This window comes from Coffea arabica, chromosome 5e, assembly GCF_036785885.1.
Source record: "Coffea arabica cultivar ET-39 chromosome 5e, Coffea Arabica ET-39 HiFi, whole genome shotgun sequence".
NCBI classification, from domain to species: domain Eukaryota; kingdom Viridiplantae; phylum Streptophyta; class Magnoliopsida; order Gentianales; family Rubiaceae; genus Coffea; species Coffea arabica.
The window spans coordinates 21508100-21580188 of record NC_092318.1 but is presented as its reverse complement, the minus strand read 5'-3'; the positions used below and the strand labels follow the sequence as shown (position 1 = coordinate 21580188).

Sequence of the window (72089 nt, the reverse complement as noted above, 5' to 3'; positions counted from 1 at the left end):
TCTCATAGAAGACCCCTCACATGGACATTCCCAAGACTCTTTAATAACAGATAAAAAATCCTCCTGCAACGTCCATAAATTTAAGAACCGGAAGGGCCGTGGTTTGTCGTTGCAGAGGCCCCGTCCCGGGCCCAGACACGTGGCAGCCCGGGAAGTCCAGAGCTGGGCTTGGACCCCAGGCCTATGGGAACCATCCTGGGGCACACCGCCGCTAGGGTTCCGAAGGACTCCAGAGAACAATCCCGTAGAGGGCGGGGAGAATCCCCCTCAGCGCGGGATTGACACTAATCCGGGCAAATCCCGAAACGTACGGAGGCCGGACTCTCGAGTAGGTATAAATGGTAATGCACACCAACTGTGCAAGGTATGCTTACTATTGGCAAATTACTCCCTACTGTTTTACTTCCCATTAATTCCACTCACCGGAAGACTAACTTGACCGTCGGAGTGTCCCCGGGGACAACCTCGGGGCTCCCCTGCTAGTCACCCTAGGGACCTTTTCTTGTTTGTTTTGCAGGGTTTGGACACACTCTTCTCATTAGCACGCCGAGCTCAGTAGGTCAGTTCGGTCCGGGGAAGCCCAACGCTTCTTCAGTTGGCGCCGTTTGTGGGAACAAAAGGTAAGTGTAGTTGTGTTGATGGCGAGAACGCGTTCCAAGCGAACCATAGAGAACACCGATCCCGGAGCCGGCGATGGGTCCCGGTGAAGGGAGACCGAGGCGGCTCGGGACGCTGGGGGCTCAGCTCTTTCGGGGGAACGGAGACAGCAGATCCTCCAATTCATGATGGAGAACCTCCCCATGTTGGAAAACATGATCCGACAGGCGAATGAGGGGGGTGAAACTGGGGGCGTACAAACCTCCAAGGCGAAGAAGAAGGAATCGCCCCTCATTCCCTCGGAGGATGAGTCACGGGATCAGCCCCCCAGAAGGAAACGGCCACGGACTCCCCCTCGGCCACGAGCCTCGGTGCTCGGAGATAGCGAGAGGTATCCCCGCGACCGGTCCGCTGGGAGCCGACCGAGAAATCCTTCATAGTGGAAGCCTGTGCGAAACGAGTCTGAACGCTCCCCCGACCGATCTGTCGAGAGCCGACCGCGCAACCCTCCCCAGTGGAAGCCTGTCCGAGATGAACTCGAGCAGATCTTGTGGCCGCAATTATATGAGGACAATTACACAGTCTCGCCCTTTACCCGAGAGATAGAGGACTACCCGCTACCCCGGAGATTCAAGATCCCGAACATTGAGCTGTACGACGCTTCGACCGATCCGGAAGACCACCTTTCGGTCTTCCTGACGCACATGAGTCTGCAAACAGCTGCGGATGAAATCCGTTGCAAGACCTTCCCCATGTTTCTGAAGGGGAGGGCCCGGCTCTGGTTCCAAGGTCTGGCACCGGGGTCCATCCGAAGTTTCCCCGAACTGGCCAGGCAGTTCGTCGCCCAGTTCGTCTTTTCGAAGACTTATTCGAAGAATGTGGCTCACCTTATGGCAATCAGGCAGAAGCCGGACGAGTCACTGAGAAGTTTCATGGCCCGCTTCAACACGGAGAACCTGCAGATCAGGGACAAAGATGAAAAGGTGGTAATGGCCGCCTTCATGAACGGGCTCAGGGCAGAGGAGCTTTTCTGCAAGCTAGCCGAGAAGTCTCCCAGAGATCTGGAGGAGCTCTTGACTAGGGCGCACGCAGCCGCTAACGCAGAGGAGGCGGCACGCCTGAAGAGGGAGTCGGATAGGGAGCTCGGAAATCGAAGAGGACGGGGAAGCCACCCCAAAAGCAAGGATGGCCCGGCCAAGAAGAACTTTTTTGACCGACTCTCAAAGGAGAAAACCCCCGCTCAACCGCCGCTTCCGAAAAAATGGTACACCTCCCTGACTCGACCCAGAGCCCAGATCCTGGCCGTCATAGAGGCGGAGGGCTTAGGGGAACGGCCGCCTAAGATGGGGACACCCCGGAACAAGAGAAACCAGGACCGGTATTGTGTCTTCCACCGTGACGTCGGGCATGACACGGAGGGGTGTTGGCCCTGCGGAAGGAGATCGAGGATCTGATCCAGCGTGACTTCCTCGGACGATTTGTACGGCAAGACCCCCCAGGCTAGGAGCCAGGACGGACCTACCGCGGAGACAGGGGCGACGGCCAGCGTCGCGACTGCCCTGAGCAGCGTGACATTCCTCGAGGCCGCTCCTCCGACCAGGACACCCAGAAATTTGGCAGGGGTGATTAACACCATCGCCGGGGGTCCCACGGGTGGGACAGCAATGTGGCTCGGAAGAACAGGCGGCCTCCCCCCGAGAGGGATGATTCCCTGAAGCGCCTGCGCGTGGACGAAGAGATTACCTTCGGACCTAGGGATGTAGTTCCCCTGGTGTCAGGGAACCATGAGGCCATTGTGATAGACGTCGTAACCAATAACTATCGGTGAAGAAAGTGTACGTTGACCAAGGAAGTGCGGTGGACATCCTGTTCTACCGGGTGTTCAAGGAGCTCGGCTTGGAAGATGGACAGTTGACCCCGGTTCGGACACCTCAGGTGGGTTTCACCAGGCCACCCATCAACCCGGAGGGGATGATCACCCTGATGGTTACGGTAGGGCAGGCGCCCAAGTGCCGGACCATCCCCGTCAATTTCGTGGTGGTCAAACAACAATCCCCGTACAATATATACCTGGGTCGGCCCGCCTTGAACGCCCTCCGAGCTATTCCTTTTTCGTTCCACCTCAGCGTTAAATTCCCCACACCAGGAGGAATAGCCGAGATACACGGAGATCCAGAAATGGCCCGAACTTGCTACTTGGCCATGCGCCGGGGGCAAGAGAAGGTGGTCGCTCAGACAACCAGCTTGGAGCCCCACATCCCGGAGGAGGAGGCCAGACAATTGGGCACCAAGGACGGGATCGAGGAGTTCCCCTTGAGAGAGGACAGGCACGACCGGGTCCTCCACATCGGTGCGTCGCTACTTTCCGAGGAGAAGGAGGGTTTGAAGGCCCTGCTAAGGGAGTACTCCCGGGTCTTCGCATGGACGGTTGAGGACATGCCCGGGATTCTGACTGACCTGGCCGTCCACCACCTCAACGTAGATCCCCGCTTCAAGCCGGTGAAACAGAAGAAGAGGAGTTTCGCCCCAGAGAGAAATAAGGTGATCAAGAAGGAGGTCGGCAAGCTGCTGGAATCCAAGATCATCCTGGAGGTATATTATCCGACCTGGCTAGCCAACCCGGTCCTGGTGAAGAAGGAGGACAAGTCTTGGAGGATGTGCGTGGACTTCATAGACCTCAATAAAGCTTGCCCAAAGGACTGCTTCCTTTTGCTGAGAATTGACAGGTTAGTAGACTCTACTGTGGATTTTGACTTTTTGTGTTTTCTGAATGCCTTCAAGGGATACCACCAGATAGAGATGGCTGAAGAAGACCAAGAAAAGACTTCCTTCATCACTGAGGAGACTTACTGCTACCGGACAATGCCGTTTGGGCTAAAAAACGCTGGAGTTACCTACCAGCGCCTGGTCAACAAATTGTTCCAGAATCATATCGGCAGGAGTATGGAGGTCTACATGAACGATATACTCATCAAGAGCCGAACTGACCGGCAGCTCGTTCCCGATCTGAGGGAAATCTTGAACATCCTGTGGGAGGGCCGGATGCGGTTGAACCCGAAAAATGCACCTTCGGGGTTAGGTCGGGAAAGTTCCTAGGTTTCCTGGTCTCCCGAGAGGGGATCCGGGCCAACCCCGATAAGCTCCAAGCCATTATGGGTATGGCCCCTCCGAGGAACATAAAGGAGGTCCAGCGGCTCACGGGAAGGATGGCCGCCATGAGCAGATTCCTCTCGCGTTCCGCGGTAAGGGGGCTACCCTTCTTTCAAATCCTGAAAGCGCCTAAGGACTTTCAATGGACTGAGAAATGTCAGAAAGTTTTCACCGACCTGAAAGCATATCTGGTTGAGCTGCCCACTTTGACCGCCCCGGAGCAGGGAGAAACCCTGTTTCTATACTTGTCCGTTTGCAATGAGGCCGTTAGTGCAGTTTTGGTGCAGGAAGACAAGGGGGCTCAGAGGCCAATATATTATGTCAGCCGTGTTTTACAAGGACCTGAAATGCGGTACACACCGGCAGAAAAATTGGTCCTTGCCCTGGTGCACGCCGCCCGAAAATTTCGACCTTACTTCCAGGCCCACAACATTGTTGTCATGACTGATCAGCCCTTACGACAGATACTTACAAAGCTTGAGGTCTCAGGCAGGATGACCAAATGGGCTGTCGAACTGGCAGAGCATGACATCGGCTATCAGTCTCGTACCGCTATCAAAGCTCAGGCCCTGGCGGACTTCCTTGCTGAAGGGGCCAGTTTGTCCGTGGCCGAGTCAAGCTCTTTGCCCGAGGAGGTACAGCCGGAAGAGCCGTGGGTACTGTTTGTGGACGGGGCCTCGAGCAAGGAAGGGAGCGGAACCGGCCTGCTGCTCACCTCGCCCACCGGGGAAGAGCTGACATACGCGCTCAGATTTGACTTCCCGGCATCCAAGAATGAGGCGGAGTATGAGGCCCTATTGACTGGATTACGGATAGCCCACCAGATGGGTATAACTGCGATCAAAGTCCGGAGTGATTCCCAACTCGTAGTCCACCAAGTTCGCGGGGAGTACGAGACCAAGGAGGACATCATGAAAAAAATACTTGGCTAAGGTACGAGAGGCGATAACCTTGTTTGATGTCTTTGAAATCGAGCAGGTGCCGAGATCACAGAACAAGCCGCGAACGCTCTGTCAAAACTGGCGTCCTCCTCGTTCGCTCACCTGAACAAGGAGGTCCTGATGGAGGTAGTCAAGCAAAAAAGCATCGACCAGGTCCAAGTCTTGGCTATAGACAGTCCGGCCTCCTGGATGACTCCCCTCGTGGACTTCCTCAGCTCGGATGTCCTCCCCAAGGACAAAATCGAGGCCCGCCGACTCCAACTCAGAGCTGCCAAGTACGCCCACTCTGGGGGGGACCCTCTACAGGAGGTCGTATTTGTCTCTCTAGCTAAAGTGCGTAACTCCCGAGAAAGGCGACTATGTCCTCCGAGAAGTTCATGAAGATTTATGCGCGGCGCATGTGGGATCTCGGGTGTTGGCCAAAAAGTGCCTGCTCCTAGGCTACTATTGGCCCTCAGTGTTTTAGGATGCCGCGGCATTAGTTCAGCAATGCCGAACTTGTCAGGTGCACGCCCCGCTGCGTCACCAGCCAACTCAGGAGATGGTCCCCATTCACAGTCCTTGGCCTTTTGCCCAGTGGGGAATAGACTTTCTGGGGCCTTTTCCCTGAGTTCCCGAGAGATACGAACACCTCGTGGTGGCCATCGACTACTTCACAAAGTGGATGGAAGCGGAACCTTTGGTCACTATCTCTGGAAAAGTAGTTCAGAAATTCTTCTGGAAAAACATAGTTTGCTGCTTCGGGATTCCGCATGTCATGATATCTGACAATGGGCGACAGTTCGCTGAAAACCCCTTCAGGAGCTGGTGCGCAGAGCTCGGGATCGGCCAACACTTCACTTCGGTCGGTCATTCCCAGGCCAACGGCCAAGTGGAGAACGTTAATCGAACCGTTCTGCAAGGACTAGTCTGGAACTGGCCCAGTCTAACTGGCTAGAAGAACTTTCTAGTGTCCTCTGGGCTTACCGAACTACGTCGAGGACAGCCACACATGAGACCCCTTTCTCCCTAACTTATGGGGCAGAAGCGGTGGTACCAGCAGAGATCGGCCTCCCATCACCTCGGACACAGAATTTCGTTGCGGCAATCAATAAAGAAGAACTGAGGTGTAACTTGGACATGTTGGAAGCCAAACGCGAGGGAGCGGCGATACGGATGGCTAAGTACAAAAGTCAACTTGCCCGCTATCATAACGCGAAGGTGAGGAATACGCAGTACCAGCCGGGAGACCTCGTCCTATGAAAGAACTCAGTCAGTCGAGCTCATAGTTCCAACAAGCTTGATCCGAACTGGGAGGGGCCGTACAAAGTCCTGGAGACGAGCCGAGCTGGGTACTGTAAGCTTGCGAAATTAGATGGAATAGAGGTACCCCGCACTTGGCACTTTTTGAACTTGCGATTGTTCATAGGTTAGATTGGTCCAAGATATCTTACTGTCTATTCTTCGGAATCCACTTTTGGGTCAAACTAAATAAATGTTCGACTTCGAACCTTCATTACAAAGTTTATCAATACCGTTTACCTTGAACTGTCACGTTATTTGCTTGTTAATTCTACACTAGCACACTCAGACAATACTAAGTGTCCTAGTGGAGAGCAGGGGCAATGAATGGATGAAATGCCTTTAAATTTTGAGAGTTTGATGTTCGACCCAGGAGGTCGGCATAACTTAAAGTTTTAAAGTCTGATGTTAGGCCCAGGAGGTCGTCACGCCGCTTCGATTGTTAGAGTTTGGCGCAAGCGAAAATTGGAAGCCAGAATTAGATAGTTTCATTCAATACCATTTCATATGTACATTCAAAACCTACCTATTGCAAAACCTACCGAGCTATCAAAAAAAAAAAAAAAAAGAAAAGCACAGCTTAGCCCCTAACCCCTAAGCCACTGGCTCCTTCCCGGAAACCCTGCCAGGAGCCTCGCCCTCTTCCAAGGGAATCTTCGCAAGCTCGGTTCCCACGTCGCTCCTGCCAACCAGATCCTTTAGGGCATGCCCCTTGCAATCCCCGTCGAAGAGCCAGTCTAACTTCTCCTCGGCGGCAGGATTGTAGTCCTTGAATGTGGCCAAGTCGAAGCCAGACAGGCCGAGTTCCTTCACCTGGTCCAGGGCTCGTGTGAAGCCGACCTGAAGGATGGGCTGGTTGAGGAGGGCGACGTCTTCGGCAAACTGTTCGGTGGAGATGAACTCCCGAACAGCCTTCCCGCGTTCCCGGCTAACGGTGCCGGATTGCTCGATGGCGTGGTCCGCCCTCAGCTTCTCTACGCCCGCCCTCTCCTGATCCAGCTCTGACCTGGTGGAGGCGAGTTGGACTTGAACCACTTCCAGCTCCTTCTCGGCTTTGCCCAACTTGGCCTTTAGGGAGTCTGTCCCCTTAAGGGCGCGGGCCAGCCTTTGTTCAGTCTCCCGATTCTTTTTCTGTAATTTCTCTAAGTCGGGAGATAGCTCGGAGAAGCGGGTCGCCAGGGCAGCCCCAGGGGCATTGGCCTAAGGAACGGAAAGGGAAATTAACGTACTACGGGATCAAACCGAAAAGCAGAGACACAAGTGGCCTAAGGTGTAGGGAGCTTACTTGGGCCTGAGCGGTGTAGTACATGTCTTGGAACTCGGACGGACTGGCCAGCTCTATCCACCTCTTGTCACGGGGGAGGACACAACCCGCTACCAACTCGCGAGCCACCTCAGGAAACTGGGCTCGGTCGTTGATGGAGAGTCCCCACGACGGGGGTCGTGCGTAGAGGGGGTCGGACCCGGTTTCACGGGGGCCACATGGCGAAAGTGCCACAGATTGGGGGGGCGTCTCCCGTGTGTGCTCCTCCACGGAGCCAACCCCCAGGTGAACCGGACCTGCGCGGGGGGCACCCCCTGACGTTAGCAGAAGAGGGGGTTGTGCTGAAATTGGCGCGAGCCTCTTCTCAGACTGAGGGGGCTGATCCTCTCAGCCCTTCTTTTGCCCGGTCGCTTTCTTCTTGTTGGTGACCTGCTGGGTGGGGGACGAAGAGTGGGAGGCTTCCTTCTGGGGAGCCGAGCTGCCCCCAGGAGTCAGAGATGCCTCAGAGGCTTTCTTGGCAGCCTCTGGCTACGGAATGGGGGCGGCCACGTCGGAGGGCATGCCCAACAGCTTGGAAAGCCTCCTACCGAAAAGCAGAGACACAAGTGGCCTAAGGTGTAGGGAGCTTACTTGGGCCTGAGCGGTGTAGTACATGTCTTGGAACTCGGACGGACTGGCCAGCTCTATCCACCTCTTGTCACGGGGGAGGACCGAACCCGCTACCAACTCGCAAGCCACCTCAGGAAACTGGCTCGGTCGTTGATGGAGAGTCCCCACGACCGGGGTCGTGCGTAGAGGGGGTCGGACCCGGTTTCACGGGGGCCACATGGCGAAAGTGCCACAGATTGGGGGGCGTCTCCCGTGTGTGCTCCTCCACGGAGCCAACCCCCAGGTGAACCGGACCTGCGCGGGGGGCACCCCCTGACGTTAGCAGAGGAGGGGGTTGTGCTGAAATTGGCGAGAGCCTCTTCTCAGACTGAGGGGGCTGATCCTCTCAGCCCTTCTTTTGCCCGGTCGCTTTCTTCTTGTTGGTGACCTGCTGGGTGGGGGACGAAGAGTGGGAGGCTTCTTTCTGGGGAGCCGAGCTGTCCCTAGGAGTCAGAGATGCCTCAGAGGCTTTTTTGGCAGCCTCTGGCTGCGGAGTGGGGGCGGCCACGTCGGAGGGCATGCCCAACAGCTTGGAAAGCCTCCTCACTGCAGCAAACACCACCAGGTTAGTAAAAAAACAAAAAAAGGCAACGGACAACAGGAGCACGGAGACGGCATTACAGGTGTCGTAGTTGGTGGAGGAGGGCACCACACTTCCAGGGGACCCGGACAACGTCCCCATCAGCCTGGCCGCAGATATCTGCTCGGTAGAGAACCTGGCCGCGTGTAGCTTCACCGCAGAGCTCACTAGCTGGCTGAGGGCCTCGGTGTCCAAGTCCCCCGGATAGGGGTCGGAGTCGACCTCCCCGACCTTCCACACATTAGGAAGGAAGTGTGTAGATTTAACAAAGAAGATGTCCCCCTTCCAATTCTTTATGGAAGAGCGGACCCCGAATAGAAGATCTTGGGTGCCCTTCCTACCCCGAAATTTGTTAGTAGTTCGGCAGGAGAAGTAGTACCACCCAGGAAGGAAGAGTTTAAGGGTGTAAGAGACTCGGAAGAGAGAAAGAGAATAAGGAATGGAGCAGATTTGGCAGTAGATCAGGAATCCAATGATGATCCTGATAGAGTTGGGATGGACCTGGGTGATTTTGAGCCCCCAATAGCTCAGGATCTCGGATAGGACTAGAGAAATGGGGAGTCGGAGCCCTGCGACCAGCTGCTCCCTGTAGATGGCTACGAATCCGGAGGGGGGTCGGCTGGTTCGGTCGTGGGGCCCGACAGCCCTCGGCTCGAAGGCCAGAGTAATGGAAAAAGACCTGACCAGCTCAGCGACCTCCTCGGGCGAGAGGGTGACCTCTTGCTGGTCAGGTTGACCGTAGTCGAGTTCAGGATCATCCCCCTGCTCAGGAGCAGGGGGGCCCTCAGAGGAATCCCTATCCTTACCTGCCCCTCCCTGGTCTCCGTCAGTGGAGTCATGTGGGGATTTGGGGGAAAGAACGGAAGTGACCTGCTGCTCGATGAGAGCATCGAGCTCGACCACCTCCTCCAGGATACGGGCAGGAGGAGAATGGACAGATGGAGAGCTCATAATGATTATGGGTTCGAGCAGGTTGGGGATGTGGAAGTTGGGGTTAGAAGCGGAAGAAGAGGAAAGAGGAGGAGGGGAAGATGAAGGTGAAGATGAAGACGAAGAGAAGATACGGATCCTAAGGGCTCTACAATGGGCAGGGACCCGAGATGCGGTGGAAGTGACGCCGGACTGATCCGACATAAAAAGCAAAGGGTGACAAGGGGAAAAAGAGAGCGAAGGAGGAAGGAAAAGAACTTACTGGTGAATGGAATGGGAAAAGATGAAGGAACCGCCGGAATCTAGACACTGTGGGCCGGAAGTCTTGCCACTGGAACTTTCGGAAGTAAGAAAATACGCGAAATAAGGAAAATGGCAAATAGAGTTGGAAGAAATCTAGTAACCCCTATTTATAGGGAGTAAAATGGGGGGAAACGGCTGCTTGAAGTTGAACTGCCCCCATGCGAACGCATTTAAAAGCAGTACGGAAACCAAAGAGACGCGACAGTTGAAAGGACTCAAGCGCGACTTTTCAGGAGGCAGCACTGTGCCGGAGGTGACCATGGCAGAGCAGGGCGACGCTGGTCTCCCATGTGGCAGGGGGCGTAGATCAGGTCTGTCTGGAAGTCCTACCTAATTTAGGGGGCTAGTGCAGAGGCCCCGTCCAGGGTCCAAACACGTGGCAGCCCGGGAAGTCCAGAGCTGGGCTTGGACCCCAGGCCCATGGGTACCATCCTGGGGCACACCGCAGCTAGGGCTCCGAAGGGCTCCAGAGAACAATCCCGCAGAGGGCAGGGAGAATCCCCCTCAGCACGGGATTGACACTATTCCGGGCAGATCCCGAAACGTACGGAGGCCGGACTCTCGAGTAGGTATAAATGGTAACGCACACCAACTGTACAAGGTACGCTTACTATTGGCAAATTACTCCCGACTGTTTTACTTCCCGTGAATTCCACTCACCGGAAGACTAACTTGACCGTCGGAGTGTCCCCGGGGGTAACCTCGGGGCTCCCCTGCTAGTCACCCTAAGGACCTTTTCTTGTTTGTTTTGCAGGGTTTGGACACGCTCTTCTCATCAGCACGCCGAGCTCAGTAGGTCAGCTCGGTCCGAGGAAGCCCAGCGCTTCTTCAATCGTCAACTTGAGTCGCTACAGAAATTAGGAGTGGAGGATGATCTGACGACTCACGAGCCAAATGTGTGACTGAGAATTGTAAGCCTAAATCATAACACCCCTCATTGACCAAGATCCTGTCTAACCATTTCCAAATTCTTACAGAGCCATGATGATTATTACACCACATAAAACTAGCTCTAGAGAAGCCTATATCAACTAAATTGGCGTCACCCAAGAATTGTACAAACTCGGCTGCCTCAAAAGGATTTTAAGGCCGTCCGCCTCTTTTCTCATGTGCATCAACTACCACATTAAAATCACCACCAACAAGCCAAGCACCCGTGTCTGGATTATCACTCAGTAAACCATCCCATAGCTCGTCTATTAGGACTAGTACAGCGGGGATGCACGAAAGATAATGTGATAGGAAATGGCAAATGAGCATGAGAGATCTTAATGGATAAATGTTGGGAGCTTTCACCAACTACCACTCCATTAAAATTATCTTTAAAATACAACCAAATAGACCCAGCAGCATTACAAAAAATACTACTAAAATTCAATCTAAGCCGAAACCGCTTTGCTTTTTCCAACCGAAGTCTAGGTTCACAAATAGCTAAAATTTGAACTTGATGCAATTGAATCAACTTTCGAAGATGTCTAAAATTTGGAGCCTTAGAGATGCCCCGAATGTTCCAGAAAAGACCATTAATCGTTGGGCAGTAAGTGAAAAGAATTTTGTGAATTAATTGAAGCTGTCCGCAACTGTCTATTAGGAGGAAATTTTGCATGAATTCCTTTCTATTGATTGACTTTGACAACCTGAAATCCATCAACAATTCCAGCACACAAAGAGACCATCCCTTTCTTCCTATGTCTCGAACTAGTAAGGTCTCACGAGGATAAATTACCCGCCACCCCCTTGAATTTCCTCTTAACCACTAGCATCAGACCTATCTTCCTTCTGCTGCAAAACAAAATCAATAATTGCCGAAAGAGGCTGCAACATGGGAACTGCATCTACTTGACATGGCCGGAGACGCACCCCCAGTTCCTGACCAGCATACTCATCTCTCGTACCTGTATTATCAAAAGTAGCTTCCTTCATAACATCTCCAAAACATATCATAGACTGGGGGATATCAGACCCCAAAGCCCTATATGATGGATTGCTAGTACCTGGGCCATCCCTTCCCAATTGAATCTCTGCAGCGTCATCTTCTGCTCTTTGTAGAGTTGCATCCTATCGCTTGGCTTTTCCATTATCTGACCATTGATCCCCACCTGAGTATCCGCATGCACAGCAAGTCCAGATTCTTCTGCTTTCTGGGTAGTTTCAACCTCCAAAACCAAGCCTTCATTCCGCAAATCCTTATCCTGGGCAATGAGCTCCTACTGATTTTTTTATTCGTGGTAGAAACTTGGCTAGCAAGCAAAGTTATGGCCTGCTTAACTGGAACAAAGACAGCTCTCAGACCCTTTTCAATTCTTTTCCACCGTTCCTCCTTCGTACCCTCACTTTCAACCTGAGCGATCTCCTTCCCCGGGTGGTGACTACGTTGATCACCCTCCTCAAGTCAACACTCTTGATTTGCATGACCCATATGCCAGCAGATTGAGTAATATTTTGGCAGATTCTCGACAACAATCTACTGCTAGAAGCCCGCCGAGTCACCAGCCATGCCCACCCAAACTCGAAGAGGGATAAGCCGCAACAGGTCAACCTCCACACACAAACGAGCCACACTAGGCCTCGACATCAAAGTTGTGGTCGCATCCACAAACAATGGTCGACCAACCACACTCACAGTGGACAGCAGACTATGTTTATCAAAAAAATGTATTGGTAAGGAAGGCAAAGATATCCAAACGGGAGCTAAAGAGGATTCACGATACACATGAAACTCTGGTGTCTAGCGAAAAACCCTCATTGGATATCTCCCAATCTGCCACAATCCCCTTGTCCAGATGCACAAAAAATCTGCTTCACTAGCAAAATGCAATATAACATGTCTCGCATCCAAATGACCTACCGAGATCGAGTTCTTCAAATCCAAAGTCGAGAAAAACCTACGAATCTCCTCCAATTTTGGCCTGCCATGAGAAAATTTCCCCACCACTGAGAGCTTATAAGGAATAGCTAATTTGTCAATGTCCTCTCGTGAGAAAATAGTAGCAGGTTTACCCTTGTGGAGCGACGGATATTTAATATCAATTGGAGAAGGCAAAGACTAAGAAAATAAAGAAGAAAATGACTTTTTTGCCGGGGAGGGAATCTGCCCCCCAGCCATAAGCTAAAGGGCTTCCATGTCTACCAGAACCCTAGGTGTACACCAAGCATGCCAAGAAAACCTAGAAAGAGAGTTCCCGTCTTGCCAGACCCTTTACTAAAGTTTTTTAAGCTCTATTCTCAATTTGACTTCTAGAATAGGATAAAGGAGGTTACTTACATATTGGTTGCATTCATTACATCTCTACTCAGTAGAACAAGTTTCAATAGCTCATTAACCACTTGATCTATTCTATCAAAGATTACTTGCTCATGCGTATCTTCATTTGACATAGCTATTGCTATAATTGTGAAGTTAGATTAAATTCCCCCCATGAAGGCTCCAAATTTGCTGGTGAGAAATTGTAATTGTGCGTCAAGATCAACCCCTGTTGTTGATGTAGATTTTAATTTGTTTGACATAGTTGCAGTTAGAGGTGATTGTCTCTTTTTTGTTTAACAATTTTTTGTGCTTGTTGATTTTGGTTTGGTTGATTGCATCAATAAAATTTATTTCACCTTCATCGACATTGTCATCATCTGAGTTTGAAGTAGCATCAACTCTTTCATCTTCTTCCTCCAAATTCTGGATAGCTTTTTTATTTTGGACAGTTTGTGTTAAATTTTTAGCAATAGCTCTAATGGCTCTATCCCTTCCATACGCAATATCAAGATCCCCCAAATTTGACATTCCAAAGGTCTTTTACATCTTTATGAACCTAGAAAACAGAAAAGAAAGATAAATGATAAGAAAAAGAAAACTTAAAATGTAGTCAATTTCTTACCTTACACCAATCATCATACCACTTCTTTTTTCGCAAGAAATCATTTTTCAATATCATTCCAACTACAACTGCTTTCTTTACATAGTTTGGTAATTGCATGAAATCTATTTTCAACTACTTAACTTTTAAGTTAATATGTAGGCTGACATATTTGGTAAAGTTAGGTTGTTTATATAAGATAATTTTGAGCAATTCATTCATATAGTTGTTTTTAAATCTTCCATCTATTTTTCATATTACAACACAAGCTAATTTTGGCAATACTTCTATGAGCATTTTCATTTCTTCATCAGTCCAAAAACATTTATTTCTCCCTCTTTCATGTACAGTTTCACCATTCTCTATCCAATCATTTAAAAGTCATCATAATACTAATAAAATAAAATAATAGATACCAATTAAGTTCAATAATGAAAAATAAGACAATGGATGTGTTATTTGAAGTATGATAAAGTACAAAAAGAAACATACAAAAAAATTTGGGAAATAAATTTCCCAAATCCATAATAGGAATACAACAAATATTATTTCAGTTCCCAAATCCACTATAAGAAAATATCAAATGTCGATTCAAATTGTGCAAAACTTTAGAACTAAGTATACGTTCATAACTAATTACTATGTCTAGTCCTCCGATTGTTAAACATTCTTGAGCTAAATTATTCTTAAAATTTGCCCATTAGTGAAATAGTAGATATGTACTCTATTTCTTCATCACTTTCTTTATCTTCATTTTCATTTTCTTCGCTTGGTAGTTGTGACGCCCCCACTTCTCCCTAAGGCGAACCAAAGGGTATCCGCGGGACGCCTGCCCAGCTCTCGCCAGGACTCACTACAATCCATCATTCAAAAGCTCGAAATACTTTAAGTAACCTCAATACATAATTAAAGTACTTCAAATATCTCACACTTACAATTATGCAGCTTTCAAGCTTAAATACAACCCAACGGAAAAGGGTACAATAGCCATCCGTTATAATATAACTTAAAGTCTCCAAAAGAAAACAATCTAGTACTACTCACGAGCACCCTTGGTCTCGAACCCTATAAAAGAAAACCACAACGTGGGATGAGCTACACAGCCCAGTGAGGTTCCAAGACACTCTAACAGTTCAAATAAATCAAGTAAGTTGGGCATATCATATGCATGGTTCAAGGTTGCACAATGGCATGTTATCATGAGGTGATAATCATTGTACGAGTAATTTGAGACATTTATCATGGTATGAGACAGGTATCATGGTATGAGTACATTGGTCAGTTAACAGGTATGGAGCATATCACAGGCATAGCTCAGGATTTCATGTTGGCATTTTAGCATGAAACAATTATCATGATACAAGGTAAACATATACGGTAGGATACGGTGTTCCAGTGGAACTCTGTCGGTCATCTGCACCTTATGACTTCCGGATCCCCTCGGTTTGACTGGCCATCACCTTATCCCTCCAGTGGTAATACTCGAGTATACCGAAACGGTGTCCCAAGGTTCCAACCTACCCGACCGAGCCCAGTCCTGGCTCGAGTAGGTTAGTAACCATGAGCAGGGCCCAGTTCAGCTTAGAGCTTACAACATGCACAAGTAATCAAGTAATTCGGCAAAAGGTAAAATTCATCATTTGAGTAGGTCGAGTGAGGTAAAGTACACACTCGCCTAACAATGATGGACAGCTTCATATAACATGCGATTCACGATAATCAAGTGATCAAGTAAGTTGGTGATCACGTAAGCAGATAATCAAGTAAGCAAGTAGGCGAATAGATTAGAAAACGGTAAGTAAACATGGTTAACGGTAAACGGTAAACGGTAAATGGTTAACGGTGGTAATTACGGTTAATTGGTAGACATATGTCATTTTAATAGGCCACCATTGGCCGTTTTTCACTTTTTCAACGTAAGAGTCGAAGAGATTCACTCCAACCGACTTATGCTATCATAGCATAATTAATCATTTAAACACATCATGTAGATATGCTCTCCAAGCATTTCATATCTAGTATTTCAAGTAATCACATAAATATGCTCTTTAAGCATTTCATATCGAATAGTTCAAGTATACATATTTCAGGTATTTCATGTCGAGTAATTCAAGTATACCTTATTCAGATATGCATGAGTGTGGTAAATACCTAACATATAGCACTTAACACTTAATGATCATGGGTTATGCATGTCATAGATTTATTCCAATTACGTATTCCTATATGGAACACTCACCTATAGCAACAAGAGAGTAATACTCAAACAAATGCCTAGGCGTCCACTTCGAGTTCCTCTTGAAGGTCCCCTTGAGCGCCTGGGCAAATAACCATTAACTATTATACACTATCACTTAGAACCCCTACTTATCAAAGAAGGTTGTACAATCTAAGGAGAATTCATTAATTGGGCCTTAATTATTAATAATCGAGGCTCAAGAGTAAAGTTTTAAAGTCTAAAGAGAGAGACTAATATTTTCCATGAAATCGAGTTCAAAATGTTCAATCGGTATCGAGAAAAGAAGGCAAATTTCCAAAATTTTATTTTCTAAGAAATTGACAAATTTCAACTTTGGGTGTCAATTTTAGAAAAATCGTATCTTGCACTATGTAGGTCCAAAATTGGAAAGCGTGATACCGTTGGAAACTTCTTCAAAAGAACTAAAAGTTCCTAGAAGATACTTTTCCATGATTCCAAACAGAAGGTATTCAAAAATTGACTCAAAGTTGCTGCTTGGGACCATTTAGACAGTTTCGGGGTTGGTTTTTGACCATCTTTGAAAATCCGGCAAAATTCACACAATACGAACTAACCTCCGAAATTTAGAACTCAATTAGAGCTACAATCAAAGTTTAAAATGAAACAAACGGTACAAGAATTGAAGTTTTGAGCGCCAAGATATAGCAGCTCAAAGTTTGCTAAAAATTCCTCCTCGATCAAGAATTTCCAGATTTAAACATGAACTTTGGGACGTTGGTTGAACACTGAAACGGACTTGGAATGGCACCAAATTTGGCAGTATTATCCTACCATATAAGGGCTATTTCTCTACCAAATTTTGTAGGAAAATTCATTCGTAAAGTTGGTTAACGAAATCACTAAAGTCCCAAGAAGTTCCTCGGCAAATCTGCCTTGGACTTCCGTTTTTCCATTTTCAAAATGTTTGGCCAATAAAACACCTCAAACACGGTTCATTTCAGTAGATAATGTCTAAGGTACATTTTATAGGTGATTTATACCAAGAAGCTTCAGAAAACAAGTCCCAAATCATTGTTAGTTACAAATCTGTCCAGGTGGAAAATTCTATCACTGTAGCAGTTTCAAACATTGGCCACAACTCACTCAATTTAACTTGGAATTGGGCGTGGTTAATGGCGTTGGAAAGCTCTCTCATAAAGATAAATTTTCTCAGAAGAAACCATTTTCAAATTCCATTCACAAACAGCTCGTTTTTGAGCATCAAGAAGCAATTTCTGTCCTGTCTCCTGGAGAGCAACGAAACAGGACAGTGATTTTCAATCGAATGGTGTGGCTCACTCAAGTGGAACCAGAATGTAAAATTGGTACCAATGGAAATCTGGGAATGTCTAGTTTCCAGTTCCGCAAACGGCACTTGATTTCGACATCGGAGCAAAGAGTTATGGTCGATACAAAATGACTGCCTGGCCAATACGGGATTCATTTTCCAGTTTTGCTGACTTTGGAAATCAACTCATTTGACCAACCAAATCATGTTATTTTTCGATGAAATTTTGTACACACTCACAATAACATGTAAACAACATAATCAAGTCATTAGAACCTCAAAATGTTGCACAAAAATGGTCGGACAAGGCAGGGGTAAAACGGTCACTTTTTACTCCATGCACTCCTTGAAGTTTCTACTAGTTATACACCATTAATCTACCATTTTGAGCACTAAACCAACATTAAATCCATCATCAAGCATGATATCAGTCCCCAAGACAAAGGTGGGAGTTCATAGAGCCCACCCATTTCATTTTACACCATAAACAAAGCTACCCACATGATTATATAACCGTATATGTGCAATATATCTTACAAAAACTAAGATCTATGGGTTGGATGATTTGCTACCTTCTTGGATGACTAGATCAGAAATTTTTGGTCACTTTGAGCCTCAAGAAAACCGTGGAAATGAAGCTCCCCTCCTTGCCTAGATGAATCTCCAAGTTGTTGTGAGTTTGTGGTAGAAATTTCAAGTGATTTGGTGCAAGTTTGAGAGGTGAATGAAGAAGGAATTTTGGTCTCCTTCTCTTGGTGTTGCACGGCTGGTTTGAGAAGGAAAAGAAGAATGGTGGCTGATGATAAGCTTCCGTAGGAAGCTTTGATATTTGTGGCCAAAATTGGTTCCAAAAATCAACCTTTCAATAGCGCGCGAACGCGCGCGTTTCGTGCTCGTTTCCTCTCGCGTTTGTTTCGCTAGTGCACTAAACCTCTAATGCACTTATATTCATATAACTATTATTCACTCTTAATTTGTCCCAAAATAAGGGTCTAAAGTTCCTAAATTAAATCGCACGTGTGAAAACGCGTATCTCCAATTTAAGCGCAATAACGCGAAACTTCAGAGAAATTCTTATAACGATAGTACTAATAACTATCACTGGAGTATTTAAACATTAAAATGTCTAATTTAGGTCCATTGTACATGTCTCCAATATTTCAAACCTATTGTACTCTCAATCGATCAAGATTTCCAAAGACGTGTTCACTATTTTCACTAAACGAGCTTCCGAAAATTAATTTTTGAAACAAGTCATTTTAAAAATATAATGAAACTATATTTTCATGTAATTAGGTCTCAAGAGCTTAGAAAATAATATTCAGAGCAAAAGGTCAAATTAATAATTAAATAAGCTAGAAATAGGAGATTAAATAAGTAAATTTTGCGAGTCCTCACAGTAGTCATGAACTTCCTTATCAAGTTGTGCAGTAGATAGCATGCCGTAATTATTCATACTTGTATTTGAATTGCAAAAAATGAAGGGGCTGCTAGAATTTTTTATTTCTTTTTGAGCAATCTGAAACATCTCTCTCAATGACATTCTAGTTTTAGAGTGTTTCATATTGAAATATTCCTTCATTCTCTATGGTCAATAACCATTGAATTCATTAAGGTGATAATCTCTATCCTTGATAAGGAGCAAGAAATCTATTAGCATTACTATATCCAACATCCACCAAGTAATAACAACCTTCAAAATTCAATCATGTGCAAATTAATACTAAACTAACTATCTTATTCAATTATGTGCAAAAAATATTGATTGAATGGTATCAAATATTACAATGCATGTTTACCTTATCAAACTCTAAGACCATTAAACCTAGAGATAGCATTTCGAAACACACGACCATCATGTGTGGAACCTTTCCAACTCGACAAGACATAGATAAATTGCATATTAGGGGAACAAACACATAATATATTCGTCACAATACTTCCTTTTTTGTTTAATATATTGATTTTTGTTCAGTAGGTGATGTCATATTAACCAATGTCCCGTCTAAGGCACCTAAACAATTCTATTTTTAAAAAACAATCAAAAATTATGAAATGAGTTAAAATCTCTATACTGGATAAAAGAAAAAATTCACTTTTTTTAAAAGATTTCTTTCAAAAAATAAATTACCTTAAAACATTTCCATCTCTCATATCTGTGCAATTGGCAACAGGATCAAGCTTCTTAAGCAATATAGAATATAATTTTAAAATTATGTGTTAGGAGGCAAAGATTGAACTGATGACTTATAGTTTCTTTACTTCTTCAAAATAGAGCACAAATTGATTTTCTTTTCTTCTGATCAGCCAAAACATATATAAACATGGCAACAATTTCTTCTATTAACATGTTTCTTATAGCTTTCAAGCTTCCAATAGCTCTAATAATCTCACATAATATCTCAAATGTTTGTCTATTCATATGAAGTTTACTAATACAATAAGCATCATTCTCCCTAGTTAGTTTAAAAGATTGTTGCATGCGCTCAATAATTTTTTTTTCTTTAGATTTTATCTGACATCTCCTACATTTGAGATAGATGAATATTAACCATAAGCATTCTACATCATAAAAAGTACAATAACAACCATAAGCATTCTTGATAAAATTTGGTCATTTTAGTTTTTTTTTTTTTGCATCTTCTATTTTCAATTGGTAGATGTGTAGCATTTTCGTCTACATAACAATATGATAATCAAAAGTAAATATTTATCATAAAACATCAAATAAAAAAGTAAATATCTAGATTATAAAATTTAAAAATAACTAAACAATCTATAGAGTGCTAGTCTAAAATGCATATATGTGGAGATTATGATTTAAATTTTTTTATTCAAGCAATAGATAGTGTCTATAATGTAAATACATGCAAATTTTTACATAAGATTTCTAGTATATATATTTTTGTAACATTGGAATATTTCACCTTTAATTAAAACCCCCTAGATTATTATTTTTTTCTAAAGATATTTTTTAATTCAATACCACTTACAATTAAAAATGCATGATAATTTTTCTGATAGCCTATATAGAAATATTCATGCATCACTCATTGACTTGACTAGTCTCAAGTTTCTCAAATAAATGTAACAAAAAAACTATGAAAATATCCATTTATGATTTTGAATATCTGTAGGTATTTCTTAAATTCTTTTTATAAGAATGATTGCACCTCTCTTTTTTCCTTTTTTCCTAACACAATAATCTCCTAAAAAACAAGCAAAAAAACAAAAAACTTTCCAAAAAAATAATTATTTTGTTTCACAAAAAGGTAAGAAGAAACATAATAGTTTTATAAAAAAGTATTAAGAAAAATCATAAACAAATAGGAGAGATTTGAAAATGCTTGCCCTGAACCTTAGGATTTGGCTTTATACCTTTTTCTTGGAGATCTTCCTTGGAAATCTTGTTGGAAAATAGTTCTACTTGTCTTTGTTGTTGATGCTCTCTCAATTTCACCCATTTAGATTGTGACAGCCCCACCTTCCCTTAAGGCGAACCAAAGGGGTTAGCGGACTGCCTGCCCAGCTCTCGCCAGGACTAACGGTTCAGTTTACGTCGATCTATTACGTTCCGGAACTTACCATTGCGCGCAAACAAGTCAAAATCACAAACAATAAAAAACGAAAATCGAAGCCGAAATTTATCCAAACCACGGCCATGCATATATATACATTGGAAATCAACATTTACAAGCCAAACGGCAAACCAAGATATTCGTCTAGTTCATACATGTACCAAAAGCCAGTTACACACCAAACATTGGTGGAAACAAAACACTTAGGGTTTTTTTCCCACAAGGAGCTATTCAAAAATACATGTACAAGAGCTCAACTTGTCATCCAACTATCACAATCTTTTCCAAAAGTTTCATTTTCCTGTAAGGAAAACAAATGACACGGAATGAGCTAAAGCCCAGTGAGCAACTATCACAATAGCAGTTAAGATCACATAAGCATAACTATTCAATTCAAGTATGCAATTCCGAAATAAAGCAAATCAGTGAAAGGATACGGTCGGCTCTCAAGAGCCCATTTCCACGCTTGCAATCTTGATCCAACCTCATTGACCCTCCGTCAATTTTAAAAGAATAACCAACCGTAGACAACTCTTTACTCCCATTCCTTCCACCCAACATTCCCCAACCGGGCCCGCACTCCATTCAGTCATTTTGGTAATACTCGAGTTTACCGGAACCGAGAGTCTCATTACTACAAGGTTCCTCAGTACAGTCCCCGTGGCATGACAATTTTCACGACCAAGCCCTCGCCGGCTCGATCCAATTGACTACCAAACGGGGTTGAGCTCAGTAATACAGTAAGGTCGTTGGACAATCGTCCAAACGACACCAATTCAGTTTCCATGAAATGGAATTCACCAACCAATATATCAAGTTCAGTAATGCAGTAAAACGGTAGCCAATCAGTGATACTATCAAAAGGGGTGAGGGCGGTCAAGTACACCCTCACCTTAATCAATTCCAATATCCAAGTAAGCCTTCAAGGCATCACATATACATTTAGCAAAGCCACATAGTAACAATTAAGTGAGTAGTATACTCACCAAGCAAGAAAATGATGTTTCATGCACTGCGGTCCAAAGTGCGTCGTGAACCACCGTTTCCTCCTAGAACACATAAATAAGTGCCATAAGACTCGTGACCGAGTCGCAAAACAATGCTAAACATAACCCCAATAGGGTTTCATATGCATAAGTACGCATCATTGGTAACCAGAAATTACAAAATGGCCTTAGCTTAAGCCTTGATAGGAAAACCGTGTTTGACCTTAAAATGCGGTAATGGCGTCAAATTCACTACGGTTATCGGATGGGGGTGTAAGACCCACCGTTTCGAAGCTATGAAACAGGGCTACAACAATGAATAAGGCCTCTCAGTCCAAATCCTAGCACAACTAGGTCAAAAATGCAGAAAACCAAGCCAGAACCGTAATTGCAGGTTCCCAAATCACACAAAACTGTAATCAGTCTATCTCAGCCTACACAGGTCCAAATGCATTGATTCCAAAGGCATATGAAAGCTAAGACATCCAGCTACATTTCATCAGAAGACACCAACAACAAAATCCAAACCAATTCCAGTCAAAACAGGCAATTACTATCGCAGTTCGGACATTCTGTTCACCAAAAACAGCAACAGTAAAAACGGTATAACTCACTCTATACTACTCCAAATGCCCTGAAATTTTTCAGGAACTTCATACTGATCAATACCTACAACTTTCATGTTTTGAGCAAAGTCCAATTCGGCCTCTATCTATGACCTAAAATTTCGGACAGATTAGGGGTTCATGAACCCTAACTTTCCATTTTCCATCCAAATCCAAAATTGATTGCATTTATCAACAATTCACACCTACTAGAGTCATTTTAAACCATTACCATTCATCATACAAGACCACAACATCCCATTCATATTAAACCAGCAAATTCATCATAAAATGGAAAACTTCACCAAAACTCTTCAAATCAAGAAATAAATCATATATTCCATCACTCAAGCTACTTCTAAGCATAACATAAACATCATAAGGTGTAGTAGAGTGTTCTAGCATCACTTACCAAATAACAAGAGAGATAGGGATTGTGGACACCTTAGCTCTTCAAAACAACTTCACTAGACCACTCACTATCACTAAAAGGAAAGATTTTATGGAGTAAAATGGATGTAAGCTAATGTTTTTGGGTGATTTGCACCAAGTAGAAGCTTGAAAGTTGATGGAGTTCTCTTCCTTTTGGAGCTTGAGAGGGCCGGCTATGGTGAAGAAAGAATGAGGAAATTTTAATGAATTTTGAAGATATTTAACCTTTGGTCAAAAAAAGTCAAAAATGTGAATAGTAAACCATAAAGTCCAACCAACCACCAAGTGACACGTGGCACTCATTAATGCATGTCAATCCTTTCTTTTCTCTCTCACATCAATCATTTCACACACTCTACTTATCTCTTAACACCCGATAAATTGTACACAGTATCCGAAACTTAACCTTATTGGCCGAATTTTTCCGCACTTTTCGCACTAGTGGGTCCCACGTCCATTATATATCCTTAATTTTCTAAAAACTCTCCAATACTAGAAAAATCATCTAAAAATTATAATTACTCATAAAATCCACCAAGAAAATATTTCTAAGCCAGAAAATGCAGAAAACATGCAATTAAGGGGAAAATAAACCCTAGGAAAATAATTAGGGTTTTACGGGTTCTCACACTCTCCCCCCCTTAAAAGAATTTCGTCCTCGAAATTTCTCACCTTAATTCCCGAAAAGGTTTGGATACTTCTTTCGCATTTCCTCTTCCACTTCCCAGGTAGCTTCCTCTACTCCGTGGTTTCTCCATAGCACTTTCACTAGTAGAATCCGCTTGTTTCTGAGCTCTTTGACTTTTTGATCGAGCACTTGGACCGGTTTCTCTTCATAGGCCAGTGATTCGTCCACTTCAATCTCCTCCGGTTGCAATACATGGGATGGGTCTGGATGATACTTCTTTAGCATCGAGACGTGAAATACATCATGGATTCGAGATAAACTGGATGGCAGTTCCAATCGATACGCGACCGCTCCAACCCTCTGAAGGATCTTGTAGGGTCCGACGTACCGCGGTTGAAGCTTCTTTCCTTTACCCGTTGTAAGACTTCGTAAGGGTGTGATTTTGAGAAATACATAATCTCCAATTTAAAATTCCAAATCTTTTCTTCGGTTATCTGCGTAGCTCTTTTGTCGACTCTGAGCTGTTTGAAGTCGTTGCTGTATCAACTTGACCTTTTCCTGAGACTCTTCCATCCATGGAATGGTTGCCGGGTCTAGTGCTTTCTTTTCACCAACTTCATCCCAGTAAATCGGTGAGCGGCATTTGCGTCCGTAGAGAGCTTCGTACGGAGCCATTTGAATCGACGAATGGAAGCTATTGTTGTACGCAAACTCTACCAAGGTCATGTGCTGACCCCAGTTGCCTCCAAAGTCCAGAATGCAAGTTCGTAGCATGTCCTCGAGAGTTTGAATAGTCCGTTCCGACTGGCCATCCGTCTGAGGATGATAGGTTGTGCTCAAATTGAGTTTAGTCCCCAGAATGTCTTGAAACTTCTGCCAAAACCGGGATACAAACCGTGGATCCCGATCGGAGACGATGCTCACAGGAACACCGTGTAGTCGTACTATCTCATCCATGTACAGTCGGGCCAACTTGTCCATTGAATACTTCATGTTCACCGGCAAGAAATGGGCCGACTTGGTTAATCGATCAACGATCACCCAAACGGCATCGTGTCCTCTTTGCGTCCTCGGTAAACCTGAAACGAAGTCCATGGTGATGTTTTCCCACTTCCACTCGGGTATCTCCAAGGGTTGTAACAGACCCGATGGTTTTTGATGCTCTGCCTTCACTTGCTGGCAAATGAGACATTTCCGTACGTATTGAGCGATTTCCTTCTTCATATTGTCCCACCAATAGGTTCCTTTTAGGTCTTGATACATTTTGCTGCTGCCCGGATGGATTGTATACTTGGACCGATGGGCTTCCTCCAGAATCTCCATTTTCAACGACTCCACCTTCGGTACCACTATTCGGTTCCGATATTTTAAAATACCTTCAGGACTCAAATTAAAGTCCGTAGTTTCTCCCTTATCCACTTTCTCTCTCCATTTCTGTACCATCAAATCTTCTTTTTGTGCCTCTTTAATACGTTCCAGTAGAGTGGAGGTAACCCTAACATTGCCAAATATCACCTTATGGCTCCCTAAACAGGGTTTCCACTCGCACACGGATTCTAGCAAATCCCACTCCTTAATCATTAGCCCTGCTACTTGCACCTTACGACTCAAGGCATCTGCTACCACATTTGCCTTTCCCGGATGGTAATTGATCGTACAGTCGTAATCTTCCAGAAATTCCATCCACCTTCGTTGCCTCATGTTTAGTTCCTTCTGGGAAAAGAGGTATCTAAGACTTTTGTGATCCGAATACACTTCGAAAGTCACCCCATATAGGTAATGCCTCCACTTTTTCAGTGCAAAGACAACTGCGGCTAATTCCAGATCGTGAATCGGGTAGTTCTGCTCGTGAAGCTTCAATTTTCTAGAGGCGAAAGCAATCACATTCCGGTTCTGCATCAAAACACATCCCAATCCCTCTCGCGACGCGTCCGCATACACCGCAAACCCGTCCACTCCATTTGGCAAGACCAGTACCGGAGCCATGGTCAATCTTTTCTTTAGTTCCTGAAAACTTGTTTCGCATCGGCCGTTCCAGATAAATTGGCCATGCTTCTTTGTCAAGTCAGTTAAAGGTCCTGCCAGTTTGGAAAAATCTTTAATAAACCGTCGGTAGTACCCAGCTAGCCCTAAAAAGCTACGAATTTCCGTGGGGGTTTCTGGCCTCTTCCAATTTGTCACGGCCTCAACCTTCGCCGGGTCCACCGAAATACCTTCGTGGGAGATCACATGACCCAAAAATGCTACTTTCTCCAACCAGAACTCGCATTTACTAAACTTGGCGTACTGCTGATGTTCCCTCAATGTCTGCAGTACTACTCTCAAATGCTCCTCATGCTCCTCACGTGTCTTAGAGTAGACCAAAATGTCATCAATGAACACAACGACAAATCGGTCTAGATAGGGTTTGAAAACCCTATGCATTAGGTCCATGAAGGCGGCGGGAGCATTGGTCAGTCCAAAGGGCATAACGGCGAACTCGTAATGCCCGTATCTTGAATTGAAAGCAATTTTCGGAATATCCTCCTTCCTAATCAACAACTGGTAGTATCCTTGTCGGAGGTCTAACTTGGAGAAGACCACTGCTCCTTGCAGCTGGTCGAACAACTCATCAATGTGGGGCAGTGGATATTTATTCTTGATCGTAACATTGTTCAGCCCCCTATAGTCAATACACATTCTCAAGGTCCCGTCCTTTTTCTTTACAAATAAAACAGGAGCTCCCCAAGGAGACTCACTTTCGTGAATGAAACCCCGCTCCAAAAGATCTTGCAATTGCAACTTAAGTTCCTTAAGTTCTGCAGGCGCCATTCGGTAAGGGGTTTTTGAGATAGGTGCAATTCCAGGTAAAAGATCTATTCGGAATTCTATCTCTCTTTCCGGAGGTAAAGCTACTAACTCATCAGGAAATACATCCGAAAATTCTCTCACTACGGCCACATCGTCCACGTTTAACTTATCCGTAGGGGTATTAATTAAAAAGGCCAAAAATCCTTGCGCCCCTCTACTTATCAGTTTCCTAGCTCGAATGCCCGAAATTAGAGCAGATGAGGCTAACCTACCCCTTATATCTAATCTTAAGGTTGCCTCGCCAGAAATGCGAAATTCTACCACCTTTGTTTTACAATCCAGTTGGGCATTATATTTGGCTAGCCAGTCCATACCCAAAATCACGTCATACCCCTTAATGGACAAGCTTATCAGGTCGCCTAAAAATTTCTTTTCACCGACCCATACATCACAATCCCTATAAACCATACTAGTCACAAAACGTTGATTTCCCGTAGGTGTACTAACTTCTAGGTCATAAGGTAAACTAGCAGGTTTTATATCGATGCCACACATGAAATCAGGGTTAACAAACGAATGAGTGGCACCAGGATCAATTAAAACTTTGGCAAAGCGGTGGAAAATAGGGATCGTACCTTCTACGACCTCCGAAGACTCTAGGACCTGATGGGGCTCTAAGGAGTAAACCCTAGCTGGAACTTTCGGTTTGGACCCATCTCCCTTCGTTGGTCCCGTATTGGTCCTCGGCGGGGGTTGGCTTCCCTTTCCATCCTGTTTCAGGACCGGGCAAGTAGCCAGTTGGTGGTCCGCGCTTCCACACCGCAGGCACTTACCCTGTTTCCTCCAGCAATTATCCTCGGTGTGGTTTGCTTTTCCACAATGCCCGCAGGGCCCGCGAGGTGCTGAAGCCGAGCCACTCTGAACATTGCCCCTTTGTCCTCGCCCAGCTTGACCACCCCTGAATGGAGTCCCTCTGCCTGAACCAGATTGCCGGCCACCACCCGTGCCTCGTCCAAACTTAGAGGGAGTACTTTTTTCACCTTGTCCAGAGATACTCCCAGGAAAACCACGCTTCTTAGCCTGGAACTTTCGGACCTGCAGCCGTGCACTTTCTACTCGTTGGGCTTTTTCCATTGCCTCGCTAAACGTAGTGATTTGAGCCGCCGCGAGGTCTTTCTGGATCTCAACGTTCAAACCCTGAATAAAGCACCTAATTCGTCTTTGCTCAGTCATGATTAGCTCAGGCGCGAATTTGGACAAGCGGGTAAATTGACTCTCGTACTCCGCCACAGTCTGAGCCCCTTGCCGGAGCCGGATAAACTCGTCCTCCTTCCTCTCCAGGACTAGAGGAGGGAAAAACTTGGCATTAAATTCTCGGATGAAGTTCACCCAAGTCCACGGTGTCTGCTCCCGTTCCCATTTCTGCCTAAGTACGTTCCACCAGGAACGGGCAGCCCCTTCAAGTTGAAACACGGCAAAAGTTACCTGCCGTTCGTCTGGGTAGTGTAGAGCCGCGAATATATCAACCATTTTCTCTAGCCATTTCTCAGCAACGTCAGGGTCGGGTCCCCCAACAAACTTTGGCGGGGAAAACTTTTGAAAACGTTCTAGAGCTCTATCTTCGCTCTCAATATGATGGCCAGGGTTTCCGGGGTTAGGGTTTGGGTTCTGGCCCTGTTGTTGGACTACTTGTGCGAGTAGGTTTGTCATTTGCTGCATAGCGGCAGTTATTTGCACATTGGGGTCTATTTGGGGTTCAGGATTTGGTCCAGTAGAAGCTTCCCCCGTTTCCCTAACCGGTGTGGGTTGTCTAATACCGCGCCCGCGTCCCCGGCCACTCCGTGTACCTTCCATGGGTTTCACTCGGTCTAGGCAAAGGTACTAAACCACAGTAATAACAAGACATATAAGTAACACATAAACTTTGCACAATAACACATTTACACAGGCCAAGCATAAGCACAAACACACATATATACAAGTCAAACACGTATATACAATCAGTCAGTCAAGTACGGCCAAGGCACGTACGTACATAAACGATCCTCCCGAGGATAGGCCTATCAAAAGAAATTTACACGTAGCTATCGCTACATCCAAAACGGTTAGCTAAGGCTCTATACCTATCCCTATGTACATACCCAAAACCACCACTATCCAAAAGATGCCTAAAAGTAAAGGCCTAGTCAGTCGCCGGGGTCTGGGATCCAGGCGATGGGGTAGACTCCTCCCCAGGGTCGGCCTCCGCACACGACGCCTCGTCGCTACACTCTTCCAAGCCATCGTCACACAAATTAAGGATCGCCTCAGCGCGACCCCTGACCTTGCGAGCTCGCTTAAGCTCGCGCTCTCGTGCCTCCCTCAACTGCGCGCAAAGGTCATCAACTCGATCCTCGGCCTCAAGTACGTCGTACTCTAGCTCTTTAATTCGCGCAGCTTGCTTCTCATTCGTCGCCCTATCCTGGATCGCATCGACCTCAAGTCGAGCATTCTCTCTAGCCAACACTTTACGCTCTTTATCCAGCGCAAACACGAGGGTGTTCGGGTAAGCATATTTCTCCTTACACGGGCACCGTCGAAGACGGTTAGACGGGCTCCAACGAATGACGGCCCCTCCCGGCCGTATCTGATAGGGAATCACAGGGAGTACTTTGCGAGGTCTCGTCCCCGAAGGACTAGCACTAGAATCACCCTGTCCGGCCATCCTACATCACAAGAGCAATTAACCATAAATAGAAGCTTAAAGGCCATAAACAATAAATCCTCAAATCAAACAGTCCTATAACACCCAGCCTAATGCAAACCTAGGCTCTGATACCACCTGTGACAGCCCCACCTTCCCCTAAGGCGAACCAAAGGGGTTAGCGGACTGCCTGCCCAGCTCTCGCCAGGACTAACGGTTCAGTTTACGTCGATCTATTACGTTCCGGAACTTACCATTGCGCGCAAACAAGTCAAAATCACAAACAATAAAAAACGAAAATCGAAGCCGAAATTTATCCAAACCACGGCCAAGCATATATATACATTGGAAATCAACATTTACAAGCCAAACGGCAAACCAAGATATTCGTCTAGTTCATACATGTACCAAAAGCCAGTTACACACCAAACATTGGTGGAAACAAAACACTTAGGGTTTTTTTCCCACAAGGAGCTATTCAAAAATACATGTACAAGAGCTCAACTTGTCATCCAACTATCACAATCTTTTCCAAAAGTTTCATTTTCCTGTAAGGAAAACAAATGACACGGAATGAGCTAAAGCCCAGTGAGCAACTATCACAATAGCAGTTAAGATCACGTAAGCATAACTATTCAATTCAAGTATGCAATTCCGAAATAAAGCAAATCAGTGAAAGGATACGGTCGGCTCTCAAGAGCCCATTTCCACGCTTGCAATCTTGATCCAACCTCATTGACCCTCCGTCAATTTTAAAAGAATAACCAACCGTAGACAACTCTTTACTCCCATTCCTTCCACCCAACATTCCCCAACCGGGCCCGCACTCCATTCAGTCATTTTGGTAATACTCGAGTTTACCGGAACCGAGAGTCTCATTACTACAAGGTTCCTCAGTACAGTCCCCGTGGCATGACAATTTTCACGACCAAGCCCTCGCCGGCTCGATCCAATTGACTACCAAACGGGGTTGAGCTCAGTAATACAGTAAGGTCGTTGGACAATCGTCCAAACGACACCAATTCAGTTTCCATGAAATGGAATTCACCAACCAATATATCAAGTTCAGTAATGCAGTAAAACGGTAGCCAATCAGTGATACTATCAAAAGGGGTGAGGGCGGTCAAGTACACCCTCACCTTAATCAATTCCAATATCCAAGTAAGCCTTCAAGGCATCACATATACATTTAGCAAAGCCACATAGTAACAATTAAGTGAGTAGTATACTCACCAAGCAAGAAAATGATGTTTCATGCACTGCGGTCCAAAGTGCGTCGTGAACCACCGTTTCCTCCTAGAACACATAAATAAGTGCCATAAGACTCGTGAACGAGTCGCAAAACAATGCTAAACATAACCCCAATAGGGTTTCATATGCATAAGTACGCATCATTGGTAACCAGAAATTACAAAATGGCCTTAGCTTAAGCCTTGATAGGAAAACCGTGTTTGACCTTAAAATGCGGTAATGGCGTCAAATTCACTACGGTTATCGGATGGGGGTGTAAGACCCACCGTTTCGAAGCTATGAAACAGGGCTACAACAATGAAGAAGGCCTCTCAGTCCAAATCCTAGCACAACTAGGTCAAAAATGCAGAAGACCAAGCCAGAACCGTAATTGCAGGTTCCCAAATCACACAAAACTGTAATCAGTCTATCTCAGCCTACACAGGTCCAAATGCATTGATTCCAAAGCAATATGAAAGCTAAGACATCAAGATACATTTCATCAGAAGACACCAACAACAAAATCCAAACCAATTCCAGTCAAAACAGGCAATTACTATCGCAGTTCGGACATTCTGTTCACCAAAAATAGCAACAGTAAAAACGGCATAACTCACTCTATACTACTCCAAATGCCCTGAAATTTTGCAGGCACTTCATAGTGATCAATACCGACAACTTTCATGTTTTGAGCAAAGTCCAATTCGGCCTCTATCTATGACCTAAAATTTCGGACAGATTAGGGGTTCATGAACCCTAACTTTCCATTTTCCATCCAAATCCAAAATTGATTGCATTTATCAACAATTCACACCTACTAGAGTCATTTTAAACCATTACCATTCATCATACAAGGCCACAACATCCCATTCATATTAAACCAGCAAATTCATCATAAAATGGAAAACTTCACCAAAACTCTTCAAATCAAGAAATAAATCATATATTCCATCACTCAAGCTACTTCTAAGCATAACATAAACATCATAAGGTGTAGTAGAGTGTTCTAGCATCACTTACCAAGTAACAAGAGAGATAGGGATTGTGGACACCTTAGCTCTTCAAAACAACTTCACTAGACCACTCACTATCACTAAAAGGAAAGATTTTATGGAGTAAAATGGATGTAAGCTAATGTTTTTGGGTGATTTGCACCAAGTAGAAGCTTGAAAGTTGATGGAGTTCTCTTCCTTTTGGAGCTTGAGAGGGCCGGCTATGGTGAAGAAAGAATGAGGAAATTTTAATGAATTTTGAAGATATTTAACCTTTGGTCAAAAAAAGTCAAAAATGTGAATAGTAAACCATAAAGTCCAACCAACCACCAAGTGACACGTGGCACTCATTAATGCATGTCAATCCTTTCTTTTCTCTCTCACATCAATCATTTCACACACTCTACTTATCTCTTAACACCCGATAAATTGTACACAGTATCCGAAACTTAACCTTATTGGCCGAATTTTTCCGCACTTTTCGCACTAGTGGGTCCCACGTCCATTATATATCCTTAATTTTCTAAAAACTCTCCAATACTAGAAAAATCATCTAAAAACTATAATTACTCATAAAATCCACCAAGAAAATATTTCTAAGCCAGAAAATGCAGAAAACATGCAATTAAGGGGAAAATAAACCCTAGGAAAATAATTAGGGTTTTACGGGTTCTCACATAGATCTACTTTAGATCTTGGTTTTCTAAACTAGATTTGTTTCTGCAAATTATACCAATTACATGATCAAAGATATTTTAAATAGGGATAATTTCAGAAACCTCCCCTAAGGTTTAGGATTTTGTAACAAAATCAGCCTATGATGTTGAAAGTGAACATAAAAAAGTGTTTTCAGGAAAGAGAGGGAAATTTGTTTCCATAAATGCCCCTGAGGTAAGTGTACAAGTTATATTAGTGAAATAATGAAAACTAAAAAAAACCAAAAATAAATTAGAAAAAAGTGATAATTTCTGATACAATATATTATTCATCAATAATATTATATCAAAAGCTTTTACTAGATGGTTATTTGTTCCAATTGCCTATTAAATCAACCATTAGTGCTTATGAGAGTGCATTAAATATTTAGTAGAGAGTTAGTTTAATTCAATAAGTAGCATGTATATAAATACTTAGTGAATGTACAATCTGGTTGAAATAATGCACACCGTGTTATCGACCAAGGACGATGTATAGAAATTGTTGAACATGCAGTTATTTGTTCACATGCATATTGCAATTAGTCATCGCAGCAATATGCATAATGCAATGGTATGTATACATTTGGAATGGTTATTGGTGCTTTGACCCACTTGTGCATCTCCTTACAAGCTGCAGTGGGTATGTAATTTTATCTATATGACTAATACTAATTTGCCTAGAAACACCTTACACGAGGTGATCTATGAGATACAATCAGTTTACAAATATGTACATTATGTTAGATGTTAGTTACTTGACTATGTATATCTATAAAAGATAGTGTAATGGTACGCATAAATTTGGAATGGTTAGGTGTTAAAAAAATGTACATCATGTTAGGTGTTAGTTATTTGATTATGTATACATGTAAAAGGTGTGAGGACTCGTAAAATTCCCTTAGTTTATATTATTTTATTTTCTTTTATTTCACATGCATTTTCTTCACTTTACTTTACTATATTAATTTTTCCAAAGATTTTATAAGTGAGTATAGTTTTTAAATCATTTTTCTAGTATAAGATAGTTTATGTTAAATTTGAAGTGTATTATGGGCGTGGAACCCGCTAGTGCACTAAGTGCGATAAAATTTTGACGATTAGTTGATGATTTGTATAAAGGGATATTATTTTACAAGGTGCTAGGTGACAATTAGAGATTAGCTAGATAAATAACCATTGGAAGACAACAAGATGAGGATTAACCCTTGGATGCCATTTGTCCTTGAAACATTGGACCTTGACTTTGACTTGGACTTGTCTTAACCTTTACTAAACCAAATTTTGACCCAATTTCTTTCCATTTTCATTGTCTTGGCCGAAATTTATGGAGAGGAAAGAACAAGAGAGCAAAGCTTCAACTTCATCCTCCATTCTTGGCTTAAATCTTGAGTTTCAACCGTTAGTTTTGCAATCTAGTCCATAAAAATGGATCTCTAAGGAAGCTTAAGGGGTTTTGTGGAGTGATTTGGGAAGATAAGGTGTTGGCAGCCTCTTTGCATAAGGTATAAGGTAACTTTGGCTAGCAACTCCCCTCTACTTCATAATGTGTAAATTGGTGTCTTAAGGTTGTAGTTTTAGTAGCTTTGTGAGAAAATTTTATGGTTTGAAGTAGTTTTATGGTAAATTTTAGTTTTATGGTGAAAATTCTGATCACATGTGATGCTTGAGAGTTGTGCATGTTTTGATAGCTTTGCTATATGAATTATTGAGGTTTTATGGGCTGGTTTACCTTGCCTAAAGGAATTTTCAGCTTGTGTACCTAAATTCCAGCTTAGGGTTAGTAATCTGCCCTGATTTTGCACTGCATTTCGTCCTTGAGAGAGACCGAATCTGTGGCGACCCCACTTCCCCCTAAGGCGAACCAAAGGGTTGGCGGGCCGTCTGCCCAGCTCTCGCCAGGACTCACGCAAGCATTCTAACCTAAAACCTTCCGACGATTAACCTAAGCTATTACAATAATGATTCTTCCGAAACAAATCAATTTCTACCACCACATTAACTTCAGAGATAACAGCATATAACTTAGCCAATCGACGGTTCTTAAATATTTCACACGTCGCTCGCAAAGGTTTAGGACATACTATACCAACACAAACATATAAACTGAGTATTAGTGTAACGGCCCCACCTCCCCCTAAGGCGAACCAGAGGGTTCAGCGGGCCGCCTGCCCAGTTCTCGCCGGGACTCAGTCAGTCACTATAAGAAAAGACAATAAAACCCACAAAACAATCGAAATAACAATAATTCCAAACTTAAACGTAACCTTGTATACATATCCATCCCAAAAGCAATACGACTTATGTACAAAGGTTCTCCATTCTCCAAACAACCAGCCCACCAAACATTGGGGCGAGAACCATAACAAAAGAAAATCAAGAGCTAGACGCAGCTAGTCTATATAGGCTCTCGTCCTTGCACGGCTTCCCCTGCTAAGGAAAACAAAAACTAAAGGAATGAGCTGGAAAGCTCAGTGAGGTTCCGTACACATAGGTAACAAGAGAATCAATGTATTTAACACATATAAACAACAATTCAAGTTACAAGTACAAATAAAGCGATAAACACATTCATGAAAAGGATACGGGCTCACAAGGAGCCATTCGTTCATTCGTTCGTTCATTCATTCTCCTTTCGTTCCCCTACCTTCAATCATTTAAAATGCATTTTGTATAAGTAAAACCCCTCATTCATTCATTCGTTCATTCATTTCATTCACCCCGTCCCTGGCTTTTGGCCAGGCTCCACCAACCTACAAGGTAATACTCGAGTATACCGAAACGTTCACCCAAGTCCCTAATCGCCCGACCGAGTCCGCTTCTGGCTCGAGACGACCGGTAACAAGGGGCAATGGCCAGTTCAGCCCAGAAGGCTTACATTCATGCACAATTAACATTTCAATCGCTCAATCATTAAAATTTCACAATCATTGAGGCTAAGTGCGATAAAGTACACACTCGCCTCGAAAACTCATTTAGCAATCATTGAAAGCATTTAACATGTTATCAATCATTCAAACAAGCCATATAATCATGAAACGTAACAAACAAGGAACACTCACCTAGTTATTGTGCACTTCTCAATCACCAACGAAACCTAAAATTAAATAAGATCACATTACAATTCATCGAGCATGATTTAGATGAAATCAAGAAATACCCGACTACTTGCGAGTAAACATATAAAAGACTTTCAAAGTATAAAGAGGCATTTGGATCCGTGGACAAAATAACCCTAATGCGACCCAAACCAAAAAGGGTTATAAAATTTGTAACGGAAACACTTAACTCAAACAATCCAAATTTTCCAGGAAATAAGCTAAGGCAAGATTCTTTCGGAATTGTTTGTATGACTCAATAGCATATATATTCAAGTGGTCAATAAATGACCGAAGCCAATAAAAATCATGTGAAAAGGAGGACAAAATACTTTAACTTCCACACTTAAAACCTTGCTTAGAAACAATGCACTTATGGCCGATAAAACCCGAACTCATACCTCTATAGGTTGGAAAGGCTTAAGGAACATTTGAAGGTTACATTATTTGCCAAAGGACAAAGTACGAGTTCGAATAGCAACTTAGCCTTCGAACCCTTATTCAAAGACCCGAAGACACCTCCAAGGAAATACGGTCAATTTACAAGAAACTAAACGGACGGCATGTCCCTTGTGTTTACCTATTTTCCAGCCATTAATGGCTTCATTAATTCTCAAATCAGTCCCAACAGAGCATATAGAATAATCTCATTTCCAAAAGCCGTTCACTAGGCTTAACATCATATAAATACAAAAGAAATACGAAAAGCAAGCTAGAAACATTTTCGGACAAAACAGTTTTGACATCATTTTGCGGTTTTGGCACCATTGGCGCTACGATTATCGGATTAGGGTGTAAGACCCACCATTTCGAAGCTAAGAACCAGGGCTACAACAATGTAGAAGGTCACTCAGTCCAAATCCCAGCACAACTAAGTCAAATATGCCAAATAACAAACCAGAACCGTAATTGCAGGTTTACAAATTACACTATGCTGTAATCAGTACAACTCAGTCTAAACAGGTCCAAATGCAGAAATTCCAAAGGCATATGGTAACTAGGACATCAAGCTACATTTCATCAGAAGACCTCAACCACCAAATCCAAAGCAATTCCAGTCAAAACAGCCAATTACAAACGCAGTTCGGCAATCCTGAAGAACCCAGAACAGCAACAGTAAAATCGACATTTCTCACTCTACACTACTCCAAATGACCTGAAATTTTACAGGTACTTGAAAAACATCAATACCTACAACTTTCATGTTTTAAGCCAAGGCCAATTCGGCCTCTAACCATATGATACAAAACCGGACAGAAAAGGGGGTTATGAAACCCTAACTTCCTCAAATTCCTTCCAAACCCAAAATTGGTTGTAATTAACCCTCATTGGCACTAACTAGCCTCATTCTATATCATTTCCTATCATCATAAATGGCCAAAAGCAATAACCATATGAAAACAGAAAAATCATAATTAATTAGAAAACTTCACCATAATCCATTAAACCCATGCAATCATTCACAATATAACATGTATAACCACCACAAATCACTACTATACCATAATCAAAGCAAGAAAGAACTTTCTAATCATCTTACCTCACAACTCAAGAAGACTAGCAATTCCAAGTTCCCCTTTAAAAATCACTCCACCCAAAAGCTTTAACCTTCCAAGAAGCTCACTTGTACGGAGGGAATTAAAAATCTATTGGTGAAGTTTCAAGATTGAAGGAAAATCAAAGATGAAGAATGAAGAGTTTTGCTCTCTTAGCTCTCAAAGCTCACGGCTGAACAAGAAAAGGAAATGAAGATATTTTGGTGATCAAAAGTGATAAGAAGGAAGAAAAAACGCTGGTCAAACCAGCTGTCCTGTCACAATCCGGCCGGTTTCTGGCCGGATTCCCGGCCGGATTCCTGGCCGGATATGAGGCAGAGACGAAACACATTTTTTTCAAAACTACACCACAATCCGGCCAACAATCCGGCCAAGAACTGGCCGGATTTCCGGCCGGATTCGGTCCTTCAACATTTTCGCAAAATTTTCCCTCTTTTCCAAGTTTGATTGCCACGCTCAATTGTACTTCTAACACATGCACATACATACATATCTCATACATAATTGCACATAACAACAAGGCCTTCCCGTTTTTGAAACGATTAGTGAACAATACTTCAATTAAACGAGAAACGGGAATAAACCAAAACTCTTAGAAAGTATGAAAGGTTTAGGGTTCTCACACTCTCCCCCCCTTAGGAAATTTCGTCCACGAAATTTTTCTCACCTTCATTAGCCTCAGGCGAGTTTGGAACCGTTCGGTTGTCTAATGCATACACTTTGGCCGGTACACTTGTTCGGTTTCCTCTTTCTTTCACCGGTTTTGATTTAGTTCCATCCAGTGACTGAGTACTACCCTCACGTGGATGCCTCCTTGGACAATTGCTCACTTGATGCTCACTGCTTCCACATATCAAACATTTTCGCCCTTTCCGCCAACAAACATCCTCGGTGTGATTTGCCTTTCCACAGTAACCGCAAATCAAGTGAGAGGTCATCTTTGGACTATCTTGAGAAATCTCCTTAGATCCGATTTGGCTTCCTTTAGTAGACCTCTCATCTATCGCCCCTATTGTCCAGGGCGGATAGGATAACTGGCTCACCTTTTTTACTTTAGAAGGCGCCATCGTTTCACTGAACTCTTCCAATCCACTACCCGCTGCACCCCTTTTTCGCGTTTGGGAGGCCTTTATTTGTGCCTTGGCACTCTCGATTCGTTGAGCCTTCTCAAGGGCCTCCGTAAACGTATTCACTTGCGCTGCTGCCAACGCCTCTTGGATGTCCAAGTTCAATCCCTGTACGAACTGTCTCACTCTTCTTGGTTCCGTGGCCACTAATTCGGAAGCAGACTTGGATAGTTTGGTGAATTTCGTTTCATATTCAGCCACACTTAATGTCCCCTGGCGTAGTCCAATAAATTCGTCCTCCCTCCTTTCTTGGACTAAAGGAGGGAGGTACTTCTCATTAAATTCTCTGGTAAAGTTCGCCCAAGTCCATATGGTCCGTTCCCTTTCCCATTTTGCTCTAATTACGTTCCACCATGATCGGGCCGGTCCTTCAAATTGAAACACTGCGAAGTTCACTTGCCTTTGTTCGGTGTAATTTAAGGCTGTGAATATATTCACCATGGCCTCTAGCCATTGTTCAGCGGTATCCGGATCAGGCCCTCCAGCGAATTTTGGAGGTGCAAACTTCTGAAACCTCTCCAGAGCCTTATCTTCGCCCATTTCAGGGTTCTGGGTTTGATTTACAGGCATTTGGCCTTGTTGGTCCACCAACCTTGTCAAAATGTTTGCCATTTGTTGAATTGCCGTCGCCATTTGGTCCCCGGCCTCAACTCTAGGTTCTTGTTCTTGTTCGGCGGACGTTTCCCTTTCTGCTCTAGGTTCTGGGGTCCGTTTAGTTCCACGGCCTCGACCACGTCCCTGACTACCTCTCCCGTCCATATTTTTCCTTCCCTCTCCCTTTTTTTTTTCCAAAAGTAGTTTAATGAATAAATGCATAAATGCAATAAGGTGACTCAAAAGTAACCAAAATTGAGGCACCAAGTACACAAGTAAACATACATATATGCACATAGCACTCCACATATCAAGAAAATAGATGATCAATTACACAAGTACGTATCAAGTCAGGAAAATATTCATGTGCACAATTACAGCAATGGACGTCATATACTAAGAATATACGGGCGAATCAACCGAGGAGGTGATGTGTCGTCCCAGTCTCAGCTAAGGTAACCCCGTCCGGCTCCCCACGTCATTTTCTAATCAATCCAGATATCTGCCGACCTCTTATACTCATTCTGGTCGGACAAAGCCTGTTCATGGTCCCGAAATATAAATCTCATATACTTAACATCGTCTCAACTTTGGAGTACTCGGGTACGAGAATCCGAAATAAGATAATTCACCTCTCGAGCTGGCCAGTCCCAAGAGTAAACCATCTACAATCGAAATTCCTCCCAGACGTACCTATCTATGGTCCTCAGATACCACGGGAGAGCTTTAAGGCCTATAACATTCGCAGTTCAAAGCTTATGCTCGAGAGAGCACTTAAGCCTTCAAACCTATTGATCACTCAGTCCAGGCTCACTACGCGCAGAGACCACGCGAAGTAGGCTCTGATACCAACTGTAACGGCCCCACCTCCCCCTAAGGCGAACCAGAGGGTTCAGCGGGCCGCCTGCCCAGCTCTCGCCGGAACTCAGTCAGTCACTATAAGAAAAGACAATAAAACCCACAAAACAATCGAAATAACAATAATTCCAAACTTAAACGTAACCTTGTATACATATCCATCCCAAAAGCAATACGACTTATGTACAAAGGTTCTCCATTCTCCAAACAACCAGCCCACCAAACATTGGGGCGAGAACCATAATAAAAGAAAATCAAGAGCTAGACGCAGCTAGTCTATACAGGCTCTCGTCCTTGCACGGCTTCCCCTGCTAAGGAAAACAAAAACTAAAGGAATGAGCTGGAAAGCTCAGTGAGGTTCCGTACACATAGGTAACAAGAGAATCAATGCATTTAACACCTATAAACAACAATTCAAGTTACAAGTACAAATAAAGCGATAAACACATTCATGAAAAGGATACGGGCTCACAAGGAGCCATTCGTTCATTCGTTCGTTCATTCATTCTCCTTTCGTTCCCCTACCTTCAATCATTTAAAATGCATTTTGTATAAGTAAAACCCCTCATTCATTCATTCGTTCATTCATTTCATTCACCCCGTTCCTTGTTTTTGGCCAGGCTCCACCAACCTACAAGGTAATACTCGAGTATACCGAAACGTTCACCCAAGTCCCTAATCGCCCGACCGAGTCCGCTTCTGGCTCGAGACGACCGGTAACAAGGGGAAATGGCCAATTCAGCCCAGAAGGCTTACATTCATGCACAATTAACATTTCAATCGCTCAATCATTAAAATTTCACAATCATTGAGGCTAAGTGCGATAAAGTACACACTCGCCTCGAAAACTCATTTAGCAATCATTGAAAGCATTTAACATGTTATCAATCATTCAAACAAGCCATATAATCATGAAACGTAACAAACAAGGAACACTCACCTAGTTATTGTGCACTTCTCAATCACCAACGAAACCTAAAATTAAATAAGATCACATTACAATTCATCGAGCATGATTTAGATGAAATCAAGAAATACCCGACTACTTGCGAGTAAACGTATAAAAGACTTTCAAAGTATAAAGAGGCATTTGGATCCGTGGACAAAATAACTGTGACAGCCCCACTTTCCCCTAAGGCGAACCAAAGGGGTGAGCGGACTGCCTGCCCAGCTCTCGCCAGGACTCACGATGCAGACTAGAACTATCTATAGCGATCCGGAACTTACGAACGAGCGTAAATGAGTCAAAATGGTAAAATAACCCAAAATAAAAAAAAGAAATCCGGAGTCGGCCATGAATAGTGACCGACCCGTCAGAACCCAACCGGAATAGCCAACAAACATTCACATCTGAACTTTAGCGTTTACAAATCAAAATGACATACAAAAGTTTTCAAATTTGCCAAATCAAAAGAGAAAATGCCCCAAAAGTACACTTAGGGTTTTAATACATGAGCTATACGAAAGATATGTTCAACTAGCTCAATTTGGCAGCCATTTGTCAAATCCAGACCAAAAGGGTTTATTTTCCTGTAAGGAAAACAAAAGGAACAGAAAGGGGTGAGCTTGCGCTCAATGAGGTACCAAACAGATAGCATTAAAATCATGGCATTTCACATTTAACAAATCAGATACACATGCCAGATGTAAAGCAAAGGAACCAATGATTCAAATCAGAAGGATACGGGTGGCTCTCAGGAGCCAAATTTCCAGCGCAGTACTTGATGCAAACCGGTTGACTCTCCGTCAACGTATATAGAACCAAAACGTCCGTAGACCCCTCTTTACACCGAATTCCGTCCACCAAACACCCCTTTACCGGGCCCGCTCACCGTAACCGAACAGAAATGGTAATACTCGAGTATACCCGGAATCAAGGGTCTCAATACCCAAAATCCCCGAACAGACTACCGTGGTTCGTTATCTAATCGTCCAGGCCCTTGCCGGCCCGACTCGAATAACTTAGCCACAGGATTGAGCTCATAGGTCATAGAAATCCGAACAGATGCAGACACAGATAACAGATTCAAATTTTGCATAGTAAATTGGCATATGAACAGACTAGAGAACGAGTGTGATAAAGTACACCCTCGTCTCGAACAAATAAACAGATTGCAGAGCAGAAATCAAGTTAAACAGCAATGGAGGGGAGTGGTACACTCACCAGCTCAACTTCAAAAGTTTTCACTTCAGATTGGCCTTAATCGCCAAGAAACCCTAAAATAATCAAAATAAACCAATTGAAGGTTTTACTTCCAGAATCGAGTAAACACAATGCACATGAGGCTCGACTACTAGTCGTATGCCTCGCCAAAATAATTACTAATGCAAGGGTGGAAAACATGATTTTCTTGGAAACAAAAAGGTACATGAAGACTTAGGCGCAAACAACCCAAAAGCCTTTCATTTCCATCAAAAGGCAAATCCAACTTAAAGAACCAAACGGCCTAGAAAATCGGACAGCATTTCCCCTAAAATTCGTACTTTTCCAGCCATTAAGGCTTCATGATTTCCTCAAATCAGTCCCAAAACCTCACACAAAAGTCATCTCATTTCCCAAAAGCCGTTCACTAGGCTCAAAGTAATATAAGTACAAAAGTTAGCTAGGAAATGACCGGAATAAGAGTAAGCCGTAAAACATGCAAACAAGTACAATGAGACTCAATAACGAATCATAAAGCCATACCAATCACAACCCCAATAGGGTTTCATATGCATAGACAAGCATAATAGCAAACCAGAAATTCAAGACATGGAACTCATTTGTCCCAACACCAAAAACAGTTTTTGGCCTCCAAAAGCGGTAATGGCACAAAATGCACTACGCTTATCGGATGAGGGCGTAAGACCCACCATCTCGAAGCTAAAAGACAGAGCTACAACAATGTAGAAGGCCTCTCAGTCCAAATCCTAGCACAACTAGGTCAAAAATGAAGAAAACCAAGCCAGAACCGTAATTGCAGGTTCCCAAATCACAGAAAACTGTAATACGTCTATCTCAGCCAACACAGGTCCAATTGCATTGATTCCAAAGGTACATGAAAGCTAAGACATCAAGATACATTTCATCAGAAGACACCAACAACAAAATCCAAACCAATTCCAGTCAAAACAGACAATTACTATCGCAGTTCGCACATTCTGTTCACCAAAAACAGCAACAGTAAAAACGGCATAACTCACTCTATACTACTCCAAATGCCCTGAAAGTTTGTAGGCACCTTTAAAATGTCATTCCCTACAACTTTCATGTTCTGAGCTAAGGCCAATTCGGCCTCTATCTATGACCTAAAATTTCGGACAGAATGTAGCTTCAAGAACCCTAATTTTCCAGAATTTCTTCCAAACCCAAAATTGGTTGCTATTATCACCAATTCACACCCACATGAGTCATTTCCACTCATTAACAGCCATCATAGATGACCACAACATCTCATTCATATTAAACCAGAAAATTCCTCATAAATATAAAAACTTCACCAAATCACTTCAAATCAAGAAATAATTCACATAATCCATCACTTTAGCTACTACTAAGCATCACTTAAGCATCATTAGGTGTAGTAGGATGTTCAACCATCACTTACCTAGGAAACAAGAGAAGAGGAGTTATAGACCACCTTAGCTCTTCCAAAAACTTCACCAAACTCACCACTAACACAAAAAGGCAAGATTGTATGGAGTAAAAACTAATTTATGTGATTGATTTTGGAAGATTAAGCTAGTTGGAAGCTTGAAATGTTGAAGAAACTTTCTTCCTTCTTGAGCTAAGAGGGCCGGCCATCCAAGGGTAAGAAATGGTGAAATTTTAGTGATTTTTGAAGATATTTAACTCAAATGGGTCAAAAGTCAAAAAAAGTGAATAGTAACTCTTAAGTCAAAACCAATGTAGTGGTGACACTTGTCACCTTTAGGTTTAATACTTATCTTTTTGTCTCTCCAATACAAATATATTAACACATTGTAAACTAATATCACTTAATACAAAATTCCAACAAGTTGTCAAAAATATAATGCATTTACCGCACTTGCGGGTCCCACGTCCAAAATACGCTTTTAATTTCTCAAAAACTAACCGATACTAGAAAAATCATTTGAAAACTATATTTGCTCATAAACTTTATCTGGGGAATTTTTCTACTAAAGAAAATGTAGAAAAGGCGGGCGATTAAATCAAATAAACCCTAGAAACTTAGAAAATTTCCGGGTTCTCAAACTCATTTTTTTCGGGGCGTCACAATCTCCCCTCCTTAAAAGAATGTCGTCCTCGACATTCCCACTTGTACCAATCAAGTCAAGACATCCCGCAAAAATCTCTCAAGAGTCAAATCAAACCCACAGTCCGGCATCCTAAACTTCAAGCCTAGAATACACTACAGAGATCTGAAGCCTAAGCTCTGATACCAACTGTGACAGCCCCACTTTCCCCTAAGGCGAACCAAAGGGGTGAGCGGACTGCCTGCCCAGCTCTCGCCAGGACTCACGATGCAGACTAGAACTATCTATAGCGATCCGGAACTTACGAACGAGCGTAAATGAGTCAAAATGGTAAAATAACCCAAAATAAAAAAAAGAAATCCGGAGTCGGCCATGAATAGTGACCGACCCGTCAGAACCCAACCGAAATAGCCAACAAACATTCACATCTGAACTTTAGCGTTTACAAATCAAAATGACATACAAAAGTTTTCAAATTTGCCAAATCAAAAGAGAAAACGCCCCAAAAGTACACTTAGGGTTTTAATACATGAGCTATACAAAAGATATGTTCAACTAGCTCAATTTGGCAGCCATTTGTCAAATCCAGACCAAAAGGGTTTATTTTCCTGTAAGAAAAACAAAAGGAACAGAAAGGGGTGAGCTTGCGCTCAATGAGGTACCAAACAGATAGCATTAAAATCATGGCATTTCACATTTAACAAATCAAATACACATGCCAGATGTAAAGCAAAGGAACCAATGATTCAAATCAGAAGGATACGAGTGGCTCTCAGGAGCCAAATTTCCAGCGCAGTACTTGATCCAAACCGGTTGACTCTCCGTCAACGTATATAGAACCAAAACGTCCGTAGACCCCTCTTTACACCGAATTCCGTCCACCAAACACCCCTTTACCGGGCCCGCTCACCGTAACCGAACAGAAATGGTAATACTCGAGTATACCCGGAATCAAGGGTCTCAATACCCAAAATCCCCGAACAGACTACCGTGGTTCGTTATCTAATCGTCCAGGCCCTTGCCGGCCCGACTCGAATAACTTAGCCACAGGATTGAGCTCATAGGTCATAGAAATCCGAACAGATGCAGACACAGATAACAGATTCAAATTTTGCATAGTAAATTGGCATATGAACAGACTAGAGAACGAGTGTGATAAAGTACACCCTCGTCTCGAACAAATAAACAGATTGCAGAGCAGAAATCAAGTTAAACACCAATTGAAGGTTTTACTTCCAGAATCGTGTAAACACAATGCACATGAGGCTCGACTACTAGTCGTATGCCTCGCCAAAATAATTACTAATGCAAGGGTGGAAAACATGATTTTCTTGGAAACAAAAAGGTACATGAAGACTGAGGCGCAAACAACCCAAAAGCCTTTCATTTCCATCAAAAGGCAAATCCAACTTAAAGAACCAAACGGCCTAGAAAATCGGACAGCATTTCCCCTAAAATTCGTACTTTTCCAGCCATTAAGGCTTCATGATTTCCTCAAATCAGTCCCAAAACCTCACACAAAAGTCATCTCATTTCCCAAAAGCCGTTCACTAGGCTCAAAGTAATATAAGTACAAAAGTTAGCTAGGAAATGACCGGAATAAGAGTAAGCCGTAAAACATGCAAACAAGTACAATGAGACTCAATAACTAATCATAAAGCCATACCAATCACAACCCCAATAGGGTTTCATATGCATAGACAAGCATAATAGCAAACCAGAAATTCAAGACATGGAACTCATTTGTCCCAACACCAAAAACAGTTTTTGGCCTCCAAAAGCGGTAATGGCACAAAATGCACTACGCTTATCGGATGAGGGCGTAAGACCCACCATCTCGAAGCTAAAAGACAGAGCTACAACAATAGAAGGCCTCTCAGTCCAAATCCTAGCACAACTAGGTCAAAAATGAAGAAAACCAAGCCAGAACCGTAATTGCAGGTTCCCAAATCACAGAAAACTGTAATACGTCTATCTCAGCCAACACAGGTCCAATTGCATTGATTCCAAAGGTAAATGAAAGCTAAGACATCAAGATACATTTCATCAGAAGACACCAACAACAAAATCCAAACCAATTCCAGTCAAAACAGACAATTACTATCGCAGTTCGCACATTCTGTTCACCAAAAACAGCAACAGTAAAAACGGCATAACTCACTCTATACTACTCCAAATGCCCTGAAAGTTTGTAGGCACCTTTAAAATGTCATTCCCTACAACTTTCATGTTCTGAGATAAGGCCAATTCGGCCTCTATCTATGACCTAAAATTTCGGACAGAATGTAGCTTCAAGAACCCTAATTTTCCAGAATTTCTTCCAAACCCAAAATTGGTTGCTATTATCACCAATTCACACCCACATGAGTCATTTCCACTCATTAACAGCCATCATAGATGACCACAACATCTCATTCATATTAAACCAGAAAATTCCTCATAAATATAAAAACTTCACCAAATCACTTCAAATCAAGAAATAATTCACATAATCCATCACTTTAGCTACTACTAAGCATCACTTAAGCATCATTAGGTGTAGTAGGATGTTCAACCATCACTTACCTAGGAAACAAGAGAAGAGGAGTTATAGACCACCTTAGCTCTTCCAAAAACTTCACCAAACTCACCACTAACACAAAAAGGCAAGATTGTATGGAGTAAAAACTAATTTATGTGATTGATTTTGGAAGATTAAGCTAGTTGGAAGCTTGAAATGTTAAAGAAACTTTCTTCCTTCTTGAGCTAAGAGGGCCGGCCATCCAAGGGTAAGAAATGGTGAAATTTTAGTGATTTTTGAAGATATTTAACTCAAATGGGTGAAAAGTCAAAAAAAGTGAATAGTAACTCTTAAGTCAAAACCAATGTAGTGGTGACACTTGTTACCTTTAGGTTTAAAACTTATCTTTTTGTCTCTCCAATACAAATATCTTAACACATTGTAAACTAATATCATTTAATACAAAATTCCAACAAGTTGTCAAAAATATAATGCATTTACCGCACTTGCGGGTCCCACGTCCAAAATACGCTTTTAATTTCTCAAAAACTAACCGATACTAGAAAAATCATTTGAAAACTATATTTGCTCATAAACTTTATCTGGGGAATTTTTCTACTAAAGAAAATGTAGAAAAGACGGGCGATTAAATCAAATAAACCCTAGAAACTTAGAAAATTTCCGGATTCTCAAACTCATTTTTTTCGGAGCGTCACAATAATCCTAATGCGACCCAAACCAAAAAGGGTTATAAAATTTGTAACGGAAACACTTAACTCAAACAATCCAAATTTTCCAGGAAATAAGCTAAGGCAAGATTCTTTCGGAATTGTTTGTATGACTCAATAGCATATATATTCAAGTGGTCAATAAATGACCGAAGCCAATAAAAATCATGTGAAAAGGAGGACAAAATACATTAACTTCCACACTTAAAACCTTGCTTAGAAACAATGCACTTATGGCCGATAAAACCCGAACTCATACCTCTATAGGTTGGAAAGGCTTAAGGAACATTTGAAGGTTACATTATTTGCCAAAGGACAAAGTACGAGTTCGAATAGCAACTTAGCCTTCGAACCCTTATTCAAAGACCCGAAGACACCTCCAAGGAAATACGGTCAATTTACAAGAAACTAAACGGACGGCATGTCCCTTGTGTTTACCTATTTTCCAGCCATTAATGGCTTCATTAATTCTCAAATCAGTCCCAACAGAGCATATAGAATAATCTCATTTCCAAAAGCCGTTCACTAGGCTTAACATCATATAAATACAAAAGAAATACGAAAAGCAAGCTAGAAACATTTTCGGACAAAACAGTTTTGACATCATTTTGCGGTTTTGGCACCATTGGCGCTACGATTATCGGATTAGGGTGTAAGACCCACCATTTCGAAGCTAAGAACCAGGGCTACAACAATGTAGAAGGTCACTCAGTCCAAATCCCAGCACAACTAAGTCAAATATGCCAAATAACAAACCAGAACCGTAATTGCAGGTTTACAAATTACACTATGCTGTAATCAGTACAACTCAGTCTAAACAGGTCCAAATGCAGAAATTCCAAAGGCATATGGTAGCTAGGACATCAAGCTACATTTCATCAGAAGACCTCAACCACCAAATCCAAAGCAATTCCAGTCAAAACAGCCAATTACAAACGCAGTTCGGCCATCCTGAAGAACCCAGAACAGCAACAGTAAAATCGACATTTCTCACTCTACACTACTCAAAATGACCTGAAATTTTACAGGCACTTCAAACACATCAATACCTACAACTTTCATGTTTTAAGACAAGGCCAATTCGGCCTCTAACCATATGATACAAAACCGGACAGAAAAGGGGGTTATGAAACCCTAACTTCCTCAAATTCCTTCCAAACCCAAAATTGGTTGTAATTAACCCTCATTGGCACTAACTAGCCTCATTCTATATCATTTCCTATCATCATAAATGGCCAAAAGCAATAACCATATGAAAACAGAAAAATCATAATTAATTAGAAAACTTCACCATAATCTATTAAACCCATGCAATCATTCACAATATAACATGTATAACCACCACAAATCACTACTATACCATAATCAAAGCAAGAAAGAACTTTCTAATCATCTTACCTCACAACTCAAGAAGACTAGCAATTCCAAGTTCCCCTTTAAAAATCACTCCACCCAAAAGCTTTAACCTTCCAAGAAGCTCACTTGTACGGAGGGAATTAAAAATCTATTGGTGAAGTTTCAAGATTGAAGGAAAATCAAAGATGAAGAATGAAGAGTTTTGCTCTCTTAGCTCTCAAAGCTCACGGCTGAACAAGAAAAGGAAATGAAGATATTTTGGTGATCAAAAGTGATAAGAAGGAAGAAAAAACGCTGGTCAAACCAGCTGTCCTGTCACAATCCGGCCGGTTTCTGGCCGGATTCCCGGCCGGATTCCTGGCCGGATATGAGGCAGAGACGAAACACATTTTTTTCAAAACTACACCACAATCCGGCCAACAATCCGGCCAAGAACTGGCCGGATTTCGCAGCTACTTGAGTTCGTAAGGTCGAAACGACTTCCACAGCTCCGACTCCGTTTTGAAATCATATTATGGATCAAAATATGACAAAAATCACATAACAAATTACTAGGGCTTCGTCAATCATTAGCCCTATATTTCAACAAGTGCATTTCTGAATAAAATAAAATGACCAACCAAGGCTTCATCAATCATTAGCACTTGGTTTCAGCAAGCCCATCATAAGCAAATAAAAATAAAAGTAAAGCCTCCAAGACATTCTAGCAATTACATTTCATCACCCTTAATACTTATAAAATCATTCAAATGGCCAAGGGCTTCATCAATCATTAGCCCTTGACAACACCAATTACTCCCAACCACAATTCAATCGAGAATTTAAACCACAAGTAAACAAAAATCTCAATCCAAATCCAAATTCATTTTCACGAAGAAACAGGACATTCGTACAAAATAGTCTACTTTGAGGGTTCACAGATAGCAGTCCGCATGGAGGAAAAATACGAAATTTTTACAGAACAAAGGCCTATGTTTCTAGTTTCAAATACCACTGACGGCACCTTAAACGGATTTTTCTACACCAAAATATAAGTATTTTACTGAAACTGGTCAGGGACATCCGAAAATCTGAAATGTCATTTTTCACTTATGAAAAACTCCTTTTTCTCTTTTAACACCAAAATGTTTTTATTCAAACCATCCATACATTTCTTATAGAACTCCAAGACAACAATTTCCAGACATTCCCATCCATCAATATTCAGGGAAAAATTTAAAAACCAAGCTAAGGATCTAACTCACCCTTCGGCTACCACAAACGAAATTCCAGGATGTATATACCAACTTTTCTGGTTCCATCTTCAAATTTATCAATTATTTGATTGCTAAACAACTTAAAACTTACAACTATTATGTATCTCAACCCATTATATTCCATGGAAAAAATAAAATAAATTTCCAGAAACCGATAAAATTTTCAAAAGACAAACTGAAATTTTTAGCTCAACCTTGCGGCTTCCAAAATTTTCCAGCAACTAAGATGCTTTAGATCAAATTTTCTTTTGGTTTAAACAGGGTGTTAGGTACTCAAATCCAGCATGTAAACACTTAGCTAGTTATTAAAAAGTTCCACTTCAAAACCAGATTCATTCGACAACTAAAATCATCCAGAAAATCCAGAAATTATATCCACTAGTCTCGGATGACCATTCATGAAACAATTTTTCTGCTTTCATTTTATTTTCTTGGTTAGCCAAGCTACAAGACCTCATGCAAACTTCAATTAACATGTTGTTAACTAGCTAATCGTATATATCAACTCATATCATCACCATAAGACAGATTGAGAATTAAATATCAAATTCAAGTTCTCGGAAATTTTCAGTTCACAAGAATTCCAGTTCACAAAACCAGAATTTTCCAAGTTCCTAGTTTCATTGTCCAATCGTGTAACTCAACATGCAGGCCCTTAAGCATTTTATCTTCACTTGGATAGTTAGGATTATAACCACAGCTCGTCAAGATTAGGCAAATTAAGCAAATCATTTCTTAACCAGTCACGACAGAAATTTTCTTCATCAAAACAGAATTTCCTAAGTTCCTTAATTCATAAATCAACTTCATAGAATTAACATGCAGGGTCCTAAACATCTTAATCATTAAGTTTCACTCGGCTAATTACACTTGAGTGCTCAGGTTGTCACAGGAAAACAGAATTTCAGTTGCATTTCCAAACCATTCTCTCGGCAGAATCATTTCCATCAAAACAGAATTTTCTAAGCTCCTTAGTTCATCATCCAATATTTTCTTCAGTTAAAGCCTTTTATTTTGACCTTAATTCTCACATGCACAATTGCTGAGTTAATTAGCTAACATATCAGACCAGAAATCAGTTCGGCAGCAGCAAAATATATTCATAATTCCAGAACTTTGTGCAACTACACTCGGATGAGCTTGCATGAAGAATTCTGTTTCATATCTTATTTTCCAGTGTAATTCAGGCTAGTTAAATTCATGCATGACTTTATCATCTTGTTTTCAGGTGATTAATACACAAATACAACCATTGATCATCCCACAAATAACAATTTAAAGCTACAACATCCCAGCTCAAACTCACGGTAGTACCACTTTCTCTTCCAAACCAGTTTCTGGTAGCTTAACATCAAATTATCACATGGCTAATTACATCATCCGAGCTTAAAATCCTCACATGCAAGTCCAAAGCTTGCTTATACTACCTCTGGTTAACCATTTTACAGTCCAGAAATTTACCTCACAAGATGCTCACTCACTCGACAGGATGCTGAAGTCTATCCCTCTCTCTCGGCTCTTCTCCTCACGCACAGGTAAGTTGGTTCTGGTTGGGTTGTAGTGGGTGCAGCTGGTGATGGTGGAAGCTGGATAGCAACCGGATGAGCTTGGAGAATGCAGAGGAAAGTTTGCTCACAGTTTCTCCTCCTCTCCTCCCTCTTCGATACTTGCGGACAGAAGCAGAAATGGAATTGCAGCTCACAGCTTCCTCCCTCACTCTCGGCTATATGGTGCAGCTCACCTTCCTTCACTCTCGGTCGATGATAACAATGTGGAGGTGGAGTGTTGGTGAGGATTGAGTGCGCAGATGGTGAAGAAGAGCATTGGCCGGATGGAGAGGTGCAAGATCATTGTGTCCGAGGGAGTGTTTGGCTGTGCGTGGAATGGTTATGGCCGTGGGGTAATTTTGTGACATTGTGAGGGGTAGTTTAGTCTTTTCACTTCTCCTCCTATTATCCACTTAAGTCCTTAGTTCTAACTTAGCTCCAAAAATTATCCCCAAATGTGATTTGAACGCCTAATTCTTCGCTAATCTTGCAAGGCTTTGATTATCGAAATTTTTACGTCTTAAGTATGTTTAGAATACTTGTATTGTTTTTATCTAGAATTTATCGGTTGCATAAAAATATTAAGATTTCTAACTACACTTAACCTTATTCGAAATTAGAATTAGCTATATAACAAAAATTAAGGAATTATTTTCAAGGAGTAAACTTAATATAACTCAAGAATTATTAACTTAGTGTAGCAAAGCTAAGTGCTTTAATAGTTAGCACCGTTATATTATTTTACACACGAAAATTATTTTTATTTACTTATTTAAAACAAATGAAATAATGTTGTAGATTAGAATAAGAACTATGAATGAAATATGCACTAGTATATAAAAGCAAGTGAAAGTAATACTAGAAAAAATTAAGGAATACAAATGCTAAATAAAAGTGAAATTGAAGTATGCATTGATATTTAACTGCAAAATTCAAGGTTCTCACATCCTCCCCTCCTTACAATGAATTTTGTCCTCAAAATTCACACATTCTGGATAAATAAATCGGGATACTTTTTCTGCATTTCTTCTTCTAACTCCCAAGTTGCTTCCTCGAGTCCATGATTCTTCCATAAAATCTTCACCAGAGGAATTTCCTTATTTCTCAGTTCCTTCATTTCTCTTTCCAAAATCCTGACCGGTCCTTCTTCATACGTTAACGTCTCATCCACCTCAATTCCTTCTAGTGGCAGCACGTGACTTGGATCAGAATAATATTTCCTAAGCATGGAAACATGAAATACATCGTGAATCTTAGCCATGCTTGCAGGCAACTTCAATTGATACGCTACTAACCCAATTCTTTTCAAAATTTCGAAAGGTCCGATATACCTTGGCTTCAGCTTCTTACCTTTCTTAGACACTACTCCGCCCTTCAAGGGTTTAATTCTGAGGAAAACCTTGTCTCCTACTTCGAATTCCAAATCTTTCCTCCTTGTGTCGGCGTAGCTCTTTTGTCTACTCTGAGCAACTTGAAGCCTTTCTCTAATTAGCTTTACTTTCTCCTGGGCTTCTTCTATCCAAGGTATGGCTGTAGGATCTACGATTTTCTTTTCTCCAACTTCATCCCAATGAATCGGAGATCGACACCTTCTTCCATACAGAGCCTCATATGGTGCCATTTGAATCGAAGCCTGATAGCTGTTATTATATGCAAATTCCACTAAGGTCATATATTGGCCCCACTTACCTCCAAAATCCAGTATACACGACCTCAGTAGATCCTCCGGAGTTTGAATTGTCCTTTCCGATTGCCCGTCGGTTTGGGGATGGTACGCAGTACTGAACTTCAACTTGGTCCCCAAAGAGTCCTGAAATTTCTGCCAAAAACGCGAGACGAATCTTGGGTCTCGATCAGACACAATACTCACTGGAATACCATGTAACCTTAGGATCTCTTCTGTGTACAACTTGACCAATTTCTCCAATGAAAAACTCATGCTTACGGGTAAGAAGTGTGCAGACTTAGTGAGTCGATCGACTATTACCCAGATTGCATCGAAACCTTTTTGACTTTTAGGTAGTCCCGTTACAAAATCCATTGTTATGTGTTCCCATTTCCATTCAGGGATTTCTAACGGTTGCAATAAACCAGAGGGCTTCTGATGTTCGGCTTTTACTTGTTGGCAGATCAAGCATTTTTGCACAAACGCGACCACGTCCTTTTTCAAACCTTCCCACCAGTATAATCCCTTCACATCATGATACATCTTGGTCACACCTGGGTGTATAGTATACTTCGACCGATGTGATTCTTCTAGAATTCCTTTCCTTAGCTCCTCATCTGCCGGAATCACAATTCGATCTCGAAACCTCAATACCCCTTCAGGCCCTAATTTGAAGTCTAGGGTTTCCCCTTTTTGCACTTTTTCCAGATTCTTCTGAATCATAGGGTCCATTTTCTGGGTCTCCTTAATACGCTCTAGTAACGGTGACCTCAATGATAAGTTCCCAAATAAAACCTTCAATTTCTCCAAGCGAGGGTTCCAACCACTTATTTCTTCTAACATATCCCACTCTTTTACCATTAACCCTACTACTTGGGCCTTCATACTTAGAGCGTCAGCCACCACATTGGCTTTTCCTGGATGGTAATTAATTGAGCAGTCATAATCTTCCAGAAATTCTACCCATCGCCTTTGTCTCAAATTTAGCTCCTTTTGGGAAAACAAGTACTTGAGGCTCTTATGGTCCGTATAAACCTCAAAAGTCACGCCATACAAGTAGTTTCTCCATTTCTTCAAGGCGAAAATTACTGCAGCTAGTTCTAGGTCATGAGTTGGGTAGTTTTGTTCGTAGGGTTTCAATCTCCTAGAAGCATAGGCAACTACCTTACCCATTTGCATTAAGACACATCCCAGACCTTCTCTGGAAGCATCAGAATACACAGCATAACCTTCACCCCCATCAGGTAAAACCAAAACGGGAGCGGATGTTAACCGCTTCTTTAGTTCCTGGAAACTTGACTCACACTTCGGAGTCTAGACAAACTTGGCCCCTTTCTTGGTTAGCTCAGTCATAGGTCCTGCAATTTTCGAGAAATCCTGGATAAATCACCTATAATAACCTGCTAAACCCAAGAAACTTCTAACTTCAGTTGGAGTTTCTAGCTGTTTCCAATTCATAACGGCCTCAACTTTTGCCAGATCCACGGCAATTCCATCTTCAGAAACTCTGTGCCCTAGAAAAGATATTTCAGTCAACCAAAACTCACACTTGCTGAATTTGGCATACAGCTTATGTTCTCTTAGTATCTGCAAAACCACCTCTAAGTGCTTAGCATGCTCCTCTCGAGTCTTGGAGTAGATCAAGATATCATCTATGAAAACCACTACAAACTGATCCAGATACTTCTTAAAAATTCTCTGCATCAGGTCCATGAAAGCAGCTGGTGCATTGGTTAATCCAAAAGGCATGACTGCAAACTCAAAATGTCCATATCTTGTACTAAAAGCAGTTTTAGGTATATCTTCCTTCTTGATCTTCAACTGATAGTACCCTTGCCTTAAATCCAGCTTAGAGAAGACCACTGACCCTTGCAGTTGGTCGAACAAGCTATCAATCAATGGTAAAGGGTATTTATTCTTAATTGTAGCCTCATTTAACCCTCGGTAATCAATACATATGTGAGAACCCGTAAAACCCTAATTATTTTCCTAGGGTTTATTTCCCCTTAATTGCATGTTTTCTGCATTTTCTGGCTTAGAAATATTTTCTTAGTGGATTTTATGAGCAGTTATAGTTTTAAGATGATTTTTCTAGCATTGGTGAATTTTTAGAAAATTAAGAATCTATATTGGACGTGGGACCCACTAGTGCAAAAAGTTCGGAAAAATTCGGCCAATAAGGTTAAGTTTCGGATACTGTGAAAAATTTATCGGGTGTTAAGAGATAAGTAGTGTGTGTGAAGTGATTGATGTGAGAGAGAAAAGAAAGATAGGAATGCATTTAATGAGTGTGACAAGTGTCACAATCTCATTGGTTGGACTTTAAGAATTACTATTCACTTTCTTGACTTTTTTGACCAAAGGATTAAATATCAAAAATTCACAAAATTTCCTCATTTTTCTTTCTCCTTGGCCGGCTCTCTCTCACTCTTTTGCAAGAAGAAGAACTCTTCAATCTTCAAGCTTTCTACTAGCAAATCATCTAAATCAACCGAATAAACAAGATTCCACTCCATAAAATCCTATCTTCTAGTGCTAGTAAGGGTTGTAGTGAAGTTGTTTTGAAGAGCAAAGGTGTCCACAATCTCTCTTTCCCTTGTTTCTTGGTAAGTGATGCTACAACCTCTCCCCTAAACCTAATGATGGTTATATTATGCTTAATGGTGGCATGAGTGAAGGAATATATGATTTATTTCTTGATTTGAAGAGTTTTGGTGAATTTTTTATTTTATTGGGAATTTTTCTGGTTTAATATGAATGGGATGTTGTGGCCTTGTATGATGAATGGTAATGGCTGATAATGGCTCTATGAGGTGTATTGGATAAGAAAATGTAATCAATTTTGGATTTGGATGGAAAATGAAAAGTTAGGGTTCATATTTTTCCCAATTCTGTCCGGTTTTGGATCATAGGGTTAGAGGCCGAATTGGACTTTGCTCAAAACATGAAAGTTGTAGGTATTGATGATTAGGAGGTTCCTGCAAAATGTCAGGGCATTTGGATGAGTGTAGAGTGAGTTATGACGAAATTACTGTAGCTGTTCTGCTTTGATCAGAATGCGAAAACTGAGTTTGTATTTGGCTATTTTTACTGGAATTGGTTTGGATTTTTAAGTTGGTGTCTTCTGATGAAATGTAGCTGAATGTCTTAGCTAACATATGCCTTTGGAATTTCGGCATTTGGACTTGTATGGACTGAGATATACCGATTACAGTTTTCTGCGTTTTGCAAACCTGTTTTGGGAATTCTGGTATAGTATTTCGTATATTTGACCTAGTTGTGTTAGGAACTGGATTGAGTGACCTTCTACATTGTTGTAGTTCTGTTTCTTGGCTTCGAAATGGTGGGTCTTACACCCCCATCCGATAATTGTAGTGAGAGTTGTGCCATTACCGCATTATGAGGTCAAATCCGGTTTTCATATCAAGGCCTTAGTTAAAGCCCTTTCTTAATTTCTGGTTTCCTCTATTGTTTGTAAATGTTTATGGAACCTTATTGGGGTCATGTTTGGCCTTGGTTTATGACTCGTTATCGAGTTTCATTGTATTTGTTTGCATGTTTTTAGGGCGTGACGGTGGTGCACAACGTTCTTTTGACTAAAGTGTTTGAAACCACATTGTGCTAGCTTGGTGAGTGTACTACTCACTTATGTGCTATTACATGGCTTTGATCTTTGTACTTGAGATGTTAAATGTTGATTGATCCAGGTGAGAGTGTACTTTATCACTTTCACATATTGTTCCGCATGTTATTGGAAAGTTATATGAAATGTTATATGAAATGAAATACATGACTTCAAATATTATCCATGAGCTCAACCCCATTGGTTATTGATTGAATCGAGCCGGCGAGGGCTTGGTCGTGCCAATTAATGTGCCTTGGGGCAACATCATAGGGAATCTTGTAGTATGAGAGACTCTTGATTCCGGTTTACTCGAGTAATACCACAATGCAAGTGTTTGGATTTCGGGCCCGGTTGAGGAATGTTAGGAGGAAGGGAATGGAAGTTAAGAGGAGTCTACGGTTGGTTACCTTTCAGACATTGACGGAGAGTCAATGAGACCTGATCAAGAATTCAAACGAGGAAAAGGGCTCTTGAGAGCCACCCGTATCCTTTTATCCTCATTATTAATGTGTGGCTTTATTTATTTTGGTAAATTGGACTGTTAAGCTTGATGTATCCATGAACTTGGTTGCTTGAGTTGTATTCTCACTGGGCAATTAGCTCACCCCGTTCCTTTTGTTTTCCTTACAGGAATATGACTCTTTTGGAATGAATTTTGATAAATGGTTGCCAAATGAACTAGATGAATGACTCTTTTGTATTGTATATAAAATGGGACCCTAAATGTATCATTAGGGCCGTTTTCACTTTTGTTTTGGCAAACCATATATGTAGTGACTTTTGTATCACTTTTAAATGTCATTTTGGTTTGTAAAGGCTAAATGTTATGGGGTATATGTAATTCGATGTTTGGTTGGGTTCGGACGAGTCGGTTACTATTCATGGCCGACTCCGGATTTCATTTTCTTTTATTTTGGGTTATTTTGCCCTTTTGCCTTATTTGCGCGCGTTATAAGTTCCGGAACGTGAAAGATCGCTCTATACTGCACCGTTAGTCCTGGCGAGAGCTGGGCAGGCAGTCCGCTAACCTCTTTGGTTCGCCTTAGGGGAAAGTGGGGCTGTCACAACATAACCTCAAGCTTCCATCTTTTTTCTTCACGAATAGGACGGGTGCTCCCCATGGTGAATCACTTTCCTTCACAAAACCCTTCTCCAACAAGTCCTGTAATTGAATTTTCAATTCTTTTAGCTCGGCAGGAGCCATTCGATACGGGGTCTTAGAAATTGGAGCCGTTCCAGGCATCAAGTCAATCTTAAATTCCACTTCCCTTTCCGGTGGTAGAGCCCTTAGCTCTTCGGGAAAGACATCCGGAAATTCCCGTACCACTGGTACATCCTCCAGCTTCACTTGATCACTGGGAGCGTTTATCAAAAAGGCTAGAAAACCTTGCGCTCCTTTAGACAACATTTTCCTTGCTCGAATTCCTGAGATCATAGCAGATGATGCTAACCTATCCTTGACGTCTAACCTCAGGGTTGCTTCACCAGGTATACAAAATTCCACCACTTTCGCTCGGCAGTCAAGTTTAGCATGATGATGGCCTAGAAAATCCATTCCTATTATAACATCATAACCTTTTATGTCCAGACTGATCAAATCCACTAGCATTTTACGCTCACCAATCCAGAATTCACAATTCTTATAAGCCAGACTAGTGATTACGTTCTTATTACCCATGGGTGTCCTAACTTCAAGATCGAAGGGTAATCTAACAGGTTGCACATCTATTCCAGACATAAAAGATGGGTTTACGAATGAATGGGTTGCACCAGGGTCAATTAATACTTTAGCTAATCGGTGAAAAATCGGAAATGTACCTTCCACCACCTCCGAGGATTCAGGTACAGGTTGGTCACCTATAGCATACACTCGGGCAGGAACTGTCGGCCGGCCTCCTCCAGAGGTGTTTGGTCTAGCGTTTGGGGTAGTTCCACCTTGCATTTTGGGACATCCAGCAATTTGGTGCTCGCTACTGCCGCATCTCAAACACTTCCCTAGCTTCTTCCAGCAACCATCTATAGTATGGCCAGGTTTCTTACAAAATGCACAGTTCATTTGGGGAACTATTGCTCGACCTCCCTGCGAGGTATTCCTAGGTTGTCCCCTTCCAATCGGTCCCACTCTGGTTCCGTTATTTCGTCCTCCCGCATTCCTGGCCCCGTTTCCTCTTGCGTAGGCGCCTCGTGGTGCTCCAGGACTATTCACTCCAATGGTTCCTCGGCCCACTTTGGCCGGTGGAGCATTGCCATACGTCGGCTCCCGACTGCTGCTAGGAGCAAATCTTTTCTTGGCCTGAAAAGATTTCACTTGAGCCCTAGCTACTTCCACTCTCTGGGCTTTCTCGACGGCATCCGCGAAAGTATCTATCCTCACGGCAGCTAAACCTTCCTGCACTTCTACATTCAGACCCTGCACAAACCTTTTGACTCGCCTTTGCTCCGTGGCTACCAATTCAGGAGCAAATCGAGATAACTTGGTGAACTGGACTTCATACTCGGCGACACTCATCGCCCCCTGCTTACATTTTATGAAATCATCCTCCCTCTTTTCTTGGATGACCGGTGGAAGAAATTTGGCATTGAACTCCCTTGTGAAGTTTGCCCAAGTCCTTGGAGTATGATTCCTGTCCCAGTTAGTCCGGACCAAGTTCCACCAGGAGCGAGCAGCTCCCTCAAACTGGAATGCGGCAAAAGTTACCTGCCGCTCTTCTGTGTAGTTTAAAGCTGCGAAGATGTCGGAGATTCTCTCCCACCATCCCTCAGCTATCTCAGGTTCAGGTCCTCCGTAGAACTTAGGAGGTCCAAACTTCAGGAACCTCTCTAGTGCCCGATCGTCAGAATCGGCTGGGCCTCCTGGATGACGCACTGGTCCAGCAGCTTGGTGTTCGGTCAAGCGCTCTAGGACGTCAGTGATACGGTTAATAGCGGTGGCCACTCCGTCTCCGGCCCCGCCCTCTTGCCCTTGGTCTGGATTGACCTCGGGTTCCCTATCACCACCCGCTTCCGGGTGTTGTCTAGTGGGTCTCCCACGGCTCCTTCCTATCACTTGGCGATCCATGGTTTAGTTATGCCTAATATGGAAGGGATAAGACAATTAGGGAAATTGTTTGCTTATTTATAACTGTTGTTATTCCTTTTGTAGCTAAAATCAACTTAGAATTAGAGAGAAAAGTAAATAAAACATTAACATATATTCATGCGTGAAAGTCATACAGATAGCAAGTTGGGGCATTTCCAAAAGTAGGGCACATAACTAGCAAAAATACATACAAATAATCCCTTAAACAAAAATTAGGGATATGGTGCCTCGGAAGCAAGTCATCCACCTAGACAAAACTTGATGACCTAGCTAATGTCCCGCTATTCTAACCCTACATATCCAATATGGTCAAATCGATCCAATCCTAACCCTCAGCAGGGCTATCAGGAGCTATGTCCTCCTCCGGATCCTCCTCCGGGTTCTCCTCTGGATCCTCCTCCGGATCCTCCTCCGGGTCCTCCTGCTCGACACTCTGAAGGATACTCGTGGCCTCATCTATCATCATCGCGGCATCAGCCCTGATACCGACACTCCTATCACGCATCCTCTCGGCCAATCGAGTCACCCTCGATCTCTGACGCGCTATCTCGACGCGAGCAGCCTCCAGCCTAGCATGCTCCGCTGCTACCCTCTGCTCTAACTCCGCTATGCGGTCGAACTGAGTGTCCACCATAATACTCAGCTCCTCTACATCATGAGACAAAGTGAAGTTAGCGTCCCTCAGCTGGCGACGCTCATCATCCAGGGATAGTACTAGCTCATTGGGGTAGGCATAGGTGGCCCTACACTGACACCGAGGATGCCTATCAGCTGGGGTGTAACGTATATGAGCTCCTCCGCCTCGTGCCCTATAGGAGATGGACCTAAGAGGCTCTATATGCCCATTAGACGTCCCACTACCATTAGCGTGTCCATTACCATTCTCCATACCTGTAAAAGAATTGAAACTTAGAGGTTAGAACTTAAATAGCTAATTAAATCGGCATTCCTTAAGGTGTATCTAATGGTCTCAATTCTTACCTCTAGAAGGATCGGGATTTCTAACTCGTATAGTATATATCTCAAATAACTTTTCTAACCTAGGCTCTGATACCACCTGTGGCGACCCCACTTCCCCCTAAGGCGAACCAAAGGGTTGGCGGGCCGTCTGCCCAGCTCTCGCCAGGACTCACGCAAGCATTCTAACCTAAAACCTTCCGACGATTAACCTAAGCTATTACAATAATGATTCTTCCGAAACAAATCAATTTCTACCACCACATTAACTTCAGAGATAACAGCATATAACTTAGCCAATCGACGGTTCTTAAATATTTCACACGTCGCTCGCAAAGGTTTAGGACATACTATACCAACACAAACATATAAACTGAGTATTAGAATTAGGGATTACACTTTTCCAGCTTCAAGTGGCAATCAAAATAAAAGATACAGTACTTAACGTAGAATTCATTACAAACCGAAAATTACATTCAAATTGTTCAAGTACAACCATAGGAAATATAAACTGCTCAAATACTTTCAATCTTCCCATCCTGTAAGGAAAACAAATAAACATGGGGTGAGCTAAAGCTCAGTGGTGCCCCAAAACATGCAGTCACGTAAATCAAACAGCGAGTAATAACTTAAACAAATTAAACAATTAAGAAAGCGTATAACAACACAAGGTAGGATACAGGGGCTCTCAGGAGCCATTTTCCTCGCTTGATCACCATTCATCGTAGTTGACCCTCCGTCAACTCTCACTACTTATAGTCCATGTAGATCCACTCATTCTAATCCTAACCCGTCACCATTCATACCCCTGTCCCGGGCCCGCTCGCCGACTAAGGACGCAGTATACTCGAGATATACCCGTAGATGATTGGTCGAGGGATTCACCCAACGACATTACTGTAGTTAGATTCATGCGTCGAGGGATTCACCCAACAACGTAACTACGTTTAGATTTAGGGTAGTTGGATACAGAAGTCGATGGATTCACCCAACGATGCAACTACATCTAGAATCAAGGATTCAGGAGAAAAATGTTTTTGCACAAGTCACCACTCGAACGGTTAGTGCGATAAAGTACACACAGCTCACTTCGATGGATCAAAAACCAGTTTTACAAATTATCACATATCAAGTCAAGAAAGTACTTTAAACAGGTAAGCGTAGAACAGGCAGGGACACTCACCAAGAGTGGAGTTCAGATATCAAGTTGAGAATCGAATTCCGCGTCCTCGCAAAATCCTAAAAACCAAATTTTGAAACTATAAGTTTCTATTCAGTTTTTAATCTTATACAAGCTGAGGTATACTTAATATACTACTAGTTTACTACCTTTAGAAAAATTAGGAATCTACTTAGGTTGAAACTTGACAAACTTAGAAGAAATGTTTCTTATAGTTTTCCGTAAGTTTCTCTTCCTTATAAAGGGTAACTAGTATCATTTTCTTGAAATAAGTCGACAAATCTCTCAACAACAATGTTAGAAAGTTACTTTGAACATTTCCCTAAAGTTACGGCTTTTGCAAAAATTATCCTTAAAAACTATTTTTCTTAAAATAGGGTTTCTTGCCGAGCAAGTCTCCCAAGCTTTTCACTAAAATTGATAAAGTTCGTATTTTGGAACTTTTCCTATAGTTAACTATCCAAGTGCAAAGCTTAAAGAAAGAAAAGAATTAAAATAAGACTTAGAGTTTCCAAAAGCTATTTAACTTATTTACTATAGCTATCAAGGCTAGTTTGAGCTAAAGGAAATTATCGAGTTGGAAAGTTTTAGGCAAAACCCTAGATATGGAGTTTTTATAATATAATACTAGTTGGAAAATATTTTTGATTAATTTTGATCGCAGCTACTCGAGTTCGCAAGGTCGAAACGACTTCCACAGCTCCGACTCCGTTTTGAAATCATATTATGGATCAAAATATGACAAAAATCACATAACAAATTACTAGGGCTTCGTCAATCATTAGCCCTATATTTCAACAAGTGCATTTCTGAATAAAATAAAATGACCAACCAAGGCTTCATCAATCATTAGCACTTGGTTTCAGCAAGCCCATCATAAGCAAATAAAAATAAAAGTAAAGCCTCCAAGACATTCTAGCAATTACATTTCATCACCCTTAATACTTATAAAATCATTCAAATGGCCAAGGGCTTCATCAATCATTAGCCCTTGACAACACCAATTACTCCCAACCACAATTCAATCGAGAATTTAAACCACAAGTAAACTAAAATCTCAATCCAAATCCAAATTCATTTTCACGAAGAAACAGGACATTCGTACAAAACAGTCTACTTTGAGGGTTCACAGATAGCAGTCCGCATGGAGGAAAAATACGAAATTTTTACAGAACAAAGGCCTATGTTTCTAGTTTCAAATACCACTGACGGCACCTTAAACGGATTTTTCTACACCAAAATATAAGTATTTTACTGAAACTGGTCAGGGACATCCGAAAATCTGAAATGTCATTTTTCACTTATGAAAAACTCCTTTTTCTCTTTTAACACCAAAATGTTTTTATTCAAACCATCCATACATTTCTTATAGAACTCCAAGACAACAATTTCCAGACATTCCCATCCATCAATATTCAGGGAAAAATTTAAAAACCAAGCTAAGGATCTAACTCACCCTTCGGCTACCACAAACGAAATTCCAGGATGTATATACCAACTTTTCTGGTTCCATCTTCAAATTTATCAATTATTTGATTGCTAAACAACTTAAAACTTACAACTATTATGTATCTCAACCCATTATATTCCATGGAAAAAATAAAATAAATTTCCAGAAACCGATAAAATTTTCAAAAGACAAACTGAAATTTTTAGCTCAACCTTGCGGCTTCCAAAATTTTCCAGCAACTAAGATGCTTTAGATCAAATTTTCTTTTGGTTTAAACAGGGTGTTAGGTACTCAAATCCAGCATGTAAACACTTAGCTAGTTATTAAAAAGTTCCACTTCAAAACCAGATTCATTCGGCAACTAAAATCATCCAGAAAATCCAGAAATTATATCCACTAGTCTCGGATGACCATTCATGAAACAATTTTTCTGCTTTCATTTTATTTTCTTGGTTAGCCAAGCTACAAGACCTCATGCAAACTTCAATTAACATGTTGTTAACTAGCTAATCGTATATATCAACTCATATCATCACCATAAGACAGATTGAGAATTAAATATCAAATTCAAGTTCTCGGAAATTTTCAGTTCACAAGAATTCCAGTTCACAAAACCAGAATTTTCCAAGTTCCTAGTTTCATTGTCCAATCGTGTAACTCAACATGCAGGCCCTTAAGCATTTTATCTTCACTTGGATAGTTAGGATTATAACCACAGCTCGTCAAGATTAGGCAAATTAAGCAAATCATTTCTTAACCAGTCACGACAGAAATTTTCTTCATCAAAACAGAATTTCCTAAGTTCCTTAATTCATAAATCAACTTCATAGAATTAACATGCAGGGTCCTAAACATCTTAATCATTAAGTTTCACTCGGCTAATTACACTTGAGTGCTCAGGTTGTCACAGGAAAACAGAATTTCAGTTGCATTTCCAAACCATTCTCTCGGCAGAATCATTTCCATCAAAACAGAATTTTCTAAGCTCCTTAGTTCATCATCCAATATTTTCTTCAGTTAAAGCCTTTTATTTTGACCTTAATTCTCACATGCACAATTGCTGAGTTAATTAGCTAACATATCAGACCAGAAATCAGTTCGGCAGCAGCAAAATATATTCATAATTCCAGAACTTTGTGCAACTACACTCGGATGAGCTTGCATGAAGAATTCTGTTTCATATCTTATTTTCCAGTGTAATTCAGGCTAGTTAAATTCATGCATGACTTTATCATCTTGTTTTCAGGTGATTAATACACAAATACAACCATTGATCATCCCACAAATAACAATTTAAAGCTACAACATCCCAGCTCAAACTCACGGCAGTACCACTTTCTCTTCCAAACCAGTTTCTGGTAGCTTAACATCAAATTATCACATGGCTAATTACATCATCCGAGCTTAAAATCCTCACATGCAAGTCCAAAGCTTGCTTATACTACCTCTGGTTAACCATTTTACAGTCCAGAAATTTACCTCACAAGATGCTCACTCACTCGACAGGATGCTGAAGTCTATCCCTCTCTCTCGGCTCTTCTCCTCACGCACAGGTAAGTTGGTTCTGGTTGGGTTGTAGTGGGTGCAGCTGGTGATGGTGGAAGCTGGATAGCAACCGGCTGAGCTTGGAGAATGCAGAGGAAAGTTTGCTCACAGTTTCTCCTCCTCTCCTCCCTCTTCGATACTTGCGGACAGAACCAGAAATGGAATTGCAGCTCACAGCTTCCTCCCTCACTCTCGGCTATATGGTGCAGCTCACCTTCCTTCACTCTCGGTCGATGATAACAATGTGGAGGTGGAGTGTTGGCGAGGATTGAGTGCGCAGATGGTGAAGAAGAGCATTGGCCGGATGGAGAGGTGCAAGATCATTGTGTCCGAGGGAGTGTTTGGCGGTGCGTGGAATGGTTATGGCCGTGGGGTAATTTTGTGACATTGTGAGGGGTAGTTTAGTCTTTTCACTTCTCCTCCTATTATCCACTTAAGTCCTTAGTTCTAACTTAGCTCCAAAAATTATCCCCAAATGTGATTTGAACGCCTAATTCTTCGCTAATCTTGCAAGGCTTTGATTATCGAAATTTTTACGTCTTAAGTATGTTTAGAATACTTGTATTGTTTTTATCTAGAATTTATCGATTGCATAAAAATATTAAGATTTCTAACTACACTTAACCTTATTCGAAATTAGAATTAGCTATATAACAAAAATTAAGGAATTATTTTCAAGGAGTAAACTTAATATAACTCAAGAATTATTAACTTAGTGTAGCAAAGCTAAGTGCTTTAATAGTTAGCACCGTTATATTATTTTGCACACGAAAATTATTTTTATTTACTTATTTAAAACAAATGAAATAATGTTGTAGATTAGAATAAGAACTACGAATGAAATATGCACTAGTATATAAAAGCGAGTGAAAGTAATACTAGAAAAAAATTAAGGAATACGAATGCTAAATAAAAGTGAAATTGAAGTATGCATTGATATTTAACTGTAAAATTCAAGGTTCTCACAGAATCAGCCTTTGCTCAAAACATAAAAGTTGTAGGTAATTGCGTTAGCTATCTACCTGTAAAATATCAGCTCAATCGGAGAACTGTATCATGTGAAATGACGGAAATACCCTTGACTGCCCATAAGCCCTGTTTCGCGGACAGTTTTCTGTTTTCGTGGAGATTTCAATTTTGACCCTGAAAATGCATGTTTTAGCTTTGGAGACCTTCATAAGAAATGTAGGTATATGTATTAGCTTCGAAACGCCATAAAATTTACCTCAATCCGATAAGCGTAGCTGCAGTTGTGACCAAAACGCCGGTAGATGTCAAACCTGTTGCTTAACTATTTGTTTTTAAAACTAGTTCTAGCTTCTAACTTGGATTTCGATGGTTGCATTGCTCGAATTGCCTTGTATTTGGGTGACTTTAAACCTAGTGAAAGAGTTATGGTATTGAATATACTTATGTGTTGATTTGGGCTGATTGGAGAAAAAATGAAGCCATGATGGCTGGAAAAGTATCAATTAAGGGGAGGTGCTGTCCAATTGTTTAGGCCGGGTGGTTCCTTCAAGTTGAGTTGATCTTGGTAAAAATAAAGGGTTTTGGGGGTTGTTTGTATCCCTAAGACCAACTGTCATCTTTTGCTCAAAAGTCACATTTTTATTCTTTTGTACTAGTACCTAACCTGGAAAGGCATACGACTTGTAGTCGAGCCTCATTTATGCATTCCATTTACTGGGTTTGTGGATGTGCAAACTATAATTGTTCTATCTTGGTTATTTTAGGGTTTCTTGGCGATTAAAGCCACTTTGGGTGAAAACTTTTGAAGTATCTGTACTGGAACTGGTGAGTGTACCACTCCCCTCATTTGTTGCGTAACTTGGTTCCTGTACATGCAATTTGTGATTTGAATGACTGTACTATCCGTTTATTTTGGTTGAGACGAGGATGTACTTTATCACACTCGTTCTCGTATCTGTATGCCTATTTACTGTGTACAATTGACTCTGTTATCTGTGCTTAATCTGTTGTCGTTTGGAGGGTTGAGTCCAACGACTATTCTGTGACCTCTGAGCTCAAATCCTGTGGCTAGTTACTCGAGTCGAGCCGGCAAGGGCCTGGTCGATTAGATAACGAACCACGGTAGTCCGTTTCTGGGAATCTTTGGGTATTGAGACTCTTGATTCCGGTATACTCGAGTATTACCACTTATGTTTCTGTTGAGGTGTGCGGGCCCGGTAAGGGGTATGTTTGGTGGACGAAATTTGGTGTAAAGTGGGGTCTACGGATATGGTTGTTCTTTATACGTTGACGGAGAGTCAACAGGTTTGGATCAAGTACTGCAAATAGGAACTTTGGGCTCCCGAGAGCCACCTGTATCCTTTCTATCTAAAGTGTTTATTTAATTTCCTATTTGATAGGCACATGTGACTAATTGAACATGAAGTTCCATGATTCTTGACTGCTATTATTTTGGTACCTCATTGAGCGTAAACTCACCCCCTTCCCGTTATCTTTGTTTTCCTTACAGGGGACAAACTTTGAAATCGTGGTTTTGGAAGAAAGGGTCGAGCTAGTGTATAGGTTCTTTTGTTAAGCTCTTTTGCAACCGAAACCCTAATTGTATTTTGAATAGTATGAATACTTTGGCTTGTACTTTAGTTAATTTGTTCAAGACTCCGATGTATATAGGTATTTAACCTTGTTTTTTTTAAAAGTGTATTCCTTTGAGATGTTATGCTTCTATGACTTTGGTGAACGTTTCTTGTAACCATTGGGGGATCGGGCGAGCGCGGCATTTGAAAAAATTTTAGGTTAGCCATTGCCCTGAATTTGGCCAACTTCCGGCCGGATTGTGACGTGGCCATTTTCGTTTCGTTTTCGTTTTCGTTTTCCTGTTTTTTTTGTTGAGGTGTTTCATCGAAGTTCCGTATCACCGTATGGTTTGGTAAGTTATATTTTGTCTTGGTGGTCTCCAATTGTTCATTTTGTTTGGGTTCCATCGCGCGTAATATAGGGTTTGTGAGATTCGACTCCGTAGTCCTGGCGAGAGTTGGGCAGGCGGTCCGCCGAACCCTTTGGTTCGTCTTAGGGGGAGGTGGGGTTGTCACAAAAGGGAGATTAGATATAGCATAGAAAAAAGTAATTACGTGAGTTGGAATGTATTTGTCCTGATAATCACAAAATATTAGCTGACTTGTGAGGGTATTTAAGTCTTTTTGGCCATGATGATGTAAGAAATGGGACCTAAATTCTGACAGGGGATGTTTGTGATATTTTTGAAACTACAGGAGAGGAGAGTGAGACTGTCAGAAACCTCTGGGGAGGTATCTGAAATTATCCCTTTTAAATAAGAGATAAAAAAATATGTGACAATGAAAGATTTGTTGAAAAAGAAGTTGAGAGAGTATGGAGAAAAAAGAAAGAACTAGCATTGTTTTGAAAAGAGAGAGCAGCGGCATTAATTTGGAAAAAGTGGAGGATAGATGTATCCAGGATTATATCATGAAAGAATCAAATGAGAGTTTTATCCAAAATCTCCTAATCTGTTTAGGAATAATGGAAGGTTAGTTTTTTACATATCATTCCAAAAAGTTTATTCCAATAGGCCTAATTCAAATAGCAAATAAGGGGTTTATTCCAATTTACCGTCTAACCTAGTGACCCCTAAAAAGGGATAAATTTTATTCTATTTTTATACATTGTTATAGTAGTATCTATTTTTATTGTGTTAATGCATGCACTACATAATACTATTTGTGACAGCCCCACCTTCCCCTAGGGCGTACCCAAGGGTTTGGCGGACCGCCTGCCAACTCTCGCCAGGACTGACTCACGAATCTCAGAGAATAATAACAATTCCAAAACTCCAATAGTATTAACGTTAAAGTAAGTATCAAAACTTCATGGTTAAACATTACAGACCATCCCTACTTCTACATACAATCAAATGATAAAATCTAAGTCGTCTAATCAAATTACCAAGTACAACTAGGATGGCAAGTTACTTAAAACTAGACGGCAATTCTCGAACTGCCTATTTTCCCGTTTCCACGTTGCCAATGCCTGCTAAGGAAAACAAACTAAAAGGAATGAGCTAACACTCAGTGAGGCCAAGAAAACAAACAAGCAAGTAAACACAAGTACTATAATTCAACTCAAGTGGCACATGCACCGAATAACAATAATAGTTCCACGTAAAGTCACAAAAGGACTAAAACACGTTCATTAAAATGATACAGGAGCTCTCAGGGGCTAATCCACAAGTTTGCCATTTTACGATCTTGGATATTATTTTCTTTTGTTGACACTCCGTCAACCACGCAAATAACAAGTCCGTAGAATTCATTTGACACGAATCCCTATCCACCGTTTCACCCTCTACCGGGCCCGAACGCCAAATAGAAATAGTGGTGATAATACTCGAGTATACTTAAACAAGAACAAGTATGGTCGATGAGATAACACTCCATTCGACTTAATCAAGAAAGAGATACTGAGACGGGATGAGAGGCGCCTCCCACTCGGATTGAGTGTGGTACATGCTACCGCTTAGCACTAGGGTCGACGAGATAACTCTTCAATCGACTTAATCAGAATAAAAGTACTGAGACGGGATGAGAGGCACCTCCCACTCGGATTGAGTGTGGTACATGCTGCCGTTCAGCACTCACAAGTCAAGCACAAGCACAAGCACAAACACAAGTACAGATCAATCAAATTCAAGCGAGTACAAGTTCATTCAAGAAAGGGAGGACGAGTACGATACAGTACACCCTCGCCTCATCAAGTTCAGAATTCAACACATAACATGTGGTATCATTCAAATCAAGATATCAAAAAACATGCACTTGACACTCATCAGTTTAAGCAAAATAACGTCTAAAGTTCGCCCCCAGGTTATGCTCTTGATCACCAACAAACCCTAAGAACAACCAAAATAAAGTATTATGGTTCAACCATTCAAACCTTAGGCGAACCAAAGAAAATCCAAGAAACTACTAGTGCAACGATGCAAATATGGTTTTGGAATGAAAAGAGAACATTAGACCCAAGAGACATGAGTAACCAAGAATTTCCTTATTCCAATCATAAAACCAAGCTCAAAATGGTTTAACAACTCCAACTTAAGGTTGGAAATGGAAGCAAGAACAACTTTAGAAAAATAGAATTTTCTCCAGTTTTGCGCGACACTGTTTGAAAAATCGTATTGCAAGCTTCTTAAGTTCAAAATTTATAAACTTTATACCGTTGGAAAATAGACTCAAAGGGTTACAATTTTCTAGAATATACATTTGTAAGATTCTATCCATAAATCAGTCAAATTCCAGTCTCAAGTTGCTGCTTCATCAGGTAGAAAAACAAAGCAGGTGTGAAAATTTAGTCAAATTTGGAAAATCATAGATATTCATAGGAATTGAGAAAAATTGTGAAATTTTCAGGATAGAATGCCGTATGAATCTAGTTTCAAACACAACAAGCAGAACTTAATTTGGATTTTTCTATACCAAGATATAACAGATTTTCCAAGATTGCTCAAAGTCACCTGCGGGAAAAAATTTTCAGCAACACTTGACTCAATCTTCCCACTTGAGCTCATGATTTTTAGTCAAATTTCAGCACACCCTTGTAGCTTAAAGTAATATAGAGTATCTTGAGCAAAAATCAAGTTTAAAATCATCATGAAAATATAAAATTCAAAGCTGAAATTCCAGCTCTTAGGTTCGGCCATCAAACAGAAATTTTTCCTCAAAATTTTCCAACTAATTGTCCCAAAATCAGCCCATACCATCTAGTAATTCCATAGGGTTTCATCACCAACACAACTGTGATAGCCCCACCATTCCCTAGGGCGTACAAAAGGGGTTAGCGGACTGCCTGCCCAACTCTCGCCAGGACTACTAAGACGGTCGTATATAATCTAAAATGTTTCGAAAAATATTAGCGCGCTCAAGCGATTTAAAACCCGCAAAATGGGAAACGAAAATTGAAATCGCAAATGAATAGTGACCGCCACGTCACTATCCAACCAGAATCCAATCAAATGTAGATGTCACCATACACCTTAGAGAAACATTCCCAAACCAAATAGGATACATGAACAGGGTTTAACAGTGTTATACACATACGTTTGTAATTTACAAATCAAAAGGAAGATATTCAGATCAAAGTACATTTAGGATTTTTCCAACCATCGAGGAGCTTTACAAAAAAATATATTCAAACTATATGAAAACTAACTCAACTCGTGCTTCAAAACAATTTAGTCCCCCAACAGTTATTCATATCCCTGTAAGGAAAACAAAGTAACGAGGGTGAGCTTAAGCTCGTGAGGTACCAACAAGACACACCAGTAAACACCTTTTATCACATAATGATCCCAAAGCTCATAAACAAACAAGTCAATAAAAGGATACAATTGGCTCTCAAGAGCCATTTTCCACTTGCCGTACTTGATCTCCAACCCGTTGACACTCCGTCAACCTTTGAAGAGAAGAACATCCCGTAGATCCCCACTTTACTCCGTATCCCTTCCACCGATCACCCCCTTACCGGGCCCGAACACCTCACAGTAACAGAGAGGGTAATACTCGAGTACACCATAAGGTCGAGGAGTTAACACTCCACTCGACTGCAGTGAACCCAAGGTCCCTTATCGATTAGCCCAAGCCCTTGCCAGCTCGATTCGATTAAAGACCAATGGGGTATGAGCTTAGATAGCACAGTTAAGTTGTCGGGCAAAGCCCTCAGCCATGTCAAATCACACATGTAGACAATTTCACATTTGACAATAACAGTAATACAAATAAGAGATCGAGAGCGATAAAGTACACTCTCGTCTCAGTCAAGCCATTCAAGTTCACATAACAAGTATACACAATCATTTAAGCATTAGACCATATAATGGTACACTCACCAAGGTAAGTAAGCAAATTCACAAGTTAGCTTCAGGCATAGGCGTCGGATCACGGGTACGACCTATACAACAAGAATATCCCAATTAAGACTCGAATACGAGCCAAATCAAATCCACACACTACCAAAAATAAGGCCCAATAGAATGTATAAGTGCATAACCAAGCTAGGGAGAGTCCAGAAATGAAGTTTATGCCCTAAAACCAAAAGACAGTTTTGACGTCATTTAGCGGAACGGGTACAACTGGAGCTACACTTATCGGATTGGGGTGAAATTTACACCGTTTCGAAGCTAAGACAGAGGGGTACAACTTTGATGAAGGTTACTCAGTCCAGTTTACAATGTATCTAGGTCAAAGTTACCAAAAATACCCCAGATTTTCCAGTTCGAAGTTTACTGTGAAATTCAACTAGCAGTCCTGATTCATTCAATCATATCTCAGCACATACGACTCCAATTCAAGTGATTCCAAAGCCATATGAAAGCTAAGATACAAGGCTATAATTATTAAGAAGACATCAACAACCAAATCAGTAGTATTCCCGGTCAAACTAACCAATTACAGAAGCTGATTACCAGTTTCAGACAGAAACAGGGCAGCAGGGGTATTTTATCCTTTTCACAGGTTACTTTGCTCCGATTGAGCTGAAATTTTTTTAAAAACTATAAAACATCATTCTCTACAACTTTCATGTTTTAACCTAAGGCTAATTCGGCCTCTAACCTAGCCGAATAGAATCGGGCAGAACAGGGTCATTTGGGAAACCCTAAAACCTAAAATCCCTCTAAAACCTGGAAATTTTCACAATAAACCACAATAAGCATATAGAGGCTCCAAATTCCTTCATATAAGACTATCAATCCATAGTCAACCACAAGATACTCTATAAAACAGAAAATTCCTCAATAAATAGGAAAATTTGAACAACTCAACCATAAGTCACAAAATAATCCACAAAATGACATGCTCTACCACTAGAAATCCTTAATTGATCATTAGTAACATGAGAGGGAAGATATTTAACAACTCACCTTTGCAACTCCAAGAAACAAGACAACTAGAGCTTGTTCTTCACAAATGGCTCCACTCAACACCTTAAACTAGCTTAGCAACTCACTTTTGTGGAGAGATTTGGAATTTAACCGGTAGGTTTGCAAGATTCAAGCTAGAAATGAAGGAAAATTGAAGAAGCTCT

At 41.8% G+C, this 72089-nt stretch overlaps 2 protein-coding genes and 1 long non-coding RNA gene across 3 annotated transcripts; 1 reads left to right on the top strand and 2 right to left on the bottom strand.

Annotated features, from left to right (window-relative positions):
* Positions 1-1301: 1301 nt before the first annotated feature.
* Positions 1302-2051, top strand: LOC113743921 (uncharacterized). The gene has a single exon (XM_027271984.1). The coding sequence runs from the start codon at positions 1302-1304 to the stop codon at positions 2049-2051; it is 750 nt and encodes a 249-aa protein (XP_027127785.1).
* A 12372-nt stretch (positions 2052-14423) lies between these two features.
* LOC140006220 (uncharacterized) lies at positions 14424-17869 on the bottom strand. The gene is made up of 3 exons (XR_011813855.1): positions 17642-17869; positions 15782-15860; positions 14424-14607 (listed from the first exon to the last, which is right to left on the bottom strand). It is a non-coding gene; the product is annotated as an uncharacterized lncRNA (long non-coding RNA).
* Positions 17870-28270: 10401 nt separating this feature from the next.
* LOC140006924 (uncharacterized) lies at positions 28271-58875 on the bottom strand. The gene is made up of 8 exons (XM_072049599.1): positions 58516-58875; positions 56926-58332; positions 53618-53890; positions 53362-53479; positions 52699-53109; positions 52216-52345; positions 52025-52166; positions 28271-28714 (listed from the first exon to the last, which is right to left on the bottom strand). The coding sequence occupies exons 1-8, from the start codon at positions 58873-58875 to the stop codon at positions 28271-28273; spliced, it is 3285 nt and encodes a 1094-aa protein (XP_071905700.1).
* Between the last annotated feature and the right edge of the window lie 13214 nt (positions 58876-72089).

What these genes read in the sequence shown, in the direction of transcription:
- LOC113743921 (XM_027271984.1), top strand. Translation starts at nt 1,302, where the DNA reads ATGAGTCTGCAAACAGCTGCGGATGAAATCCGTTGCAAGACCTTCCCC.
- LOC140006924 (XM_072049599.1), bottom strand. Translation starts at nt 58,875, where the DNA reads ATGGATCGCCAAGTGATAGGAAGGAGCCGTGGGAGACCCACTAGACAA. An exon ending in ACTACACAGAAGAGCGGCAG is followed by an intron (nt 58,333 to 58,515) that starts GTAACTTTTGCC and finishes AAATGTAAGCAG; the next exon opens with GGGGCGATGAGTGTCGCCGA. An exon ending in ATGTGTCTTAATGCAAATGG is followed by an intron (nt 53,110 to 53,361) that starts GTAAGGTAGTTG and finishes ATTACCATCCAG; the next exon opens with GAAAAGCCAATGTGGTGGCT.